Source organism: Pelodiscus sinensis, chromosome 1 (assembly GCF_052426305.1).
Source record: "Pelodiscus sinensis isolate ZL-2025 chromosome 1, ASM5242630v1, whole genome shotgun sequence".
Taxonomy (NCBI): Eukaryota; Metazoa; Chordata; order Testudines; family Trionychidae; genus Pelodiscus; species Pelodiscus sinensis.
The window spans coordinates 134,980,001-135,047,229 of NC_143052.1; the positions used below are offsets into that span (position 1 = coordinate 134,980,001).

General features: G+C 47.0%; 1 protein-coding gene across 3 annotated transcripts; it reads right to left on the minus strand.

Moving 5' to 3' along the window:
* Positions 1 to 10,832: 10,832 nt before the first annotated feature.
* Positions 10,833 to 58,351, minus strand: MFAP5 (microfibril associated protein 5). Of its 3 annotated transcripts, none has more exons than XM_025183029.3 (9): positions 58,264 to 58,303; positions 31,070 to 31,132; positions 27,194 to 27,235; positions 20,262 to 20,291; positions 20,041 to 20,070; positions 19,658 to 19,684; positions 18,803 to 18,890; positions 17,599 to 17,672; positions 10,833 to 14,669 (listed from the first exon to the last, which is right to left on the minus strand). In XM_025183029.3, exons 1-9 carry the CDS (start codon positions 58,286 to 58,288, stop codon positions 14,548 to 14,550), a joined length of 501 nt encoding a protein of 166 aa, XP_025038814.2. In that variant the 5' UTR covers positions 58,289 to 58,303; the 3' UTR covers positions 10,833 to 14,547. The 3 variants fall into 3 exon arrangements, with proteins under 3 accessions (XP_025038814.2, XP_006119997.1, XP_025038815.2); XM_006119935.5 differs by lacking the exon at positions 58,264 to 58,303 and adding an exon at positions 31,607 to 31,783; XM_025183030.3 differs by lacking the exon at positions 20,041 to 20,070 and having other exon boundaries at positions 58,264 to 58,351.
* Positions 58,352 to 67,229: the final 8,878 nt, after the last annotated feature.

Here is a 67,229-nt window from a genome sequence, read left to right on the forward strand (position 1 = left end):
CTTAGAACAAGCTACCACCTTGTTCCTTCACTGACCTGAGCCAGGGAGAAGGTAAGACCCTCATCCCAGGCTCCCCACTCTTCACAGAAGGCTGCTGCTGGAGATTGGGAACATCAGTGCTAGAGGAGTAACGGTAGTTAGGACTAGGAAGCTTAGTCCGAACTACCTAGTTCATGCCACGTGTAGCCGCGCGGCACGGGGTTCGAACGAGCAGGGATTTAAAAATGGCGGCGCCCAGTTTATGCAAATGAAGCCCGGGAAATTCAAATCCCGGGCTTCATTTGCAAGTGCGGTATGCCTACATTACCCTTCTAGTTCGAACTAGGAGGGTAGTGTAGACATACCCTATGGGAATAAAGGGAAACAAGAAGACTTTATAAATACATTAGAAGTAAGAGGAAGACCAAGGACAGGGTAGGCCCACTGGTCAGTGAGGAGGGAGAAACAGTAACAGGAAACTTGGAAATGGCAGAGATGCTTAATGACTTCTTTGTTTCAGTCTTCACCGAGAAGTCTGATGGAATGACTAACATAGTGAATGCTAGTGGGAAGGGGGTAGGTTTAGAAGATAAAATAAAAAAAGAACAAGTTAAAAATCACCTACAAAAGTTAGATGCATGCAAGTCACTAGGGCCTGATGAAATGCATCCTAGAATACTCAAGGAGCTGTTAGAGGAGGTATCTGAGCCGCTAGCTATCATCTTTGGAAAATCATGGGAGACAGGAGAGATTCCAGAAGACTGGAAAAGGGCAAATATAGTGCCCATTTATAAAAAGGGAAATAAAAACAACCCAGGAAACTACAGACCAGTTAGTTTATCTTCTATGCCAGGGAAAATAATGGAGCAAGTAATTGAGGAAATCATCTGTAAACACTTGGAAGGTGACAAGGCGATAGGGAACAGCCAGCATGGATTTGTAAAGAACAAACCATGTCAAACCAATCTGATAGCATTTTTTGATGGGATAACGAGTCTTGTGGATAAGGGAGAAGCGGTGGATGTGGTATATCTGGACTTTAGTAAGGCGTTTGATACGGTTTCGCATGATATTCTTATCAATAAACTAGGCAAATACAACTTAGATGGGGCTACTATAAGGTGGGTGCATAACTAGCTGGATAACCGTACTCAGAGAGTAGTTATTAATGGTTCACAATCCTGCTGGAAAGGAGTAACTAATCAGGTTCTGCAGAGGCCTGTTTTGGGACCAGCTATGTTTAATATCTTCATCAACGATTTAGATATCGGCATACTGAGTACGCATATTAAGTTTGCAGATGATACCAAGGTGGGAGGGGTTGCGACTGCTCTGGAGGATAGGGTCATAATTCAAAATGATCTGGACAAATTGGAGAAATGGTCTGAGGTAAACAGGATGAAGTTTAATAAGGACAAATGCAAAGTGCTCCACTTAGGAAGGAACAATCAGTTTCACACATACAGAATGGGAAGCTACCGTCTAGAAAGGAGTACGGCAGAAAGGGATCTAGGGGTTATAGTGGACCACAAGCTGAATATGAGTCAGCAGTGTGATGCTGTTGCAAATAAAGCAAACATGATTCTGGGATGCTGTTGCCCGTTCACCCAAAGCCACTCCGAGTTCGGGTGGGGAGTTGTCCCGTGTCTACGGTCCCACCCGAAGGGACTTTCCAATTTCTATATATATAATGATGTGTTTAGACCCGCTTACTTGCTAGGTGCCAGGAAGAGGGCTCGGGCCCTCCCTCTCTCTGAGCTCCGACCCAGGGCCCTAAGGTAGGGACACTTATCCCTAGACAGTGGAGGGGGCTGAGACCCCTAAACCCTCCACACATGGGGTCCATGGCCCTGCCCTGGGCCACTTCTTCCCGGTCAGAGTCCTGTTCCCCAGCGCGGGGATAAGCTTACCCCTGGTCGCCTCCTCAGGGGGGTGGGAAGCCACTCTCGCTCTCCGCTGATCATCCTCCTCGGGGGGGTGGAAGGACACTCTCGCTCCCAACCTCTCTCCCCCGTACACTCCTGCTCCTGGCCCATTTGAAAGGGCCGCGGCTTGGCGTCTCTGGCTGGCCCCGCCCCCGCCCCCGCGCATGCCGTCCCACCCTTTGGGAATCCCCGGACAACGTCACCAGTGACATCATCAGGGCGCGTCGGCCCGGTCCGCCGTGACAATATTCTTGGAATCTTTAAGGTATCCTTCACCAAAAGATGTGTAATACTCTGAGACACCCCCCCCCCCAAGATCAATTTCTGTAAGTTAATACAACATGTGCATACACACACAAATCCTGATCAAATGACAATACAAATTCATTCAGTGGCTAGGTCTAGGACATTGGATCAGGGTTCTATTCCCATCTCTGATACGCACCTGCCAAATCAAGCTCGATCAAGTCACATCACCTCTTTCTGCCTCGTTGTCCCAAATGGAGGTAATAACATTGACCTCCTTTGTAAAGCAGTTTGAGCTACGTGGATCCAAAGTGCTATATAAGAGCTGGGTATTAGTGATATCTATTAATATATATCATTAATGATATATATTAAGATATATAATTTACACTGACCACTTTTTATTCATCCCACCATAAATGGAAAATTCCCACCATAAATATTTTCCCACCCAATGTCCAATGGTTTGACCGAGGAATGAAACATTCCAATCAAAAATTTGTTCCTCCCTCTCAGCCATATGTGATGTGCGTGTTTGGGGGAGATAGTTGTCGGAATGTTCCATTTCTCTGTTGATATTTTAATAAAAAGTGGAAAACAAAATCCCAAGTTGAATTAATTTAAGTATTTCTAAATTTAATTTGACCAAGAAAAAGTTTGGTTGGAAATTTCTATTTCTTGTTTTCTCCTAGAAAACTGAGGACAGAAACATTTTAAGCAGACACTGTCTCTTTCCCACTGTCCTCCTGAGCCTGAGGAATGGAACTTTGCAACAAGCCAATCCTTCAGTCATTAGAGCTTCCTCCTGAGATCTCTGCACACACAAGCACACACAGGCACTCCCCTGTTGCTCTAAGCAGCATGGTCTGGCTTAGAAAGTTTATGGAAAACTTGAAGAACAATGTAGGAGAAATAGACTTACCTCAGAATAACCTCATGCTCTGGAGTCTTCTTTATAGAGAGTGTCTGCGGAGGATATCATGGGCATCCTCTATTCAGAAGACTCCAGCTTCTCTCTCTCTCTCTCTCTCTCCTCTTTTAATGGATACTGGTAAAAACCCACTGGTGGAACAGAGAAACAAATCCACTCTCTTCTCAGTCCTCCACCCTGTATTGTTTCACCTCCTAGCTCATCAACTGCTAGGGGCTAAGCTCTACCTGAAATGCATAGGAATCAAGCTGGAAGCCCAAAATGCGTCCTCTGGCTATGGCTTGAAGTTGGGGGAAGTATTTTTTGTTTGTAATGTAGATGGTTTATGCCTTTTGCTCCTCTTTCTCTGTCACCAAGGCTGTGTCCAGACTCAAGGGTTTTTTAGAAAAAAGTAGCCTTTTTTCAAAAAAACTTCTCCTGCGTCAAGACTACAGCTGAGTTATTTCAAAATTAAATCGAAAGAACGCGGCTTTTCTTTCGATGGCGGAAAACCTCATTTCACGAGGAAGAACGCCTTTTTTCGAAAGTGCTCTTTCGAAAAAAGGCGTTCTTGAATGCAAACAGGGCTTTTTCGAAAGAAAGAATCCAGACTGCCTGGGTGCTTTCTTTTGAAAAAGCGGCTTGCTTTTTCGAAAGTACTGCTTGCAGTCTAGATGCTCTTTTTCGAAAGAGGCTTGCAGTCTAGACGTAGCCCAATGGGAAGCTTACCTGATCACACAACCTGAGACAGGAATGAGCTTTAAACAATATTCCAGCTAGTGTTTTCTAACAGTCTGACCTTGTCCGTGCTGCTGTAGGTGAAAGAATGGAGCAGCAAATACTTTCATAGACAGGCTTGCACATAAGTACCTAAAACCTTAGGGTATGTCTACACTACAAAATTAATTTGAACTAACAGCCGTTAGTTCGAATTAACTTTCATAGGCGCTACACATGCAAACCACTAGTTTGAACTTAATTCAAACTAGCGGAGCGCTTAATTCGAACTAGGTAAACCTCATTCTATGAGGACTAACGCCTAGTTCGAATTAAGTAGTTTGAATTAAGGGCTGTGTAGCCACTTAATTTGAACTAGTGGGAGGCTAGCCCTCCCCAGCTTGCCCTGGTGGCCACTCTGGGCACAACCAGGGAAACTCTTCTGCCCCCTTCCCGGCCCCGGAGCCCTTAAAGGGACACAGTCTGACTACGGTGCCCGTGCCAGGTGCAAGCCTGCCAGCACCAGCCAGCAGACCCTGCACCTGGCATGTCATGAGCCAGCCACCCGCTGCCACCCAGCCCTCCACCTCTTCCCAGGAGCAGGCTGGCAGCTCTCAGGAGCCTGCCTGGGGCCGCAAGAGGTGGGCACCCGCCTGGTCTAGAGTGGAGATCGTGGACCTCATCTAGGTTTGGGGGGAGGCCTCCAACGTCCACAATCTCCACACTAGGCACAGGAAAGTGGCTGTCTAGGGCAGGATAGCTGCCAGCCTGGCCACCAAAGGCCACATGAGAATCCAGGAGCAGGTTTGCATGAAAATCAAGTTGGTCCAGTGAGACCCCCGACCCTGAGCCCTGAGCTTAGAACATAAGAACATAAGAATGGCCGTACTCGGTCAGACCAAAGGTCCATCTAGCCCAGTAGCCTGTCTGCCGACAGTGGCCAACACCAGTTACCCTGGAGGGGATGGATTGAAGACAATGACCAAGCCATTTGTCTCATGCCATCCATCTCCAGCCTTCCACAAACAGAGGCCAGGGACACCGTTCCTACCCCCTGGCTAACAGCACTCCATGGACCCAACCTCCATGACTTTATCTAGCTTCTCTTTAAACTCTGTTATAGTTCTAGCCTTCACAGCCTCCTGTGGCAAGGAGTTCCACAGGTTGACTCTGCTTTGTGAAGAACTTTCTTTTATTAGTTTGAAGCCTGCTATCCATTCATTTTATTTGGTGTCCTCTAGTCCTTATATTATGGGAACTAATGAAGAACTTTTCTTTATGCACTCTCTCCATACCACTCATGATTTTATAGACCTCTATCATATCCCCCCTCAGTCTCCTCTTTTCTAAGCTGAAAAGTCCCAGTCTCTTTAGCCTTTCTTCATATGGGACCTGTTCCAAACCCCTAATCATTTTAGTTGCCCTTTTCTGAACCCTTTCCAAGGCCAAAACATCTTTTTTGAGGTGAGGAGACCACATCTGTACACAGTACTGAAGATATGGCGTACCATAGTTTTAAACTTCCCCTCCTCCTTCTTCCCCTGGCTTCCCCCTTCCAGCTCCCTCCTCCTAGGTTTCCCCCTCCCCTCTTCCACCCTCTCTCTTCCCCTCTCCCACCTCCTTTTCCTAGTCTCCCCAGAGGTTAATCCCCTTCCATCCCCAGTTTTGTTAAATAAAGAGAGTTTCTATTTTTGACCATACATGTCCTTTATTTTTTACATCAGAAAGGGGGGCTAGGCAGGGGTAAGTGGAAGGAGGTGAAGGAGGAATGGTGCACGAGCCCCCGATGGGGAGGACTGGGGTGGCTCTGCGGGCTCCTCGGGGTGGAAGCTCTCTTGCAGGGCCTCCTGGATCCTGACAGCCCCCCGATTGACACCTCCCCCCCCCCGGATGGCAGCCTGTGGCAAGTGCAGCCGGGCTGATAGCCGAGTGCTGTGATGTGCCGAGTGCGGGCACTCAGGGCACTCCAAGACAGGACTGCTTTGCTGTCCCTCATCGAGGTAGACAAGCAAGCGGGGAACCCTGAGAACTGTCTGTCCGGGGTGGGGGTCAGGTCTCATTAAGCACAGCCCTCGACTAGCCTGAGGCAGCAGCTCCACACTCTAAGTCCTAACCTGATGCCCTGCCGGCACTGCTTCCGGCCATCCTTAACTTTGGTTCAGGTTCCACTCAATGTGGACTTGCTAGTTCGAATTAGCAAAATGCTAATTTGAATTAGTTTTTACGTTAGATGCACTAATTCGAATTAGCTTAGTTCGAATTTACTAATTCCAATTAAGTTAGTTTGAATTAGTGCTGTAATGTAGACATACCCTTAGGTACCTATGTGGAAGCCTGTCAATGAAAGTATTTGCTGCTCCATTCTTTCACCTACAGCAGCACAGACAAGGTCAGACTGTTAGAAAACACTATCTATTCTTGCACCCCTGCCATCTCAGACCTTTTTAGGGTGATCAGCTTCCCTCTTCATTAAGATGGGCCCTATATTTGGTGCCTGATGGCCCATGACATGCATCCAATAAGGAGCATATCTGTTTTCAGTCTGTTGTCATGGCTCTTTGCCTGCATACACATGGCATCCACTGAGGCAGAGCACAGAACATTCCTCTCATTGCAGCTACAGGAGTCGTTCTGTAGCTGTAATGACCCATCTCAAATCCTGAGTGGAGCAGCTATTAGTGCAGTGGCTCTAAAACATCATTGCACTCCGACTCCCTGCTGACAACCAAAATTACTACAAGAGCCCAGGCTGGGGGGACTGAAGTCTGAGCCCACCCAACCCCTGCCTTCCTGGGCTTGGAGGAGGGCCTGAACCCAAAGCCTAAGTCCTGCTGTCCTGGGTGAAAGAGTGGGGGTGGGCTGAAGCTATTGGACTTTGGACCTGGGCACTGGGGTGTGAGCTTACACTTCAGCCTGGGTCACTGCGAATCAAATGTCAGCTGTGCGTGAGTGGCAGAGCCAAGACTGGAACCCTGATTTCTTGCTTCTCCATCAACTGCACCAGCCAGTGCATGTTACTGTGTTAGGCAATAGCCAAGCAAATGATCAAACACTCTGATGTGCCGCCACAAACAGACACTGTAGGGACCTTACAAATCAAGAGTGACTTGGGGTTTCCATGCAGTTATTGATTATTCCTTGACATCGAGAAGCTCACTCTGGCTGTTTTACAGCTGTAGGTCACAGCTGCTGGCTTCACTTCGCAAGCCCAGCCTTGCCACGGCCGTGTACAATGGTTTTTTCCAGTGGCGCAGAAACCACAGGGTTTCAGGTACCCTGATTCAACTGTTCCAGCACATTCTGTCTCCTGGTTTGCATTTGGAAAGCCCCTGAAAGCACAGCCCACAGCAGCAGTGCTGCCTTTGGGGATTGGCTCTGGAAAGCCTGCTGGGGGCAGTCCCCTCCCTAACAATGCTGACATAGGAACATGCTGAGCTGATGCAGAAACCATCTCAGGCATTGTGAACGTCTTGGCCCTGACATGGGTATGTCATGTTGCCAGGCTATCAGCCAAGCTGTGTTAGAGCCAGAGGACAGCATGGTTCGTTAAGAGACAAAAGGCTCTGGGCCAGCCAGCCATGTTTAAATTAGTCTCACCTCACTCTATGGGGCGGGGGTTGGACTTAAAATGAGGAAAGCCCAGCAGTTTGGGCCTGACTGGAGGGAAGAATTGGCAGGCTTCTCCCTGGTTAGAGATAGCAACCGTGTAAGAAGACTGGGCCTCCCAGAGGTATAGAATTGCCAACATATTTAAAAAAATAAAGGACAAACCTCAGACATCCCGTCTTAACTTGAATCTCTGAGGGCAAGTCCCTTTCCTTCCTCTCCACCCCATGCCACACTTCCAAGGGTTTTTCTCTTTCTCCAGTTCTGGATGCTGCAGAGAACTACGGTCCTTGGGTGCCACTATATCTCCTGTTTATATTTCTGTACAGGTGCCAGACAAAGTGACCAGCTGTTCTGGTTTTATAGGGACAGTCCCAATGTGTGAGGCTTTGTCTCAGGCTAGAGGCCTGTTACCCCTCACTCCATTCCAATTTTTCACACTTGCAGTATAGTCACCCTAGAGTCAGGAACCAAGCTGGAAGCTGCAGTTGCTGGTCTTTGCCTGTTGCAGTGGTGTATGCACTGCTAGAGACATTGGCAGAGATTCTGTGAGAGGGGAGGTTATGCCCCCAGAGAATTGATCCCCTGGCCAGACTGAGTCCCTTCCTGATCCTGGCCCTTCAGTGCAGCTCCCTTCAGACACATAGCTCTGTCCTCTTACCCTGCCCAACAGAGCCTGCACAGGGAAAGCAAACAGCACCACTCCCCAGGGCTGAAGTCAGCAGGGGCCAGTACGCAACGGTGCATCTTCACACTCCCTGCCCAACCCTGGTCCTTGAGCATGGCCTCATCTGCTTTTCCTGCACAGCACTGAAGGGCCCAGGTTAGGAGGAGAGTAGAAAGATGCTCCTGTGAGTACTGGCCCCCCTGCTGTTGGATTATGGGATAAAAGGGATCCTGTGCTGATTTAGTACTGGACAAGCAATTTTCTATTTAAATAAGGGACATCCCTTGTAATACTGGACTGTTGGCAAGCCCAGCCTGGATAGCAGGTTAGGTTCATTTGCTCTGATGCTGGTTTTGGACTAATGGGTTCTGCGACCCTGCAAGGTGAGAGAACATAAATGTAACCTGGCCTGAGACCCAGACCTCAGGAGCACCAAGAAGAGAGTGCAATGCCAGGAGCGCTCTGGGACGGTGAGTTGTGTTACACAGTTTGTCTACAATTGAAAAAAAAATGGGTAGTGGGATTGGCTAAATGCTGCACCCTATCCAGCCCCCACGCCCCCGCCCTAGTTTTTTCCTCTCCTCGATGCCCTCTCTACTATTTCTGTGGAGAAGTGAGAGACAGAAAGGGGAGATGGGAGACTCAGAGTCCCTTCCTGTTAGGGAAAAGGAGAGTTCGCTTCCTTACTCCCCAGCAACTTGGCCTGCATACAGGTTTCAGCATTGGTTCCTTCTGCCTTCCTCCCAGTGAGTGGCTCTGTGGTGATTTTGGATCTCTTTTCTGTCAAAAGCGCTGCAGCTGCTGCACACTGGGACTACAACTTCATTGGCATGATCTTGCGCAAATACTCTTTAACGCAAGAGTTCTTGCGTTAAAGTATTTGCGCAAGAGAGTGTCTACACTGGCATGTGTGTTTGTGCAAAAGCATCCGTGTCAGTGTAGATGCTCTCTTGCGCAAGAAAGCTCTGATGGCCATTTTAACCATAGGGCTTTCTTGTGCAAGAAATTCATGTTGCCTGTCTACACTGGCCTCTTGAGCAAGAACAGTTGTTCACGAGAGCTTATTCCTGAGCGGGAGCATCATAGTTCTTGCGCAAGAAGCACTGGTTTCACACATTAGAACGTCAGTGTTCTTGCGCAAGAACTCCCTGCCAGTGTAGACAGGCAGCATTTTTTTGCACAAAAGCAGCTGCTTTTGTGCAAAATCATGCCAATGTAGATGTAGCCCTGGATTGTCTGCAGGAAGGGAAGGTTTGGTACTATGAGTTGCATTGTGAGTCTCTTCCACAATACTCTGAAGCATCCATTTCCAGCCACAGGATTGGAGACAGGATGCTGGACTAGTTGGGCCATTGGCATTTCCTGTGTTTCAAGAAGCTCTATCTAAGCAAACACATGAGTTTGAAATCTCACAGAAGTTAAGAATCCATTTCTATGGCTGGTGTAGTCAGTTCCAGATGAGTTTATCGGACAATCAGACATTTTAGAGAGAAGTGAGAATTTATCATAATGCTCATGTGGAATGCAGTGGAGGAACAGTTATTTCTTGTATAAAAATGTGATTCTTAGGTGGCACGATGGATCTGAGTTCCCTATATTTCTGAGTTTAGATGGTTCAATAGGTTCTGCATGGGTTATGAAAAGGTATATTCCATCACCATCCCTTGTCCAACTGGACAGTGGTGCATTTTCATCATCAAAGCAGGGTGTTTTTTTAATAAGAAATTATTTTCTCAGAGTGAAATCTTAGATGGCACATGAGTTATTCTCATCCTCAGGTTGCGTCTTCACAGCAGGGCTTACCATGAAATAAGCTATGCAAATTGAGCTACGTAGCTTATTTGAAAATAGCTTATTTTGAAATTGGGAGTGTTTACACAGCACTTCTTTCAAAATTAAGCTCTCTTCCTCTGACTTCCCTTACTTCTCATACAATGAGGGTTATAAGAGTCAGAGTAAGAAGTCCTCCAGCTTGACAGAACAGGCAGTCCCCGGGTTACATACAAGATAGGGACTGTAGGTTTGTTCTTAAGTTGAATTTGTATGTAAGTCGTAACTGGTACATATTGTAGGGGAAACTCTAGTCAAACATTTCTCCAGAGCTCAGTTTTATTCTCCCACACCTCACTTCCCTCAGTCCTTTATTCTCAAGCTGAGGTGTCTGCTGAGAAAAGCCGCTCCGCGTCTCCCTGGTCTGCTGGGGGGGGGGGGGGGGGAGCACTAGCTTCGCGTCTCTCTAGTCTGCTGGGGGGAAGCAGCTAGTGCAGGGTTGCCTCACCCCGTTTGTAAGTAGGGATCCAATGTAAGTCGGATCCATGTAACCCGGGGACTGCCTGTATTTCAACATTATTTTGAAATAATTGCCTGCTGTGCAGACGCAGACTAAGTTATTTCGAAATAAAGTTGCTGTGTAGACGTACCCTCAGTGTCCACAACTAAAACTCTGGATAAACTGGCTAAGCAGCTAGGAAAACAAATGCCCTGAAGAGATTATAGGAAGCTCTCAATAAAATACTGAAATGCTACAGGGTTGTGCTCATCAGGAATGAGGCACAATTGCAGAGCTGTGTAAGAAGCCCAGGACTGGGAGGGTGGCACATAAGATTTGCAGGACGTTAGAAGACATGTGCAGGAATCCCAGAAGTGGCACAGCAAGAGATGCTGCAGGGCAGGGAAATGCTGAGCTATGCAGGAAGAGTTGTGTGGGAGGCCTAGAACTGGCTGCGGGTTAGGATGAAGCAAAAGGAAAATCAGAGACAAATAAGCCAGAACATGCGAAGACTGATCAGACATCATTTTCTTTTAATGTTTTGGTGTGCGTTATATCGAGTATAATGTTTAGACAGTGTTTTCCCGGGGGAATTCCACTTACAATGTGAGATTTAAGCAACAGCAAAAGTTTCTAATGCATTCCCCCAGACTGTGTGAACGTGAGATGTAGATATACTGTACAGTAACTATGTAATATATTTATATATATATATATATGTTTACATTCAACTCTATATTCAGAGGAGACTTGGGATAATTCTATTTCCAAGAGCTCCTTCTAACATTTTTCTTTCCACCCACCCTCCTCCAATTGGCAGGACTCTCTTTAAGGCCCTGATCATGCACCATAGAAGTCAATAGGAAATTTACCACTGACTTCAATAGGAACATGATCCTAGGTTTAAGTCACCTCTCCCTGATGCAGCAAGCATCTGCTCTCTATATCAACTCCTCCTCTGCATAGGGCAGAACTCTGCCCCACTGTGTAGTGAGTCTCTATGTATATGGAGGAACTCTACTCTCTGTATAGGAGAACCATGCCCCTACAGTTCCCAGGGACAGGTCTACTCCCTGTTTACTTTGGAACTTGATTCCCTATAGTGGCCTGTAGAGAAAAATTCAGCCCCTGTAGAGCAGAGCCCTATCTCTACATAGGAAAAATCTGTCTCTACATTGGAGTATCTTCCATATTTTCTCCCATTGCATGCGCCATGCCCCTTATCTTTTATAGGTTCCTTAAGCCACCTTAGCAGTCTCTCTTGTGGCTCTCACCACTCCTTTCTTGGGCTATCCACACAGTTACAAAATAACCGTTTGTCTGCTATGAAGAGTCTGTTATGTAGGGCAACTTTTTCCTTATATAGCAGAATTCTTCCTGTATCTAGCCACATCTGCCCCTTCAGGGTGCATCTACACTGTCTCGAAATAAGCTACGCAATTTGCGCTACCGGAGGTATCCCAAAATAGTGCTGCAGTGTAGACCTAGCCTGAATGACCCCAGCTGACTCGGTTGCCATAGTTAAATTGCAGTGCTGTAGTGATTAAGACCCATCGATATTGTAACAGAGTGGCTTGCCTCAGGAGCTGGAGAGTCTGGGTCAAATACAATCCTATGATGAAATGAGCCTCACCTCAGGGGACTCGGGCATTTCAATACAGAAGGTGTCGGTAGGGCTCTGCTTGAGAGTTAGTGAGTGGGCTGTGCCACATGGGGCTGGGATGGGGAAGGGATTATGATTTTGACTTTATAGTGGGGCCTGATGGAGGCATGTTCGGGTTATTTTGTGATTAAGGACTCTGAGGTCTGTGTGAACTTTGTTTGACAGGAAGCTGGACAGAATGGTCTACACTATGACTGGAGATGGATCAAAGTTATATGCAATTTCAGCTATGTAAATAATGTATCTGAAGTCAACATTATTCAAATAATGTATCTGAAGTCTAGACTACATGCCTCTGTCGCGGATTCATTTAAATTTACATGGCTGCCGCGCTGAGCCGACAAACAGCTGATCAGCTGTTTGTCCGCTCAGCACGCTAGTCTGGACGCTCCCCTGTCGACATCAAAGCCCTTTGTCGGCAGCCCCGTTATTCCTTGTGGAATGAGGTTTACCGGGGCTGCCGACAAAGGGCTTTGATGTCGACAGGGGAGCGTCCAGACTAGCACGCTGAGCGGACAAACAGCTGATCAGCTGTTTGTCGGCTCAGCGTGGCAGCCATGTAAATTTAAATGAAGCCGCGATCATTTAAATCGCGGCTTCATTCGACTTTGCCAAAACAACAAATCTACATGCCTCTGACGACAGAGGCATGTAGTTTAGACGTACCCTTAGATTTCCTTACCACAGTGTCTTCCATGTGATATGTCGATTGGAGACACTCTTCCATGGATTCCCCTTGCGCTTCTTGTTGAGGTGGAGTGCTGGAGTCAACAGGAGAGCGATTGGCAGTCAATTTATCGCATCTGTACTAGACTCAATAAATCAACCCCTGCTGAATCAATCATTGCTCCATCAATCCTGCCCATAGTGTAGACAGAGCCTGAGAAAGGAGTGATTCTAGCCACAACAGAGACTGCTGAGGTGGCTTAAGAAACCTACAGAAGATAAGGGGCATGGTGCCTGCAAGGCAGCCGCTGGCCAGGATGGGGTGCTGAATAAGTGACCACACCACTGTAAGTATATTTCACAAACCTCCTCCTACTCTGCCCCAGATAACTCAATTCTGCCCCAGACCACAATAGAACAACCCAGTGCGAGGGGAACAAAATCCCTTCCAAACAGCTGGTTTATCTCTGCATGTGTGCCTACCTCTCTGACCATGGGGTTCTTAGCCTCTTGCACTGTGCGGGAAGGCATAGCCACAGAAGCAGCAGGAAATCCTGGGCATCCTGCCTATGACCAACAGATGGTCCCCTCTTTTTTTCCACATTCCAACCCAACACACACATTCACTGCCTGCTGCAAGAACTCCTGGAGCTGGGGTAGGAGAGGAATTCCCCAGAGATTTTTAAAGCAGTGTGACATTATAATTCATGGGTATAAACCTGGGGTGAACCAAGATTTCCCCACGTTATTCAGGACAAACCAGTTCTTTTCCTCAAAGACCCAAATGTTCCATGACCCCCACACCAGGAGGTACCTAGTTCCCAGACCATGTCCATGATGCACCAATTCTTCACCTTTGCCCTTTCCTGGCACAGGAGCTCAACTTGCCAAACAGACTCTGACTGTAATTGGCATTTGCTTGGACTTTCTGCAGTAATACTTTCTCTGTGAGTCTCCTGGGTGTGGGATAGAGCTGAGGGATGCAGGAAGGGTGGGATAGGAGGCAGACATTCTTGTCAAATATTACATCCATATGGTGAAAAATAGATTATTCTGCTAACCAAAGATTCTTCAGTAAATACTGTTTCTATGACAGAGGCAGATGGATTGTAACAAAGGGATTCAAAGCTTCCTGTGCTTATATATGAACTACTGCCAAAGGTAGTATTGGATAGTCTTGTCTTGGATTATAGGTGGGGTATGTCTAGGTTTAATTGTCAGCCCCAGACTTGTCATTTATCTGGCACTGCCAAACACTGATAGCAGTGTACAAATCGTCATGGAGTCTCCTAGGGACTAGTACTAGGCTGCCAGTTAGTAAACTGGTGTCTTGGTCCCCTGAGACTGGGGTGTGATGGTCTAAGGATTTTTACTCTGAGGCCACACAAGAAACAGAGATTTGACTCCTACTACTGAAATGCTACTGCGGGCACTAGACCACCAGGGGCTGAGAGAGTTGTAGTGGGTGGGGCCAGCAAACTAGGACTTATTGAGTTGTGCAACCTTGCAGAACTGTCAGGTTCACTGCATCCAAGAAGTGCCGTGGTGATCAGGCCTTGGGCTCTTTAAGGGTTTGCGCACTGTCGGAGACCTCCATTCTGTCCCCACCTTAATCTCTCCCTGGGGGTGGGAGCAGGGAAGGGGCAGTGCAATTATAAAAACTGCTGGGAAATGGGCTGCTCAAGGCCTATTAGATCAAGTCTGGGATAAGAACATGAGCATCCTTTAGATGATCCAGCAGCCACTAGCAGAGATAGGATCCCATGCACTGCAGCACCCGAGGAAGGAGAGGGGAGCTGGTTTGCAGGAGGGCCAGTAGGACTTGTCGTAGATTGTAGGTGGTGGGTTGATAATGATTCTCCTCCTCCCTTTCCCCATCTCTTTCCTACTCTTTGTAGCTCATGGAGCAGCAGGATTATTCAGCTCCTTGTTCTTGGCCCATTGGCAAGGAGGACCACGGGGCTGACCGGAGCGGCGCATGCGTCGAGGGGGGAGGCCAGCCAGCTGGCGGCAGATCTCATCTGGAGACAAAGAAAAGAATTGCAGAGAGACAAGAGATGAAGGATTAGGGCTTCGTTCAAACTCAGTTCATCACATAAAAACTATCAATAGAACTCTCACATTGCTCATATAAACTTATGATGGACACTGATTTAAATGGGACAAAGAAACAAATTCTGATGACTTTACTCAGAGTTTATACTGGCAGTATGAAGGCAGAATTTCCACTGAAGTCACTGGACATTTTGCCTGGATAAAGACGAAGGGTGTTTTTTTGAGAGGGCAGTGGAGGGTGGGACTGCAGCCAGGGGTACCAGGACTCCGTTTGTTCTTCTCCTCATTCCCCTGATTATCAGGGAGTGAGGCTCTCCCATAGCTTTATGGGTTCTCTGGGACTAACAACAATAAAAATATGACTCCTAGGGCTGGTGCACAAACACATTTTTACTGCTTTGACTATACCCATTTTAATGGACACAGGCATAGTGTATAAAGGTATAAAGGTGCTTACATTAGTATAGCTTATAGTATGTAACTAATTCCTGCAAATTGGCCAAAATAAACTATATTTGTATGTAAGTACTTGCATATCTATATTACTTCATCCACACTTCGGGTTAGGGTTAGATGAGTGGGAAGGCCTTTATAACTGATATGGATAAATTAGTACAAACACTGTGCCTTTAAACAGGTCTTAGTCAAATTGGCAGAACCCTTGCGCAAGATGTTTTTGCGCAAGAACCCGCCAGTGTAGACATAGCCATTGTGTGAAGGCTGATTCACCAAAACAGAGGGGGAAACTGAAGCAGCAACAGGTAGGGTGGCCAACTTCTAATTACACAAATTAGAAGTTGTCCTGCCCCACCCATTCTGAGGCCCCAGCCTCCACTCACTCCCCCCCCCCCCTTCTCACCTTCACTCTCTTTCACTGAGCTGGGGACAGGGATTGGGATGTGGGAAGGAATGAAGGCTCAAAGGTGGGGCCAGCAATGAGGGGTTCAGGGTACAGGACCTGTTACAGATTGGCTTGGCTATCCCTTTGAAACATATCTATTCAATGTCTTCTTCCCCCTCCTCCCTCCCGCCATTTTTTCCTTCCCTCCCCTTCCCTTATTAATTCTTGGTTCTGGACTTCCAACTCTCTGGTCATCTGAAGAAGTGGGCTGTGCACACGAAAGCTCATGATCCCATCTACATGTTTTGTTAGTCTTTAAAGTGCTACCAGAGTATTTGTTGTTTTTTAAGTTTTTCTTGTTACAGACTAACTCCAATACCCCTCTGAAACTCTAGTAGATTAGTAAGGCATAATTTACCTTTACAGAAACCAAGTTGACTTTTCCCCAACAAATTATGTTTTCTGTGTGTCTGACAATTCTATTATTAACTACAGTTTCAACTAATTTGCCTGGTACTGACATTAGACTTACCAGTCCGTAATTGTCAGGATCACACCTAGAGACCTTTTAAATATTGGTGTCACATTAGCTATCTTCCAGTCATTAGGTACGGAAGCTGATTTAAAGGATAGGTTACAAACCACAGTTAATAGTTCCGCAATTTCACATTTGAGTTCTTTCAGAACTCTTGGGTGAATGCCATCTGGTCCCAGTAACTTGTTACTCTTAAATTTATCGATGTAGTTCCAAAACCTTCTCTAGTGATACCTCTGTTTGGGACAATTCCTCAGATTTGTCACCTAAAAAGAATGGCTCAGGTTTGGGAATCTCCCTAATATCCTCAGCCATGAAGACCGAAGCAAAGAATGAATTTCATTTCTCTGCAATGACTTTATCATCTTTGAGTACTTAAAAAACATTTTGCTATTACTTTTTGAGGTTTTAGCTAGCTGTTCCTCAAACTCCTTTTTGGCTTTTCTTATTATACTAGCCAATTAGCCCGTCATAAGATGGGATTTTCAGGTCTCTCCTCCACGTCGGTCTTCTGAGCCTCCGGTCTCTTGCGCCGTCTCTCTCTCTCTCCTCCTCCTACTGCCTCCCCCTCTCTCTCAGCTCTCCTCCGCCTTCTGCCTCTCTCTCCATCTCTCTTTCTCTTCTCCCCCTCCTGCCTCTCACTCTCTCTCCACTCTCCTCCGTCTCTGTCGGGGATGCATGCTCGCCCAGGCCCTACCCCCTGGCTGTGTACAGCAGCACCCCGCCCCCCTTTGCCTCCCGCTGTGGTGCTCAGCTGACTTCTGCGCCGCTCAGCCAGGTCGTCGCAGGGGAGCAAGCGGCTGTTTGGGATCCCCCGCAGCGGCCCGGCTCAGCAGTGCAGAATTCAGCCGAGTGCCACAGTGGGAGGCGAAGGGGGCTGCGAGGGGGGTGGGGCGGTGATGTACACAGCCAGGCCTCACCCCCTGGCCATGTACGTCACCACCCCGCCCCCTTCCCCTCCCACCGTGGCACTCAGCTGACTTCTGCGCCACACAGTTGGGCCGCCACAGGGGAGCTAATGGCGCAAGCGACCATTTGGGCTTCTTGCTCCCTCACAGCGGCCTGGCTGAGTGGCGCAGAAGTCAGCGGAGCACCACAGTGGGAGGCGAAGGACGTGACTCAGGCAACAGCGCCGCCCAGAGGGAACAGCCAGCATTTCAGAGTCACAGACATTGGGCTACTATATATATGATTTTTACACTTAATTTGACAGAGTTTATGCTCCTTTCTATTTTCCTCACTAGAATTTAACTTCCACTTTCTAAATGATGCCTTTTTACCTGTCACTGCTTCTTTTACTTGGTTGCTGAACCAAGGTAGCACTTTTTTTATTCTTTTACTGTATTTTTTAATTTGGGGTATATATTTAAGCTATTATGGTTTCCATGCAGCTTTCAACAATTACTCATACAATTACTCATATGAAGGAAAGCACACCTGAACAACTGCTGCCCTTCTCCATGGAGCTCTGCCCTGCAGTTCCTCTGTCCCACAGCACCTCTGCCCAGCCATCACTCACCTTGCATGAATTCATCCTCTTTGCAGATCATACGAGAGCACACCTCCTTGTTTATTATGTACATGCGACGCACACTGAGGGGGTGAGTGGCACCAGAACCATGTCAAGGATGGGAGAAAGATAGAATGAGAAAGAGATGCATGAGAACAAAAAGTGATATAGACAAAAATGATTCAAATAAGGAAGTAAATCCTGAGTTCTACTCAGTTTTATTAAGGCAAAACACCTATCGATGTCAACAAGGCATTTTGCCTGTGTGGATACTTCAAGATTTGGCCTAATATGTAAATTAAATAATAATTAATAGCTCACAGAACATTTTACAATTTCAAAGAGTCACAACTATCTTAAGGTATTACTCTGAATTAATTAGGAGGCTGGAGCACATGACTTATGAGGAGAAGCTAAGGGATTTGGGCTTATTTAGTCTACAGAAGAGAAGAGTGAGGGGGGATTTGATAGCAGCCTTCAACTTCCTGAAGGGAGGTTCCAATGAGGATGGAGAGAGGCTGTTCTCAGTAGTGACAGATGGCAGAACAAGGAGCAATGGTCTCAAGTTACAGTAGGGGAGATCTAGGTTGGATATTAGGGAAAACTGTTTCACTAGGATAGTGATGAAGCACTGTAATGGCTTATCTAGGCTAGATCTACACTGCAAAGAAAAGTCGGAAAAAGATTCATGAATTGTGAACCACAATTTGTGTATCTTTTTCCGCTTTTCTTTCGAAAGAGGCTTTTCCAAAATTTGGCCTGTCTACATGGTGCCAAATTTCAGAAAACTCTCCTCTTTCGGCACATCCATTCTTCCTTGTAGAAAGAATGCATCCACTTTTTTGGAAATTGTTCTGAAAAAGCAGATGCGTTCCTTGTATGCGGCAAAGCTCTGCAGTCTAGACATAGACCTAGGGAGGTGGTAGAATCTTCTTCCCTAGAGATTTTTAAATCCTATCTTGACAGAGCCCAGGCTGGAATGATTTAGTTGGGATTGGTCCTGCTTTGGGCAGGGGGTTGGGCTTGATGACCTCCTGAGGTCTCTTCCAACCCTATGAATCTCAATTTACTCTCTTGGGATTCATTTCACCCACTTCTCTTCCCTTGTAGGGATAGAACCCTTGGGCCTCTGTAGGGAACATACTTTCTGATCAGGACGTACTCTTTGTGATAGTGACTTGGTTTTTCCTTCTGGGGGTTGTAGGCTTCTTACCTGGTAACACACAGGTATTTGATACACTGCTTCACAGGTTTGTGAACAGAGTATAGGCGTGTGCAAGGGAACTGCTCTTCACGGCATTCTGGAAACACACACAGGTGCAAATGATTACCAATGGCGATTGGAATGTAGATGTAATTTCACTAAGCACTGGACTGCAAGCCTCCCTTCATTTTACAAAAGCCTCCAAACTGGGGCTGGATTGTATCTAGTGCTCAAGAGATGAAAGGCTCCATATCCCATTTCCTGATATCTTTGAGGTACGAGGACTGTTTAGAAAAGAGAGACCTTGATAAAGGTGTTGTACTAAATGACAAATGGTTGATAGGATGAGGATAAGGCATTTCTGTCCCCACACTTAGCTCATATTACAAAAACAAGACAACATACATTACAGTATACAAGGAACCTGTGGGAGTCGCTAACACAGAATATTACTCAGAGTTTAGAATAATTCTGAATAGACGTTTATATAAATAATATAATCTGCAGTTCTACTATTTAAAATGTAAATGTATTAAAAATATAAAATCTCATGCTTAAAGTTATAACTCATGCACTTTTCTTGTGGGGTCAGGAAGAAACTGGTATGGGGTTTCTTGAACATAAGAATGGCCATTCTGGGTCAGACTAATGGTTCATCTAACCCAGTATCCTGTCTGCCGACAGTGACTAGTACACACACCTCCTTCTGAAGCATTTAGTAATGCCTAAATTGATCTGGTCAGGTCATGTTTAATCCAACCTGGTAATTTGTGTGTTCCCACTGATCTGTGCCTAGATAGGAAATGGTATCCTAAAAGTGACAGGTTCCATGTCCCATACTTTGAATCTCCAAACTAAGCATACCTGGTATTGTTGTACTGCCAGCCGGAACTATAAAACAAAGAATCGTACATTTTGGATTATTTGCTATGCTTCCAAATAGACAGTAAGAAACAGGGGCCTTTGAGTTTAAAGGAAGGCATCTAGGGAATGTCTTACCCAAGGGACAGTAACTCTTGTAACAGCAGTATTCTTTGACCACTCATGCCCTGTGATATGGGTACTGGAACTCCCAGAGATGGGGACACACTCCTACTAATAGTGCAACTCTTCTTTACCCTTGATCAAAACCTTCTTTAGGGTGTCAGCCTTAGGTACCCACCCAGCCACAAGCCTGAAAGGAGATGATGTTAATGTCTCCTTCAGAAGACATTTATCATTTATATTAACACTGCAGTTGTATGCACCTTGTTCATCTGCTACTGTGTCAGCCACACCTGTTGACAAAAAACAAGTGTGTAAAGAAAGAGAAATTTCTGGAGAATTAGAACTGGAGCTAGGAGTAAGGAAGAAAGTGGGACTCTGAGTATGAGGTGAAGGGGTTTGCTAGTGGTGATACAGTTGGGAGTAGGGATCAGGAAAACGAAGGCCCAGAGTGGTCCCTCTTTTGCCAAAAGAATGAACTTACCAGAGACATCAGTGGTTATTTCAGGTAAAACTGGAAAAAGAGAAAATGTTCTAAAAAATCCTTCCTTGAGTTTTTGGTCCTCCTCCCAATTCTGCCAGTGCCCCTCAGCCCTGCTTTGCAGGCCCCTGCTATTCCAGCCCTGGGCTCCCCACACAGCCCTGCCAGTGCCCCTCAGTCCTGCCCTGCAGCCCCCTGCTATTCCAGCCCTGGGCTCCCCACACAGCCCTGCCAGTGCCCCTCAGTCCTGCCCTGCAGCCCCCTGCTATTCTATCAATGAAGTCTCTCTATATGCTGGATTTTGTATGCTGCATACTAAAAAAGGTCTAAGTTTAGACCCAATAAAAGTCCTTCCGGTTGTGTCCTTCTGTTCCCTTTGAGCCTAACTCACCATGGTGAAAAGCTGAAGCCTAAATTCCCCTTCTAAACAGCTTCACCACTCATTTACATCAAGCAAACACTATCTATCTGCTCTTCTCCCTGAGGCTACGTCTACACTGTGAGCTGAGGTATGATTCCTGGCTGCCATGCACTTACCCAAGCTAGCTCGATGAGAGTTAGAGCATGTACAAATCCAAGTTCAGCCATGGTTTCACAGGAAGCAGCAGTGGTGGTGTGGCTTAGCCACGCTGAGTATGTGTCCATGGGTTTCAGGTGGGTTTGTACCCAGCGCTGCCTCTCCCCATGCTACCGTGGCTACACTACTATTTACGCTAGCACTAACTCTCATCAAACTCATATGAGCACGTGTACAAAACATGGTGATCACACCCCTGGCCTAGAGTGCAGCGTGCCTGATTTTCAGTCTTTCTCTAGCATTTTTAAAGTATTCTTTGCCATCCTAGCTAGGTGGACTGAGCAGTGATTATTTTGTAAAGAAAGAGAGATTGGGGCTCACAAAAGTTTTTCTCCTTTCATAACTGACATGGCTGTTGCCAAGGCTATGAATTGCCTGCCACCCCTAGAGGTACTGGAACTCAGCCCTGGCTCAAATTAAACACTGAACGTGTGTGGATAATCAGAAACAGAGAGATCCTTCTAGAAGAGACCATTTCCAGACTACTCTTCATTTTATCTTCTATATATTTTATAAATGTAGGTCTGTCTGTCTTTCCATCCATCAGTGAGTCTGCTTCCTCCAGAGCTCCTCTTAAACAGTAAGAATTAGAACCACCAAATTCAGTAGGCAGCTTCCGCTCATCCTAACTTAAAGCAAGGTCAGGGTTTGGTTGTGCCAGGTCAGTGGGACATGCCTGGAATTTAATCCTGTCTCATAAAATGGAAAGGAGTCTGGCAGGAAAGACATGGCAGAATGACCAGAGGGGGCCAGAGATTGGGATGGGGACAGCTATAATCCCATTAGGTCAGCAAGGGGCAGGGATGGAGAAAGGGACAGCTATCTACTATATATTTCAGAGTGTTTGTCTGTTTGTGTATCTGTTTGTCTGTGTGTCTGTCTACCCCCCAGCTGGGGGACATGCACCTCTCCCCCAGCTGTGCCCATGGTAGCTTTACAGCCATGGACAGGCACTTCTCACCTGGCCCCAGGCTAGTGTAGTGAGAGAAGGCTGGGGTTGTCCTCTTTCCCAAAGGCAGTCTGCACACTGAATATCTCATCCCCAGCCCCACCCCAGAACAATGACTGAAATGAAGAAAAACAAAATTTATTTGAGTTAAGGACCCGAGCAACACTGGGTAAAACGTCTAGTTAGTACATAATTGTTTGTTCTAGCTGTGGGCTTTTCACTATGAATGTGCTGTAGGTTTGCTTCTATCCCAGGACCTTGGGAAATGCTGCAGGGAGAGAGGTTGACCCCAAGAAGATCAGGGAAGGACTCTAGAGGCCAGGGGGCTTTGTGGCCATGGTTCTCAGCAAACAGGAGCTGGGGAGCCAGCAATGAGGGCAGGGGCAGCACACAGATCTTCGTTGATCGCCCCTCCACCTAGGGACTGCAGAGTCATACTGTATGTTTCCGGGGGTTGCGGAGATCCAGGGCAGGTATGGAGCCTGCCTTAAGCCTGCTGCACTGCCATCCAGACTTTTAATGGCCCCGTCAGCTGTGCTGACCAGCGCTGCCAGGGTCCCTTTTCAACTGGGTAATGCAGCGGAAAAACGGATATCTGGCAACCCTAAGTGGACTAGATGATGCTACCGTATTTTCCGGCGTATAGGGCGACTGGGCGTATAAGACGACCCCCATCTTTTTAATTAAAAGATAGGGTTTCATCTTATACCCCAGCGCCCCTCCGCCTCCTTTGCTCCGGTGTCCCTGGTCTGCTGGAGATGGTCCCCAGCAGACCAGAGGCACCGGGAGCAAAGCCGCAGAAGCTTTGAAAGCCTCGGGGGAAGCCGGCGGGGGGGCATCCCAGGCGCGCCTGTGATGTATACCCGGCGTACAAGACGACCCCCGATTTTTGGGGGATGTTTTTCAACATCAGAGGTCATCTTGTACGCCGGAATATACGGTATTTGCCATGATGAACCCCTAAGATAACATGAACATACACTCGCTCACTGACCAGCCTTGGCTCTCACAGCAGCATAGTGCTTTGCACGCAAAAACTGAATTATTACTCATCTTGCTCTGAGCCAGGCCTGCCAATGGGGGTGGGAGGGGAAGTGGGAGAGGACGGGGAAAGGGGGCAGTTGCCCCAGGGCCTGTTGATTCAAAGGGGCCCAGGGCTTCCAACTGCCACCACTACTACTGCAGCAGTGGTGGCAGCCAGAGCCCTGGGCCTGTGAAATCAGTGCTGGGGCACCATGCCGTGCACTCTGGGTGGCTCTGAGGGCTGGGGAGGTGCGGCAAGCTCTGGGCAACATGGAAGACTGGCTGCCCCGGCTCAGTCTCTTCCACCCGAGGCCCCACCCCTTCCAAGAGCACAGAGCTGGCCCCCCACCTTGCATAGGGGCCCACGGAAGCTGTCGGTGCCCCTGCTCTGATCACCCGTTGTGGGGGACAGGCCTCCACATATCCCTCAACCTGGACACCAATTTTGTTGCCTCTATTGGCTTGGGATTGGTTAGAGATCGCATCAGGGGATACTCCTAAATAAGGGTATGTCTATACTAGCTCGTTAGTTCAAGCTAAGTAGGGTAATTAGGACAAGCGGAGTTGCAAATGAAGCCCGGGATTTAAATATCCCGGGCTTCATTTTCATGTCCCCGGACGCCGCCATTTTTAAATCCCCCTTTGTCCGAACTCCATGCCTGTGGCTACACGCGGCACGGAGTAGGTAGTCCACGAGGAGTAACGGTAGTTCAAATTAGGATTTTTAATTTGAACTACCTACTCCGTGCCGCATGTAGCTGCAGGCACAGAGTTTGGACTAAGGGGGATTTAAAAATGGCGGCATCCGGTAACATGCAAATGAAGCCCAGGATATTTAAATTCCAGGCTTCATTTGCAACTCCACTTGCCCTAATTACCCTATCTAGCTCGAACTAACAAGCTAGTGTAGACGTACCCTAAATTATTATTTCCATCTCTGTGTCCTTCTCCCTTCCCACCTCCACCCTACAGCTCTCCCCATTTTCCACATATCTGTCACTTGGAGTACCCTAAAATGGCCACTAGCTGTCAGCAAGCATACATGTAATTTTGAGTCACAGTGCTGTTCAGATATGTCAGTGAATCTCTCCGAATACTCTCCTATTTCATGGAAAATTTTGTCCTCCCTGCAACCACCACAGGAAGTTAATTTCAGACCCTGAGCTTCATATTTCACTGCTTCTCATAATGTTCCCATCTCTGAAGTATCAAGATGCCCCATGTACATAAGTTAATGCAAGAATAAAACAACCATTTCCTATCGACCAGGATGGAGCCACCCAAGCTAACCTCCCTGTGAGGAGTGCAGAGAGAAGCCCAACATAGAATCATAGAACACTAGAACTGGAAGGGACTTTGAGACATCATCAAGTCCAATCCCTGCCCTCACAGCAGGACCCAGCACCATTTCATTTCTGATGGATGTCTGTCTAAACTGTTCTTAAAATATCTCCAGAGGTGGAGATTCCACAACCTCCCCAGGCAATGTATTCCAGTGTTTAGCCACCCTGACAGTTTTTCCTAATGTCCAATCTAAACCTCCCTTGCCATAATTTAAACCCATAGCTTCTTACACCCTATCATCAGACATCAACGAGAACAATTTTTGTCCCTCTTCTTTGTAACACCCTTTTAGATACTTGAAAACTGATGTCATGCCCCCTCTCAGACTTCTCTTCTCTAAACTAAACAAGACCTTTTCTTTTAGTCTTCTCTCATAGCTCATGTTCTCTAGACCTTTAATCATTGTTGTTGCTCTTCTCTGGACTTTTTCCAATTTCTCCACATCTTTCTTGAAATGTGATGCCCAGAACTGAGGCCTAATCAGTGCACAGTAAAGTGGAAGAATGACTTTTCGTGTCTTGCTCACAAAACTCCTGTTAATGCATCCCAGAATGCAACAGTATCATATTGCTGACTCATATTTAGCTTGTGGTCCACTATGACTCCAAGATCCCTTTCTGCAGTATCCTTCCTAGATAGTCGCTTCCCATTCTGTATGTCTGAAACGGAGTGTTCCTTCCTAAGTGGAGCACTTTGCATTTGTCCTTATTAAACTTCATCCTATTTACCTCAGACCATTTCTCCAGTTTGTCCAGATTGTTTTGAATTATGACCCTTTCCTCCAAAGCACTTGCAACCCCTCCCAGCTTGGTATCATCTGCAAATTTAAAAATGGGGCAGGAAGTTCAGGCTTAGTGTATGTCTATTCTGCCACCCTAGTTCAAACTAGGGTGGCTAATGTAGGCATTCGAACTTGCAAATGAAGTCCGGGATTTAAATATCCCGAGCTTCATTTGCATGTTCCCGGGCGGGCGCCATTTTTAAATGCCCGTAGTTTGAACTACCTGCCCGCGGCTACATGCGGCACGGACTAGGTAGTTTGAATTAAAGCTCCTAATTCGAACTACCGTTATTCCTCCTGCAAGTGTGCTTGCAAATTGGTAAATACAGAACGTATTTATTCATCACTGAAACACAGTCACATCTCTAATTCTTCCCTGTCTCATATTCCACACAACCATGTTATGTCCATATATTGGTATTCCTTCCTCCATAACATCTTAAGATCTCGTATTTTCCATTTGTCCACTCAGCTAGGGTTCTCATCCAGGGCCGCATCTTCTCCCATCTTGATTTCTGCAATCTCTGGATCCCTGCTATCTATACCACCTCTCTCCAGTCCATTCAAAACCCAACTGCAAAGAGCTTTGCCTATCAATACCACAATCCCTTCTTCAGACCCCTCTAGAGACTCCTCCTCTTTCATCATACCAGGTTCATGTTCTCACCTTTAAAGGTCCTTCAAAATTCTACCTCCTGCTATTTCTGTGGTTTTGTCTCTAAGTGTACGTCTAAACTACATGGCTCCGTCGACGAAGCCATGCAGATTTGTTTGTCTGGCAAAGGGAAATGAAGCCGCGATTTAAATAATCGCGGCTTCATTTAAATTTACATGGCTGCCACGCTGAGCTGACAAACAGCTGATCAGCTGTTTGTCGGCTCAGCGCGCTAGTCTGGACGCTCCCCTGTCGACATGAAAGCCTTTTATCGACCTCCCCAGTAAACCTCATCCTACGAGGCATAACGGGGAGGTCGATAAAGGGCTTTCAGGTCGGCGCAGGAGCGTCCAGACTAGCGCGCTGAGCCGACAAACAGCTGATCAGCTGTTTGTCGGCTCAGCGCGGCAGCCATGTAAATTTAAATGAAGCCGCGATTATTTAAATCGCGGCTTCATTTCCCTTTGCCGATCAGCCTAATCTACATGGCTCCATCGAATTCAAAATAATTCAAAATAAGCTACCCAAATTTAGCTATGTCTATTGTGTAGTTTATTTCAAAATAGCTTATTTTGAAATTGGGAATGTCTGCACAGCACTTATTTCAAAATAGAGCATTCTTCCTCTAACTTCCCTTACTCCTCGTACAATGAGGGTTACAGGAGTCATAGTAAGAATCCTCCAGCTTGACAGTATTTCAACATTATTTTGAAATAACACTAATTATTCCCTGGGCAGGGCAGGGTGACACAGGCCATGCTGATGGTCAGCAGCTGCTCCCTGGGGCTGGGGTGCCTGCCTGCCCCCTGTGGTCATTCCTGAGTATAACTGTCCCTGATATCATACCTCTTCCTTTCCGTTTGATGCAAAACAATCAAATTCCATCCACATCCCATTGTCCTGGCGTAACCAAACCCTGCTTTGAGTTATAAGAGGAAGCTACATATCAAATTTGGTGGTCCTAGCTCTTATCGTTCAGGTTTACAGGTAGACTAATGACACACAGACAGACAGACTCACAAAGTCTCATGTATATATATGAGCTAATTGTGTACCTAGCTAGTCTTTGTAACTGCTATCACTGTTATCCTCATCCTCCCTCCCCCAGTACCTTGTCTTGTCTTAAATTATATTGAAAGTTCTTTGGGACAGTGACTATCTCTTATCGTGTGTGTGAATACACTTAGTGCAATAGGATATTGATCCCAAATGAGGTCTTTTGAATGCTGCCATAATACAATTGATTAATAACCACCATATCTGGGGTAAAACATGACAACTATTTAACATAACACAATTCTACTATACAACATCTAAGGCTAGGAAATTAATTAAATAACAGAGAGATAGAATGTGATTATCTAGGACATTAGGACCAACACACCTATCACTGCATGAAGTACTAACAGATTTTTAACAACCTTGAGTGATTGGTGATCCTATTTTAGGCATCATGCAAAGGAGAACACCTCCAAATTCCCCCAGAACCATACTGGGGCACTGGGATTAGCACTTCCTGCTGAGGGACCAGCACTTCAGTTTTCTTTTAGCCTGGACACACGTGCACATGCACGTACACACACATGCTGTAAACAGCAAGACTTACCTGTTGAGGCTTCTTGACAATTGACCATAGGAAGAAACCAGTCTGCAAGATAAGGTGGGAAAGGAAACAATGGGGAAAGGACAGAAGAAGAGATTTCCATAAAATAGAATCTGTAGAATTATAATTAAGAATAATATTGTCATGAACTAGCTAATGCATGTACAGGAGATCATTGCCCTCCACTGGATGGAATGAGAACTGCTCAGCTCAAGTGTTAGGATCTATTGTTCTAAAAGCTAAAGGAGGTGGCTCCGTATTTTAAAGAGTTTCACAGCAAGAGAATTGGAGTTCTAAGCCTAATGCAGTCATACAGTTCATGGACACAATAGTAACAGCTGTGGAGTTGTAAGGAGCCACAGATTTATTCCCAGATTTTGCTTTTCTGCAGCACCATTTGCATTTTACAAACATTAGTGAATTAAGCTTCACAAGCCCCCTGTGAGGTAAGTTAAGTATCACCCTACCTACTGTCTAGTAGAGGAAACTGAGGCACTGAGAGAAGAAGTGACTTGCTTGAGGTCACAGAGCTAATCATGGGTATAGTAAGGAGAAGAAGGCAGGTTTCCTTGTGCCCAGTCAACTACTGTAACCACCAAACTATCATCCCCCTCTGTTATGAAGAGCTACAGGCTCCCTGAGAATAGGCTGGAAGATCATTTATGTCCAGGTCCAAGCATATTATAAAGTGAGAAAAAAGGGACAGATGGAAAGCAATTGAGGCCACCTTATTGCTAAACAAGGAAGGAAGAAAACATCTACATAACTGTGGGGGGAAGCTTTGGTAGGAACAGGCTAGTTATATAGCGTAGTGCCAAGCAAATTAGAACTGGGACAGATGTATAAATGACCCACTGTGTAGTATACCATATTGGCCCTGTCAAATTAAGCCTAACACACTATGCCCTAGAGCTTTCTACCCGCATTCTGCCCGAGTTTATCACTGAAGCCACTGGGAGTTTTGCATGAGTAAGGACTACAGGATCAGGGATTGAAAGCCTTATTTACTTCTTATTTCAATAACAGTTACTTGTATACTACAGGGAAGAATTGGATCCATGGGCATAATTCAAATCTGCCACAAATCAACAGTTCTCTCAGGACCTTCTATGTCCAGTCCAAGCTGACTCCCCAACAATGACTGTGCAGCTGGCCATCTGCACTGGCCACTGATCAAGAAAGTGCCAGGTATTACACACATCACCCACATACAGGAACCCAGTGCTTCTCAAAGTTGTTCCTATTCTGGCCCGCCTCTTAATGGAGGCAGAAGAAATCTCTGAAACACTGAACTTTTAAAAAAAATCTGCTTATTTTCTGCATTAGAAATTCATGTCTTGTCTAGCCTTCCCCCGCAGCCCCAGGAAGATTAAGGACAACTAGAAAATTGGTTGGATTATAAAATCCAAGCAACTAAGAGTGAGGATTTTTTATCATTATTTGTTTGCATTAACACCTAGGGTACGTTTACATAGTGGGGCTATTTCAGAATTCTGGAAGTATCCCAAAGTAGCTACCCCATATCTTTTGAACGTGCCCGCTATTTTGAGATAGATCTCGAAATAGCGGATGCACTGTTTCAGCATCCTTGTATCCCTCGTACCACATTAAGGGTTAAGGGATGTCTTGAAATAGCATGTGATTTCGAAATTTGGCACTCTGTAGACATGCCAAACTTCAAAATACGCTATTTTGAAATTCAGTCGAAATAAGATATGCAATTTGTGTAGTGCAAATTGAGTATCTTATTTTGAGTTTAGGGTGCTGTGTAGACACATCCCTATTTAATTCAAATTCCTAACAAACTCTTAGCAGGAAAGTACTTGTTAAAGTTGCATCCCTCTCACTAGCTAGGGGGGAGAAAAAGTACCACTCTGTTTATTTAGATCTCCAATTAGCTATTCAACAAAATGAAGAGAGACCAACCTGATATTTCTCAGGGCTCACCTACACTTGAAATGCTTCAGTGGAACGTGCTGCAGTGGTGCTGCTGTAACACTTCAGTGTAAACATTACCTAACACAGATGTGAGTGATTATCCTACTGGCATAGATAATCCACATCACTGAGAGGCAATAACTAGGTCAGTGGAAGAATTCTTCTGTAGACCTAGCACTGTCTACAATACAGCTTAAGTCATCTTAACTACGCCCCTCAGTGTGTGGCTTTTCATATGTGGCTGGGTGGATTTAACTTTTTAGAGTAGACCTGGCCTGATGTAAAAAAGCAAGAAGGAAAAAGCCCTTTTCAAGCCTCATTTTTTGCATCAGAAAAACACCAGAAAGGACACAACCTCTTTTTCTTTTTCTTTTGCAGGTCACTTTTAAGATCATGATTTTGCTGTGGCTACATCTCCTCCCTGCTCTGTGAGGGTACATCTATGGTGTGGAGCTATTTTGGGATATTGGAAATACCCCGAAATAGTTATTCTGCATCTATTGAAGCAGCCCATTATTTCAAAATAGATTTTGAAATAACAGGCGGCTTATTCAGACGTCCTGGTAGCCCTTGTTCCACGAGGGTTAAGGGGCATTTCGGAATTGTGAGTTATTTTGAAATTTGGCACTGTGTAGACAGCACCAAATTATGAAATAAACTATTTTGAAATAGCATTGAAATAAACTATGCAATTTTCATAGTGCAAATTGCATAACTTATTTCGAGCTAAGGGTGCGGTGTAGACACATCCTGAGTCACCAACTCAGATCTGCTCTCTGATAGCTACAGTACTTGTTTATGGGGAAAAGTACTATTAGGAAAAGAAACATGCCAGATCCAAACTAAATAATGGGGATGTCCCTGTCTAGATCCAAACATTTCAATACAGGCTGATTTTTAATGACGGAAAAATAGAACAAACTTGTTTTAATGAGAAGAGAGCAGTTATCTGGTTATATCCCTTATTCAATATGTATCCCCTAGTTCTCTGTCTCCTTTGGTTCAGCACTCTCTAGCCATTAAGATGGAAACATCCCTCATTCTCTTCTCCCTCTTTCCATCATACTCTTCAGTTTGGTGCTGCCTTTTCTGATTTTGGTGTCATCTGGAAATTTAATCCCATCTGAATTTATGCTAAAGAAACTTAGAGCACAGACAGACATGAAGCAGCAGGCAGAAAGAAACTTGGAATCCCGATCTTAACTGGATAGAAAAGCCTCTGGAAAGCTCCCAAGAGGCCTAGAATGGGAAAGAAGCAGCAAGAGGCATCAGTGCTTGAAGACTGACAAATGTTTTCCATCACTGTAGTAGAACAAGTTTCATGCACCAACTGAAAGTGCTCTGCATGCCAGGTCTCAGACACTGCTCCAAGCAGTGTCTGTGAGATAGGGGGCCCAACTACCTGCTGCTCCCTGTCCCATCCAGCTGAGAACACACTCCCATACTACAACTACACCTTTTTTTAAGCATTGTTCCGAATCCATCTCTTATGTATGTCTATGTCATGCCTAGTAATTCATTTCATTGCAAGGAACCACTCTTGATTTACACTGGTCTGAGAGGAGGCTCATAATATTTAGAGGAGCTGTTCACTGACTCCTCTCTCTCCCCAGCCTATTTCCATGCATCCCATCAACCATGCAGAACTAGGGGAACCGTTTGCATACATGTATTTCCCCTCCACTCATTCCCTGAACCTCTCCCTGCTCCCATCCATGCTGCTGAGGAGAAGGGGAATATATGGGCACCGATCATGGCTTCTCAAACTTCCCTCCAGCATTCTCTCCATTTTCTCCTGCACTCGCCCCTTTTTCTTTCCATGCAACTCTCCATCTCTGTGTGTGTCTTTCTCCTCTTGTCGGTACACGGTGGTCTGGAGCTTCCAAGGGGTAAAGAAGGGGGAGAGAGCCCTGATATGGCCTCCAGGGGATGGTGACTTACCAGCTGGAAAGACAAAGAGGGCTATGATGCACATCAGTGTGCGAGCTCTAAAAGCCATCATCCCTGTAAAGTGAGAGCGAGAGAAGTCAGATGGAAGCCTGGCACAAACTTCATCAAGGGCAGGGAGACCATCCCCCTGCAGGCCACACTCTTTCACTCACTGATAGCAAATCCCTCTCCCAGACACACTCTTTCTTATCTCTCTCCCTCCATTAATCTCCCTCCTTCTCTGCAATTACCATTCTTCAGCTCCTTCCCCATGCATATTGGATTGGACTTAGCATCCTGTCTGCCTTTTTTCTTTCTCCTTCCATTTCCCTTCTCAATTCATTTTCTCTCTCCCTCCCTCTGTCCTCTCTCCCCATTCATCTGCCCTAAACATTCATCCCTTCCCCCTCTTTTTTCCTCACCCATTTGCTCATGGTATTGCCTGGAACATTTAGGAAAAGTTCCCCGTCCTTGTCCCCTTCAACCCCCTTATCTCTGGAATGTATTTTGTGGGGTGTTGGGGAAAGGGATAGAGTTTCCTTCACTCACTGTTGTCCATGATCTCCACTCTCTTCAGCTGCAGACGCTGTCTCTTCCCCCTTTGGCTAGTCCCCTACTTTGGCTGAGTGTAAGAGACACACAGCCACTCCCAGAAAACGTTCCACTTTTGGTCGTTTTCAAAATACAATTTGAGGGGGAAAAACAGAAAAGTAGCAGAATTTGGTGTTATAATGCAGATGGAATGAGAGCAGGGGGAGAGGAGGAGCGAGGAGAAGCAGTCCACACCCTTGTTCCAGTTCCCTCTGGATGGGCCAGTGCCAGGGACAGATTCTGTTTCTATGTCATATACAACAGACTAACACAGCTACCCCTGTGAATCTTTCACTCTGCTGTCCAGTGCAAACACCCTCTCTCCCTGTCATGCCCTGTCTTCTCTCCCCACCTCCCCCTTCTCTCTCACCCCTCTTCTGTGTCACTACATTTTCGTCACTCAGCCATTTGCTGTTACCTCATTTAGGGTATGGCTACACTAGCAAGTTCACAGCAGTGGAGCTGCAGTGATGCAGCTATACCACTGTAAGCTCTAACCATTCTGAGCCAACAGGAAAGAGCTCCCCCTCAGCTTAATGACTCAAGCCCCACAAGCAGTGCAAGCGATGTCTCTCCCACTAACATAGAACTGTCTTACACCAGTCCTAGGTCATGTAAATTGCGTCACTCAGCGGGGTGGCTTTTTCACACTCTTGAACAACACAAGTATATAGTAGTAAATACAGACATAGCCTTAGTCTCTGTCTCCCTCTCCCTATCTTCCTGCTATTCTCTCATGCACTGAAGCACTGCCAGGACTCACCTTGGCTTCCTTAACAAATGTTTAACTGTTATTTAAAAACTCAGAGCCTGGAGAATATAAGAAGTGAGGCTGACAGTGGGTACGCTTTGCTATTCTCTCTGTAAAAATGAGGCACTCTGTGGTACTGTAAAGACTAACACATTTATTAGAGCATAAACTGCAGCCCTAGTAGCTTGTGCTCTAATAAATGTGTTAGTCTTTAAGGTGCTTCAGGGTACCTCATTGTTTTTGATGAAAGGCCTGTTCTACGCTAGGGCTTTACACGGAATTTAGCCCCCCACAGTCACTTCTCTAAGTGATTTGTCCACACTGCCTAGCCCGTTGCTCTGCCCTCAGGGGGCACAGAAATCGAATCCTGTAGTCTTGCTTTTCACAAGGAGTAATACTATTCCTGTCCATGCATGACTGAAATTACGCTAAAGTAAATGCTGCAGTGAAAGAAATCTGACCCCCATTGGCCTCCAGGAGGCCTCCTATAGCTGTCTGCTCTGACCCTTCTGGACAACTGCTCTCCTCTTGCTGAGTCCTGGGAGAAAGGCCTGTCCCACATGGCCAGCTCCAAGCAAGCAGCACACTGTGGTAGATAATGACATGAGTGCCCCCAACGTTCCCTCAGACACTCCAGCGGCTGTGAGTACTTCTGCTCCCACAGCCTCCACTGCCCAGGGCTGCAGAAGAGCTCCAGCCAGGAGTGCATGGGAGATCCTGGACCTCACTGAGGTGTGGGGGGAGGAGTCCATCCTCCATGATCCTCAGACCAAGAAAAGGAACAGATGGCAGAATTGCTGTCAGCTATTTCAGGACCCTTGAGCAGTGCAGGCTGGAAATCAAGGAGCTGCAGTGGTCCCACCAGAAGGCCCAGAAGAATCACAGATGATCTGGGGCAGCACCACATATCTACTGCTTTTATGACCAGTTGGATGCCATTTGGGGGAGAGGGGCAGCTAGTTCCCCTACCCTGGTTGTTGAGTCCACTGAAAATCAGCCTACAGGAGGGCAGGGTAGTGAAGGGTCCTGCGGAGGAGGAGGAGACCACCCAGACGATGGTGCCCAAGATCCAGGAGCTGCTCCTCATCTAGCAGCTTGTCCCCGCCTTCCATGCCAGGCCACTGACAAACCCAGGGAGGGCACTTCTGGTGAGTTCTCTAACTTTCTCTAACTACAAGCATGGCCAGGTTATGAGCTGTGAGGGGTGGTATGCTCTTTCTCCTCCTATTCTGAATGGAGGGCACGGAACAGCTTGTTCTAGATGGAGCACCAGTCTGGAGTACTCAGCTCCATGAAGCTCTCACATAGGAACCGCTCAATCCTTCTCACAAGGTTCCTGGGGAGGGCAGTCTTATTCCATCCTTTGCAGTAGGACACCTTCCCATGCCAAGCCACCAGTAAGTAATTTGGTGTCATGGAACCACACAACAGCGTAGCATAAGGCCCAGTTTCATGGCCACAATCAGTCAGCAGTCACTCCTGATCAAACATAGTGATGCAGAGAAGATTGATATCTCACATGGAAACCTACTGAGAGGAGAGGGAGGGGAACCTATTAGCACTCTCTCAGGCAAGTAGCATACACTGCTCACACACACATTCTCCCCACCCCCTGCAGACAGGGAAAGCAGCGCTCTCTCTGTGGGAAGCTATGGGTGCTGCATCCAGCATGGGCTGATACAGCAGGAAGCTGGCCTGCTGCTTTCCCCTCCTTCATCATGCCTGCAGGCTCCTGGCCTGGCTGGAAAAATTGCACTGTTCTGAGAAGCCGCATGTGCCAGACACAGACCCGCTGTTGCCAGCTCCCTCCCAACCACAGGCTCATGGCCTAGCTGGCCCCTTACCATGCCTGCTTGCCTCCAGAGCAAGGGTGTCCTGATGCTCCCCTGAGACATCTGTACACCTGCTTTTAAAGCCAAAATGTGACCTTGCACAAAACACATCGCTGTTGTCTGAACTGAGATCTTCAATGTACGCTGAGATTAGGGGAAGGCTTCACACAGTGTATCTCCTGTGATGTCTGGCCGTGTAACTTTTCTTGACAGCTGGGTCAGCTGCCAGCTTGGTGCATTCCGCACCTGCTCAGCTGGCTGGGATCTACAAGTGAAAATACACTAGGGACGAACTCTTGAGGGAGCAAATGGATTGACTGAACTGCCTTGTGCAGGAGATCATGGCAGAGTGGCAAGGCCAGGTCACCGAGCAGAAGAAGAGGAGATCCAAATAAGAGGCCAAGAAGGCCAAGTGAGAGAAGAGCAGGACCGAGTAGCATGAGAGGAAGTTGGAGCAAGAGGAGGGAAAGGCTGTCCGGGAGCAGCTCACACGCCAGCAGGAGATGATGTTCTTCACCCTCACCTCTGTGATGGAGCATGTGACAACCTGACTGGAATGGGCCATCTGCCAGAACTCCACTCACCCCAGGGCTTCCACCATCATGGACCCCAGGGGCCACCAGGGCTCCAGGACACAAGGGGCACCCCCCTTCTGGTATCCAATTTATTCCCTTTCCAGCTTTTTTCCACAAATAAACACTCCTGATAGTTGAATAACTGTCTTTTTATTGCTTGAACTGTCGGGGTAGGATGAGAAGACGGGTCAGGTGGGTATGGGAGGGGAATGAAAAGCAAATAGGGAATGCAGGGGTCCCTTGTGGAGAGCCACAGGTGACAGTCTCACAACTGGCCTTGCATAAAACTGTCCTTTAAGGTGTCTCTGATTAGCACTGTCCCTTGCTGTGCTATCCTATGGTGCTAGTATCTGGTTGCTCAAATTTCCTGGTCAGCACTCTGCCTCAGCCCCCTACCCTTATTTTCACACATGTTGTGGAGCACACACGTTGCCATCACAAAGGGGCTGTTGTGCTCGCTGAGGTCCAAGCAAGTGAGGAGACACCTGAACCTCCCTTTTAAACATCCGAATGCACATTCCATACCATTCTGCACGTGCTCAGCCTGTTACTGAACTTCTCTTTCCTGGGGTCCAGGCTGCCCATGTAGGGCTCCATGAGCCAGGGGAACTAGGGCTAGACTGGGTTGCCCAGGATCACAATGGACACATCCACCTCTCTGACTCCGATTGTGCAATGGAGGGAAAAAGTGCCGGCGTGCATCTTTCAGAAGAAAAGGAGTTCCTAATATGTGCACATCATCTGCTTTTCTTGACCATCCCACATTCCCACGTTGATGTTGGTGCAGCATCCTTTGTGATCCACGAGCGCCTGCAGCACCATAGAGAAGTACCCCTTGCAGTTTATGTATTCTGAGGCACACTGGTTGGGGGCCAGGATGGGATGTGTGTTCCGTTTATGGCACCCCCGCAGTTAGGGGAGCCCATGGTGGCAAAGCCCTCCACTATGGTGTCCACATTCCCCAGAGTCACAATGGCACATGACTGATGGCTTTCTCTACTTGTAGAAGCAGAACCCTGACTGTGGATTTCCCCACCCCAAACTGGTTCCCGACTGAGTGGTAGCTGACTGGCATGGAGAGCTTCCAGAAGGCAATGGCCATGCACTTCTGCACATTGAGAGTGGGTGTCGTGCAGGCACCATGTCGCCTCTGCAAGCCATTTTCAGAGTTCCAGGAAGGTAGCCTTGTACATGTGGAAGTTCTGTAGACACTGCTCATTGTCCCATCCCTGCATGATAATGCAATCCCACTAGTCTGAGCAGTGTTCCACTGTGTCCAGAGGATTTAGTGGTGGGCAAAGTATCATGAACACCATGTACTGTAGAAATGGATCTGGAGATCATAGTGGACCAGAAGCTAAATATGAGTCAACAGTTTCACACTGTTACAAAAAACCCAAGATCATTCTGGAATGTATTAACAGGCATGTTGTAAGCAAAACAAAAGTAATTCTTCCACTATTCACTGTCCTGATTAGACCTCAACTGGAAGTGTCCAGCTGAGGGTGCTACTGTTCAGAAAAGATGTGGAGAAAGTCCAGAGACAAGCAACAAAAATGATTATAGATCTAGAAGACATGATTCATGAGGGAAGATGGAAAAAATTGGGTTTGTATAATCTGGAAAAGAGAAGACTGAGAGGGAACTGATCAAGGCGCCTTCTAATCTTCTATCCATGTGTGGGTTTTTTTGTCCATGTGTGGAATAAATTTTGTATGTACACCAATGCATCTAAAAATGTGTACCACCAGTAAAAACAAAATATCTAGCTGTGGGTGCTCTGCTAATCAGCTGGGTGGCATCTGAATCTCTTCTGAGCAGCTGCACAAGCATACAGTTTATGGGGAATGCTGGACATAACAGTTTTCCAGTATATAACAAGGAGGAGGGAGAAAAATTGTTCTCATTAGCCATAGATAATAAGACAAGAAGCAATGGACTTAAATTGCAGCTAAGGTAGTTTAGATAGGACATTAGGGAAAACTTTCTAACCGTTATGGCAGTAACCACAGAGATAAATTGCCTAGGGAGGTTGTGGAATCTCCATCGCTGGAGCAGGTTAGAAAAATACCATATAGGGATGGTCTAGATAATACTTAGACCTGCCTTGAATGTGGGGGACTGGACTTGAAGGCCTTTTGAGATTCCTTCCAGTTCTGCAATTCTATGTTTCTATGTTACATAATGTTTCCAAAGTTTTAAAGTTTTCCCTGAATTATAAGATCAGGTAGTGTGACTACATTTGACTTTGTTGCCAGTGTTGGCCTGTTTTTATTGGGAGACTCTGTGATGGGTAATAAGCATCTCTGGGCCCAGAAGGTCATGCCCAGCCACACCTGCTGGACGTGCTCTCAAGGGAGGCAAAGCGCAATGGGGGCTGGCCCAGCTCAGACAGAGTAGGGGAGCAGTGCTATGCTAGTAGTTCCTGCAGAGAAACCATGGGAGCTCCATGCCATATGGATAGGATCCCCCTGCAGAGCCACTGAAAGCCCCTGTGGAGACCAGGACTGGGAGGCCAGGATTGAAGAGCCTCCAGGTCATGCTCAATGAGGATAACCCTTCGCCCTTAGAGTTCATAAGTCAGCCCTTGCCGTGACTTTGGAGGGGCTGAAGATGCGGTAGGAAGTGATCCCAGGCACCAGCCTTGGGGGTTTCTGCATCCCAGGCCGCGTGGCCAATTGGCCAGTCATGGGGCCCTTGGTTCCACCTGATGGAGCAGGAAGTCCCAGGTTCTCCCACTGTCAGCTGTAGGCTACCATTGCAAGGCCATACTGCCATAGACTCCTGTCACTAGACAATACTGCTGTAGCTCAAACACCAAAGCCCCTGACAACAGGTAGTGAACACGTGCTCTGATCCAGTCCCAATAGGATGGCACACCTACCAAAAGAACTAGCTCAACTGAGACCATGGATGCAGAAAAGCTGCTTAAATATATAACAGAGCCAACAACAGCAGGCAGTTCCAAAACAACAACAACAGGTGCAGCTGCTACAACAGATAGCTGCCAGCTGCAACAGCAAATGGCTCAGCAGCAGCAGCTATCCAAGACCTGGAAGCACAGCAACTGGAGCAACAGCAATACATATTCAACAGGTAGCGACACTACTGAAGTCATAAGTGCCAACTCCATGGCCTGTTTTTATTGGAGCAACCACAGAAAAAAATTGAGGGTGCTCAGCACCCACCAGCAGGGAGTAGAAGGAATGAAGCCTGGAGCAGAAGGTGTGGCACTATCCCTTTCTGGCTGTCAGAATGCTTCCCAGGGCTGGTCTTCTGGCTGGGGAGGTGGCTTCCACTCTCTGCCTGAACTTGGGTGCTGAGGACCAGGGGTGAATGAACTGGAACACCCCCTTTGAAGTGGATTGCCCATCTCCCTCTTGCCATCCTAGAGGGAGGCATCTGTGGAAATATGAGAGGATGGTTGGGCCCAATGGAATAGAGCTCCCATTAAAAGGTTGAGTGGCTCAATCCACCACTCAAGAGAAATTATCACGTTGGGTGGAAGAGAGGCTTGTTTGCGTATATGGTGCTTTGAAGGGGTGCACACAGACACCAGCCAATGTTGGAGGCATTAGAAATGTAGTCGTGCATGGTGCACCACATATGTTGTGGCTGCCATATGTCCCATGAGTTGGAGGCAAGTAAGCACTGGTACTGTGAAGCTCATAGTAACAGTCGTGATAAGATCTTGTATTGCCTGAAACCTTTGGATAGGTAGGTATGCCATTGCTGGAATGGAGTCCAACTGGGCACCTGTAAAGTCCAGGGCTTGTGTTGGCTGCAGAGTGGATTTTTGGTTACTGATTATAAGTCTGAGTGATTTGAATGTTTGTCTCACTGTGAATATCATGTGGCATGTTTCCACAGAGGATAGACCCTTCATTAGGCAGTCATTGAGATAAGGAAAAATTATAATCCCTTGTTGACGTAGGTATGCCGCTACTACTGTGAGTGTCTTTGAAAACACCCTGGGCGCAGATGAGAGGCCAACAGGACGTGATATGGGAAATGTTCTGATCCAATACTGAACTGAAAAAACTGCATGTGAGCGGGATAGATGATGACATGGAAATAAACATTTTATAGGTTGAGGGCTGTGGACCAGTCCCCTTTGTCTCATGCTGGGATTATCAATGCTGTTTGCAAAGGTATCAGCTGAGCTTGCAAAGGTTGAGAATGGGTCTCCACCCACCCATCTTGCAGATGTTAGTGCCACTATGAAGGCCACTTTCATGGATAAGTATTGCGGTAATGCACTGGCTAGTGGTTCAAAGGGTGAGCATGTCGAGAACAAGGTTTAAGTCCCAAGGCGGCACCGGAGGAGGTGGGTGCAAGTTTGGGTGCATTTTCTGCAAGCCTGTGAGGAATCTCTCTGTCATTGGATGTGCAAAGAAAGAGAAGTCATCAACTGGTTCGTGGAAAGTTGTGAATGCCACGACATGCACCAGAACAGACCTGATGGAGAGGCCTGCATTGCTGAAGTCCATCAAGTAGTCTAGTACAGTAGATGGATGGGCGATGGAAGGGTATCCCGGCTAGCAGATTGGTTGGAGAAGTCCGCCAGTCGAGAGACTGTAGAACTGGAGAGGAAGTATGAGACACTTTGCAAGGCTATGCTGGTTTGGGATATAGATGGTTGCGAGCCATTACTGTAAACAGCGCATATGTAGTCTCGCAAGTAGGACAACAAAGATTGTAGCTGCCATGTGTCCCAGTATTTGGAGACATGTGTGAGCTGTGATGGAGAGAGTATGGTTGACTCCCCAAATAAGGTCACATAGTATTTTGAATCTTTACAGTGGCAGGTAGGCATTTGTTGTGACTGCTTCTAGAAGTGCCCTGATAAAGTCTATCTTGTGGGTGGGCTGCAGGACTTGTGGATATTTATAAGGAGGCCAAGTCGAGAGAAGCATTCTCTGGTAGCATTCATCATGGCTATAGTTTGTTTATGTGTGGGTCCTTAGATTAGACAGACATTGAGATAAGGAAAAATAATGACATTTTGTCTTCTGAGAAAGGCTCTGTCCATGGCTAGTGTTTTGGAAAAAACTCGAGGTGCTGTGGAGAGACTAAAAGGGAAGACTCGGTATTGGTAATGATCTTGACCTACCACTTATCTGAAAAATCTCCTGTGGGCAGGATGAATGGTTATATGAAAGTATGCATCCTGAAGGTCGAGAGCTGAGAATCAGTCCCCTTTGTCCAGTGCGGGTATAATAGCAGCAAGAGTCACCATTATGAATTTCGTGTTGTGGAGAAACTTGTTGAGTTTCCTGAGATCCAGAATTGGCCTCCAGCCACCCATTTTCTTGGCTGTTAGGAAATAGTGGAATAGAACCCTCTTCCCCAATGTTTTGTGGGAACCAGTTCTATTGCCCCTAGGTTGAGTAGCTTTTGTACTTCTGCTTGTAACAGGGGCTTGTGAGAGCAGTTCCGGAAGAGGGACAGGGTAGGGAGTTGGGTAGGGGGTAAAGGGGATTGTGTAGCCTGATTTGATGATCATGAGGATCCACTTGTCCATATTAATGAGGGTCCATTGTTGGTAGACGGGTCTCAGGCAGTGATGGAAGGTGACATTTGGAGGCACTGGATCTATGGCTCAGACCCCCAACCAAAACTTCAAATTTGCTGTTTGTGTGAATCCAATTGAGTGTTAGAGGACTTGTTATGCTGAGTCCTCCTTCTGTTGGAGCATTGCTTGGGCCTGTTATCATATGGCCTCTGCTATTGTCTATAGTAGTTATAGTTCCTTGGCCTTTGGTAGGGGATGTATTTGCATCTCTTGTTAGGTGGACTGTACATCCCCAGAGTGTGGAGTGTAGCACCTCATTTGTCTTTGTGGCAAACAATTGGTTTCTATCAAAGGGGAAGTCCTCCACCTTAGATTGTACTTCTTTCGGAACTCCTAATGATTGTAGCCACGACGCTCTGGGCATTACTATTGCTGTAGCTGTGGCCCTAGATGCTGTATCCACCACATCCATTGCTGCCTGGAGGGCAACTTTTGCTTTGGATTGGTCCTCCTGGAGGTGTGGTCTGGAGAGACCTGGAAAACTGCCTCATCTAATTTAGTCAACCCAGGAGCATGTGAGTCATCATTTACTGAATCAGCTTCTATTATTAATGAGGGCAGGTGAGACAGTGAAGAATGCACCGAAGTAGCTGGGGAGGATGTAGACTTGTGTTGTGGCATAGCAAGTGGTGTATTTCTTGAGCGGTTGGTATGGGAGATGCATGGTCGATACCCGTGCCACGGTTCCCAAGGATGCCACTGGGGCTGAAAGTATTGTGGAGGATACAGCCATGGCTGGTTAAGCCATGGAAGTTGTGGCGGTTGATCTCAAATTGAATGCCAGGAAACCACTGATCCCAATGGGGATGAATGGCAAGATGATAATCTACTCTGCTGCCTGCTACCCTGGTCAGTTTGTGGTGACAGTGGTGTAGAAGAGTGGGAAGCTCTTCCTGCCATTTGTCTGTACAGGCTGGCATGAGGCAAAACCGGGGGATGTGGTAAACAGGCTCCTTGTATCAGCAGTTTACCCGGCTGTGGGGATTTTTGTAAATGGCACATCTTCCTAGATGCTTTCTTGTACTCTGGTGCCAGAGAGCATTTGGATTCCATTTGCCTGGGGGCGGCTTGTTCAGGCAGTGCTGGGGTGCCTGTGGGAGCCAGTGGTGGTGGCATGTGCAGCTTTGTGAAAATCACTGAATTAGCAGCACCGGCGGGTGCCAAGCGCTTAGGCTATGACTCAATGTGACAGACCGGGCCGTGTCTGGGCACCGCTGAGGGCGTCCGCTCAGGGCGAATCGCTCAAATCCGGGGCTCCTTACAGCCCCCAGACTGGTGACCTCTCCAAACAGGCCACAAACCAGTCCCACAGAGCGCTTCAGTAGCCTGCCTGAAGCCTCATGAGCAAAACCCCTCCGACACCCCAGCAATATCTGTGCCCCGGATGGCCCCGGACCTCATACACAGGTGGGGGGTCCTAGCACCCAATCCCACCTACCCCGAACAAGTTCTGTCCGGTTCCAGGAAACCAGCCACAGATCCCTGGTCAATTTACCCATTGGACCTTACCCACATATCACGCTGGGCCAATCCTTTAGCATCTAACAACTAAAGGTTTATTATCACAAGAAAGAAAAGCATGAGAGTAAGGTTGTTAAAGAATAGTACGTTACATGCACCGAATCTCCCAGTTCTCGATGCAGGCTCTAGCAGAGATGTTACAGCTACTGGTTTAAAAGTTCTTGTTGTGCATCCTAAGATCAGGATGGGTCCACAGGTCTTTCGGGCTCTTCAATCCCTGCAATGCTGCCTCTGGGATGAAGTGCTGAGCTGAAGACAAAATGGCATCTCCCACATGGCCTCTTTATACCTCCTTCCTGGCCTCTTCTTGTATGCAGCCAGTCACCTGGCCCTCAGCCTCTCTCTGCTTTCAGCTCTTAGGTCTCCGCCCTCATGCTTTAGGTGTGTCCTTGGCCCATCGAGTGCCATTGTCCCACAGGGCCTCGCTAATCAGCCTGTCCATAGCAATGCTCAACCACACTCAGAGAAATATTCAGCTTCCACACAGATTACAGATTCCTACCTACACACACAGACATTATACACTCACATAAATAGCGTACACAGGATCAGCAAACAATAAGCTCCCATTCAATACCCCACATGACCCCCTTTTATACCATTGTTGGGGCCAGCACCCCCACCTATGGGTGCAGCCATGATCTGGCTGCTTCCCTCAAATTCCAGTAACGTGACACTCAGCTCTTCTGATTGTTGTAGACTTGCATTTCTCAGTGGTGCTGGAGACTGATGGCACCAGGGAACGGGAGGCTGGGGGCAGTGCAGGCAGTGATCGTGCCAGGGAAGATCACAACACTTGTGAGCCCTTATGGGGTGATGAGCCAGCCTGTCATCAGGCTTCTGTTGCCCCCATGCCTCCTGGGACTTATCCCCGAATGGCTGGAGGTACTTCTCCTATAGGAGTTTTTTCAGCTGCATTTCATGGTCTTTTCTCGCTCTGGCTGTCATATTTAGACAATGCAGGCTCTTGTGTGCTGGATGACTTTCTCCCAGACATTTCATGCAGACATTTCATGCTGGATCTTGAGGATGTCCGTCTGAAACTGGCATTGAATCCCGGCATGAATCCCATTTCTGAAAGCCGGGAGAGAGAAAGCTTGTTGAGAAAGGAAAAAAAGCTGTGGCGGTGGGTTTTTTTTTTAAACTTAAGGAATCATTGAAAACTGTTATGAACTGACTAAACTTATCAACTATTTCTAAACTAACTATACTATTTGTTTGTTTCCTGTCAGAAAGGAGAGCACTGATATGACTCCGTCTTCAGCCGAGGACAGTAGAAAAGGAACTGAGGAAGGTTCGTGCTGCGCGTGCACCCAACAGACAACAACAGCGCAAGACACAGAGTGCGCAGGTGTGGCACAAGGGGCACTGCGAGGCAAAAATCTCCAATCTGCGGCACAATGATGCACTAAGATGTGAGGCAGGTCTGCTTAAGGTACACCACCTATCTACACAAAATGCATAGCTGGATTCAGCATACCTTAAGCCAAGCCACCTCAGTGTCTACATTGCTTCAGGCCAACGGGAACACGCTCCTGTTGGCTTCCCTTACTCCTCACAGAATGAGGAGTACCAGATACCAGCAAGGACTGCCCTTAGTGTTCAGTTTGGGGGGGTCTACACCAGACCTATTAAATCAAACACTAGAAGATTGACCTCCAGATGGTCGATCTTCTCTGTAGTGTAGACATGCCTTAGGAGTCTTGTCTCTTCCCTTGTTTGCAGCAAGTGTAATAAAACTGGTTCAATTAATGTTGATATGTTGGCTGTCAAACCTGGTTCTCATTCTGTTGCTGAGTTCTTGCTTTTTATCAGAGGTAGAATCTGCCCTTCTTAGAGGTAATATTGTCAGTCTGAACCGTTGCTTTCTTGAGGGAAAAATTCATGATTATACCAATGCTCCTATTTTCCTGCTTGTTGATCCTGCTGTGGATTGGGATGTTGACAATCCTAGCAGCTTGCTTGTCTTCCATGGGTCTTCTGAATTTATTTATGATACCATAGGCCCTAAGTCACTGTTTATACTTGTGATAAAGAAACATGATTTTTGAATGCTTGTTAATGATACTGATACAGTATGGAGAAAACAGTTTCTGATATACTCCATCCATCCATCCTGGTGAACTGTGAACAAGTATTTAATTGCAAAGAGGATGGAGAAGTCTTCACAGGGTTATTGCCACAAATGTTTTTGTACATCTTTTGACTCCATAGCTGTCCATTTCATGTCCTTTTTGTGATGCAGAGAAAACTATTTTTCATACTTTTCTTACTTGATCCAGGTTATAACCATTATTTCTTTTGCTTCGGGGTATTTTTCTGGTTATTGTCCCTTGATTTTTTTCTCCTACTGTATTTATTTTGACTGTTAAGCTTAGGTTCACAATTAGATCTGTGATATGCCTTGCAAAGTTTATTTTGGTTCAACCAAAGATGGCCAATTTAAAAAGTAGATGTAAATTATTTGGTGCTGGAATTGCCAATGTTCTTCAGGTTTTTTAAAGATTTTGATCATTTTATGCCTGGAATTTAGATATTATCCACTTATAAGCTATTTGGATCGATTTGTTAAGTGCTGCACTAATGGAATTGCACTTTGTACTATTTGTACAGTTTTTGAATTTTTATTTGGCTGTGGTTCTGCACTGATATTACTAAAAGTATTTTAAAAGTCTCTCTCCCCATTAATACTCTGTTGTATCTTTTTCTGATTGTGTTTCTCCTTCCCTCTGTAATTCTTTGTAGGTACTTAAAAAAAAATCTCCCTTCTTTTTCTTTCTTCCATCTCACCCCTCACTATACCCAAATGCAACACTTGTTTCCATTTCCAGAAATATTTGGGGACTTGAGTGTACCATTCTATTTTGCAATTTTCTACAGTTTTAGAAGGAATTATATTCAAACTTTATTTTCCAATAATATCCAACAGGACTTTAGAATTTCATATATGTATTCTGATTCTGAGTCCTGGCTCCATGGCTGTGCTGTAGCAAGCCATGAATCTATGAGGAATTCAGGATCATTCAAAGAACATAATTTATCACAAGAGCAATGGGTGGGGACATCACATAAATAACAATAAATTGGCTAGATGTACATGTATGGGATTCTGTTTAGAGGGTTTAATTTCATTTTCAGAGTTTATTTTGCAGCTTTTTTTTATACAGATGTCCAAAAATCAGGGGTATTTTTAGCTTTCTCTTTGTATATACATATACTACTGTTTGAAATAGCACTACATTAAAGCATATTAGGAACTTTTAGCCTGCATCAAGAAGAGTCTATGTAGTCTAACAAATGTGCAACATGTTACTGTGCTTTTGAATTCAGATTCCTAAATAGTCTGCATTACGTAGACAAGCCTTTAGATACAAACCAGGGAGAAGGGAGATCATCTATATACACACATTACATTGGGAAAAGGGTAAAGTCAACATGAACAGAGTAACTGTTCCCAATGTTTATTAGGTAAATACCTCTTTATACTTTTGGGGAGGATTATCAATGTTTATCAGTTAAAACCTAAAACCAGACGTCCTCTACATATTCCATTGACCTCTACTGAAAACAGGATTCTCCTGTACTTTGTGTCATACATTTTATATTAGTAGCAGCTAATGGATAGTCTCTTTTAGCTTAAGTTGTCAGTTTCTGGGCTTTTGGAGCACAAAGAATGCAGTTCCATCTCTGCTGCCTGCTCTGATGTTCCAAGTGACCAAAAAGTGGAATAAGGTCACAACCGTGAAGTTCTAGATGGCCATATATATGTTACCAGAAGAGAGCATAAGATCCCAGAAACAGAAAACACAGAATCAGAAAAGCAAAGGACAGGAGAGAAAAAGCTCAGAATTAAGATGCATGATTTTCATGGAAAGCTGACAGATGGAGTGCCTGGCAGCCAGGGAATCAGCTGGCAGAGTAAGTGATGACATCACCCTGCATCCATGAGCCAGGAGCTAGAAAGCTAAGCATCCTCCCTTAACTAGTGGATTTGGCAAAATGGGCTATGGGAGGGGGCGCACTCAAGGGAACTGAACTGTGTATGGTAGGAAGAGACAGCAGCAATCAGAATGTATAGGAGGAATGAGGAGAAATTTCTGCACTGAATTTGCCATTTTGGCCACTATTAGGGGTATGGAGAAGGTACAGAAAGAAAGAGTAGGGGTATGTCTACACTACAGCGCTAATTCAAACTAACAATTCAAATTAGTTAATTCGAAATAAACTAATTCGAATTAGTGCATCTAGACCTAAAAACTAATTCGAATTAGCGATTTGCTAATTCGAAATAGCACATCCACATTGAGTGGACCCTGAATCGAAGGTAAGGCTGGCCAGAAACAGTGCCAGAAGGGCAGTTCTCAGGTTTCTCTGCTTTCTGGTCTACCTCCCTGAGGGACAGAAAAGCATTTGTGTCTTGGAGTGCTCTGCTTGCCCTCACTCGGGGCACCACGGCACTCTGCAACATGGAACCAGACCTACCCTCGGGGACTCTGCTGAGTCTCGTGGACATGTTGCCAGCAGCCTGGCTGCACTGTCTGCAGGCTGCCATCCAGGAGGACCATCGAGGGGCTGTCAGGATCCAGGGGGCCCTGAGGGAGAGCATCTACCCTGACGAGCGCTAACAGTCTCCCCAGTCTGCCCCACTGGGGGCTTGTGCCCCATTCCACCCTCTCGTCCTTTCACTTACCCTTCCCTAGCCCCCCTTCCTAATGTCAAATAAAAGACAAGAATTTTCAAAAATAACAACTCTCTTTATGCAACACAACTGTGGGAAGACGGGTGAAAGGAGGCGGGAGAGGGCAGGAGAGAGGGTGGGAGAGGGGAGGGGGAAAACTGGGAGGAGGGAGCTGGAACGGGGAAGCAAGGGGAAGAAGGGGGAGGGAAAACTCAGGGAACAGGGGTGGGGGTCTCGCTGGGCCAACCGCCTCCCAGCACGGCGAGGGAGGGGGCCTCGGCGTCCCTGGGGGGATGGGGTGGAGGGTGCGGAGGTTGAGGTGGGGGGTGTGGACATTGAGGAGGAGGGTGTGGAGGTTGAGGAGGAAGCAATGGGATGGGGGGGCAGGAGCAGGAGGAGGGACAGTAGTTGGGGGGGCAGCAGGCGCAGGACCGGCACGGGACACCATGCTCTGCAGCAGGGCCTGCAGGCTAGCATTTCTGGCTCGGTCCTCAGCCAGCTGCTCCCGGCGGAGCTGCAGGTCTTCCCGCATCCAGGCCTGGACAGTGCTGTGCAGGGCTCGCAGGGCCCCCAAGTGCTGGCCCCAGTACTCCTGCCGCATGGTGGTGGTCTGGAGCAGGCCACAGGTGCGGAAGCATGTCCCGGGCGGGGTGGTGCACCCTGCACGAGCAGCTGGTGCAGCTGTAGAGAAAAAGAGAAGTGGTCAGTTCTCCCTGGGGACACAGTGGATGATGCCCAGCCACCCACCCACGACGTGAGGGCAACTGTGCCCTGCACCGTCAGAGCCGCTGTGCTTGTACAGAGGCCATGGTCAGGATGTCTGGCTCTACCCGGGACTGGGAGCTGCCCCAAGATCGCACCCATGCCCCTGTGCCGTGTATAGTCTGGCCAGGGCGGGGGGGGGGGGGAGATGTCCCCTGCCTCTGTGTAGAGGGGGTGTGTGAAGGAAGAGCGTCCTGCTGGGACCTGCACCGGGGTCAGGAGCATGTCAGGTCTCTTCACACACACATGTGCCTATTGGGCCATGGCCCCTGGATGTCATGCATCTGGAGCCACCAGCCCAAGGGTGGCATGGAACGTGCTCGCACGTGCACAGGTGGCTGTGTGATCCGTGGGAGGCATGGCTCATACGCGTGGTCCCTGGTCTCCCTCCCTGCCTCTCTCCCGGGCAGGGGACAGTGCTGGCACATACCTGGTATGGCCTCCCTGGAAGACCCTGCCAACTCTGGTGCTGGAACAGCTGGCGGTGGCCCCTCCGGTGCGCCTGGGTCACGGCCCTCTGGTTCCGGCTCGCTGCCTCCTGGGCTGGTGCAGACCACCCCGCCCCCCAGGAGTTGGTCGAGGGCAGGGAAGTAGGGGCAGGTGGCAATCCCTGCTGCGGCGCCACCCCTGGTGGCCCTGGTGTATGCCTGCCGCAGCTCCTTCACTTTCAGGCGCACCTGCTCCTGGGTGCGCCTGTGTCCCTTTCAGGCAATGGTGGCCGCTATACGGCCGTAGACGGCCACGTTCCTCCTCCTAGTGTGGACATCATGGACGTTGGGGGCCTGCCCCCAAACCTCAATGAGGTCCATGACCTCCGCACTAGTCCAGGAGGGCGCGCACCGTCTACGGCCCCTGCTGGGGGACTGGGCGGGGGACGGCTGGCTGTCACTGGCTGCCTGGCTCATCCTGGGGCCACTGAGTCAGGGGCACAGACTGCTGGCAGGGCTGGCTCTGGCAAGTGCCATCTGGCCAGAGTCTACCCCTTTAAGGGCCCCAGGGCTGGGGGAGAGGAGAGGAGTTTTCCTGGTTTGGCCCAGAGTGGCCACCAGGGCAAGCTGGGAAGGGCTAGCCTCCAGCTAGTTCGAATTAAGTGGCTACACAGCCCTTAATTCGAACTAGTTAATTCAAACTAGGCATTACTCCTCATAGAATGAGGTTTACCTAGTTCAAATTAAGCGCTCTGCTATTTCGAATTAAATTCGAAATAGCGGTTTGCATGTGTAGCCCCTATTAAAGTTAATTCGAACTGATGGCTGTTAGTTCGAATTAACTTTGTAGTGTAGACAAAGGACAAATCAAAGATAGGAAAAAAAAGGGTAAGAATGGTCACACAATGTTCTCTTTCGTATTATAACCTGAACCCACTTAAATGCTTTGCCTTAAAGTTTTCAATATTTTGTAAACCAGAGGGCGCAAACCCATCCCTCCCCTTTCCACTCTGGCCACTGGACTATTGCTCTTCACTCTTTGCTGGACAGCTTTCCTACTTTTTCCCCTAATACGGCCTGAGGCCTCCCTATTTGTTGTTTTTCAGTTGGAAGTGATGCTGAGTGACTTATTCCCTTAGAGCAGTGGTCCCCAACCTTTTGGGGCTGCTGGGCACCCACGGGCAAGGCTGCTCACACACCGGGCACCTGGGGGCAGGGTCGCGTATGCGCCCTAGGGCGTGGCCGTGCACGTGCCTGGGGGCGAGGCCACCCATATACTGCATGCCTGGAGCTAGCGCCACTCATGCGCCGCACTCCTAGGGCTGGTGCCGCAAGTGTGCTGCACGTCCAGAGGTGGGGTCGCCCATATGCCATGCGCCCGGGGCTGGAACAACCCATGTCCTGCGCACCCGGGGACGGGGCCACCACCGCCCATTCGCTGTGTGCCCGGAGCCGGCGCCTGTGCCATGCGCCCAGGAGCCAGCAGCGCCCATGCGCCACACGCCCAGGGCTGGGGCCGGCACAGACCTCGCGCTGTGCACCCGGAGGTGGGGCCGCCTAACCGTCGTGTGCCCAGGGCCGGCACTGACCATGTGCTGCGCGCCCGGGGCTGGTGCCACCAAATGCGCCCAGGGGCTGGCTCTGCCCATGTGCCACACACCTGGGGGTGGGGCTGGCCCCGATCACTTGGTGGGCGCACAGAAATGGCCTGGCAGGTGCCATGGCGCCCGCGGGCACTGCATTGGGGACCACTGCTGTAGAGGAAGGCAGCACCCCCAGGCACAAAGTAGTAATAAGGTAACCTCAGAGGCTATCAAGAAAGTGCTAACCTAGTATTTCAGGGAACACAGGTGCTAGGAAAATCCTCAATGTGTCCTTTTTACCTCATCGGGCCTTGTGGAGTACTACTTGCCCCAACGGATGCAGAGCTGCTGTAGCGGGTAAGCCAGCACGTCCGACCCTTAAGAGAGCCTTGGGAGAAGCCCCCATTGAAGATGGAAAATGAAATCAGTAGTTCACTGGTCCTTCACACTTTCAGTTCTTCCAAAGAGATGGGAAAGGGACCACGTATCCAAGGAAGGCGTGGAAGTGGGCTGGGGAGTGAGAGGCAGAAGGAATTACAGTAGTCCTTCAGTCATTAGGAGAGCTAATGAGGCATTCTGGATTACACTGCTATCAATCTGTTCCATCGGAGCAAGCCAATGCAATTTTCTGTATATGGCAAAGAATAAGGTTTATAGAATTATAGAATCATAGAACTGGAAGAGACCTCAGGAGGTCATCAAGTCCAGCCCCCTGCTCTAGGCAGGACCAATCCCAACTAAATCATCCCAGCCAGGGCTTTGTCAAGCCAAGACGTAAAAACGTATAGGGACGGAGATTTCACCACCTCTCTAGGTAACCCATTCCAATGCTTCACCACCCTCCTAGGGAAATAGTTTTTCCTAATATCCAACCTAGACCTCCCCCACTGTAACTTGAGACCATTGCTCCTTGTTCTGCCATCCGTCATTACTGTGAACAGCCTCTCTCCATCCTCTTTGAAACCTCCCTTCAGGAAGTTGAAGGCTGCTATCAAATCCCCCCTCACTCTTCTCTTCTGCAGACTAAACAAACCCAAAGCCCTTAGTCTGTCTTCATAGGTCATGTGCTTCAGCCCCATAATCATTTTGGTTGCCCTCTTCTGGACTCTCTCCAATCCGTCCACATCCTTTCTATAGTGGGGGCCCCAGAACTGGACACAATACTCCAGATGTGGCCTCAGCAGAGCTGAATAAAGGGGAATAATCACTTCTCTAGATCTGCTGGTATTGCTCCTCCTAATGCACCCTAATATGCCATGTTGACTCATATCCAGCTTCTGATCCACTGGAATCCCCAGGTCCTTTTCTGCAGAGCTACTACTTAGCCATTCAGTCCCCAGCCTATAACAAAGTTTGGGATTCTTCCATCCCAAGTGCAGGATTCTGCACTTGTCCTTGCTGAACCTCATCAGATTTCTTTTGGCCCAATCCTCTGATCTGTCTAGGTCACTCTGGACCCTATCCCTGCCCTTCAGTGTATTTACCTCTCCCCCTAGCTTAGTGTCATCTGCAAGCTTGCTGAAGGTGCAATCCATCCCCTCATCCAGGTCATTCATAAAGATGTTGAACAAAACTGGTCCTAGTGATAGAAATGTAGCCGTGTTAGTCTAGTGTAGCTGAAACAAAAAACAGGACTATGTAGCACTTTAAAGACTAACAAGATGGTTTATTAGGTGATAAGCTTTCATGGGCCAGACCCATTTCCTCAGATCAAATAGTGGAAGAAAATTGGCACAACCATATATACCAAAGGATACAATCAAAAAAATGAACACATATGAAAAGGACAAATCAAATTTCAGAACAGAAGGAGGATGCGGGGGAGGAGGGGAGGGAGGTAAATGTCTGTGAGCTAATGACATTAGAGGTGATAATTGGGGAAGCTATCTTTGTAATGGGTAAGATAATTAATGTCTTTGTTTAGACCGAGGTGTAAAGTGTCGAATTTAAGCATGAATGACAGTTCAGAGGATTCTCTTTCAAGTCTGGTGTGAAAAGGTCTTTGAAGCAGGATGGAGGTAATCAAGTCGATGAGACAATGCCCTTTCTGGCTGAAATGGCAAGAAACTGTTTTTTTCTTTGTGATCCTGTCTAATATCTGTTTTGTGGGCATTGATTCTTTGGCGAAGTGTCTGAGACTTTTGTCCAATGTACACAGCAGACGGACACTTTTGGCACATGATAGCATAAATTATATTTCTGGATGAGCAGGAATATGTGTTCTTGATCTTATAACTCAATTGGTTAGGTCCAATAATGGTATCAGCAGAGTGAATAAGTGGACAAAGCTGGCAACGGGGTTTGTTGCAAGGAAAGGTTCCAGGGTTGCTATTAGTGTGGTATGTCCTGTGGTTGTTGGTAAGAATCATCTTGAGGTTAGGTGGTTGTCTAGGTGGGTATGTCTACACTACCCCGCTAGTTCGAACTAGCGGGGTAATGTATGCATACCGCACTTGCTAATGAAGCCCGGGATTTGAATTTCCCGGGCTTCATTAGCATAAGCGGGGAGCCGCCATTTTTAAATCCCCGCTGCTTCGAACCCCGTGCAGCGTGGCTACACGGGGCTCGAACTAGGTAGTTCGGACTAGGGTGCCTATTCCGAACTACTGGTACACCTCATTTCACGAGGAGTAACGGTAGTTCGGAATAGGAACCTAGTCCGAACTACCTAGTTCGAGCCCCGTGTAGCTGCGCTGCATGGGGTTCGAAGCAGCGGGGATTTAAAAATGGCGGCTCCCCGCTTATGCTAATGAAGCCCGGGAAATTCAAATCCCGGGCTTCATTAGCAAGTGCGGTATGCATACATTACCCCGCTAGTTCGAACTAGTGGGGTAGTGTAGACATACCCTAGGAGACTATGGGTCTGTCTCCCAGGGTATGTCTACACTACAAAGTTAGTTCGAACTAACAGACGTTAGTTCAAACTAACTTTCATAGGCGCTACACTAGCGCTCCGTTAGTTCGAACTTAATTCGAACTAACGGAGCGCTTAGTTCGAACTAGGTAAACCTCATTTTACGAGGATTAAGCCTAGTTCGAACTTACTAGTTCGAACTAAGGGCTGTGTAGCCCTTTAGTTCGAACTAGTGGGAGGCTAGCCCTTCCCAGGTTCCTCCTGGTGGCCTCTCTGGGCACAACCAGGAAAACTCTTCTCCTCTCCCCCAGCCCCGGGCCCTTAAAGGGGTAGACTCTGGCCAGACAGCACTAGAGTCAGCCAGCCCTGCCAGCAGTCTCTGCCCCTGAGCCAGTGGCTGCATGATGAGCCAGGCAGCCAGTGGCAGCGAGCCGTCCCCTGCCCAGTCCCCAAGCACCCAGGGGCTAGCCAGGGGCCGTAGACGGCACGCGGCCTCCTGGTCTAGTGCGGAGGTCATGGACCTCATTGAGGTTTGGGGGCAGGCCCCCAATGTCCATGATCTCCGCTCTAGGAGGAGGAATGCGGCCGTCTATGGCTGCATAGCAGCCGCCATGGCCAGCAGGGGACACAGGCGCACCCAGGAGCAGGTGCGCATTAAGGTGAAACAGCTGCGGCAGGCGTACTGGGACCAGCACCTGGGGTCCTTGAGAGCCGTGCACCGCACACTGCAGGCCTGGATGAGGGAAGACCTGCAGGTCCGCCACGAGCTGCTGGCTGAGCTCCGAGGGCTGAGCACCAACCTGCAGCTCCTGCTGCAGAGCATGGTGCCTCGTGCTGGTCCTGCACCTGCTGCCCCCCCAACTGCTGTCCCTCCTCCCACTCCTGCTCCCCCTCCCACCTCTCCCTCCTCAACCCCCACAACCTCTTCCTCAATGTCCACACCCCCCACCTCAACCTCCACACCCTCCACCCCATCCCCCCGGGGACGCCGAGGCCCCCTCCCTCACCATGCTGGGAGGCGGTTGGCCCAGCAAGACCCCCACCCCTGATCCTTCAGTTTCCCCACCCCCTCCTTTCCCTTGCTTCCCCCTTTCAGCTCCCTCCTCCCAGTTTTCCCCCTCCCCTCTCCCACCCTCTCTCTTCCCCTCTCCCACCTCCTTTTCCCAGTTTCCCTGAGTTTTGTTAAATAAACAGAGTTTCTATTTTTGAACACACGTGTCCTTTATTTTGTACATCAAGAAGAGGGGCTAGGGAAGGGTAAGTGGAAGGAGGTGAGGGAGGACTGGGGCACGAGCCCCCAATGGGGAGGACTGGGCTGGCTCTGCGGGCTTCTGGGGGTGGAAGCTCTCCTGCAGCCCCCCAATTGCCCCCTCTCCCCAGATGGCAGCCTGCGGCAAGTGCATCCGGGCTGATGGCCGAGTGGTGTGATGTGCCCAGTGTGGGTAGTCTGGGCACTCCAAGCCAGGACTGCTTTGCAAGCGGGGCACCCCTGAGAACTGTCTGTCCGGGGTAGGGGTCGGGTCCCTTTAAGCGCAGCCCTGGGCTAGTCTGAGGCAGCATCTCCACGCTCTAAGTCCTCCTCTGATGCCCTGCCGGCACTGCTTCCGGCCATCCTTAAGCCCAGTTCAGGGTCCACTATGTGTGGACATGCTAGTTCGAATTAGCAAAATGCTAATTCGAACTAGTTTTTTAGTCTAGATCCGTTAGTTCGAATTAGCTTAGTTCGAATTAACTAATTCGAACTAAGTTAGTTCGAATTAACGTTGTAGTGTAGACGTACCCCCAGAGCCTCTCGGAGTTTACTACTGGAGGACCTAACCAATTGGTTATTGGACCTAATCAATTGAGTTATAAGATCAAGAGAGAGTGTTCTCCCTTCAACTTCCTGCAGTGTGGACAGAGCCAAATGTCAAGTTAACATACTTCAGCTTCAGCTATGCAATTAATGTAGCTGAAGTTGTGTATCTTAATTCAACCTTATCCCATAGTGTAGACATGCCCTTTGTGGTTTGAGTCTCTTTTAACTCAAAAATTACCTAACTTCTCATTGGGTTTGCCACAGCAGAAATCAGACATGGCACTTGGACTAACAATCCTCAATTTTAAACCTCGGGGAGCTGTGAGCAGGTTATTCTTGGTGAGGGATCATCAACTTGAATTCAGTTTCCTTTTCTCCACCCCACTCCCCAACTTGATCCATCGGGGCCTGAAATGTTGAATTTCAGGGCATGTTGCAAAGCACATTTGCTTACCCAGAGGAGTTAGAGGCTTGGGGGTTGATGGAAAATGACTTTGAGATATTAGTTAGTATAGGTTCAGCAGTCAGTGCCAATGAATGTATTGCTATTTGTTGTGAATATGCTGTTGGCTATTAAATATTTTATAAACAGGACAAATGTAAATGAAACCAGTATAGAGGATGGTGCCCTTCCACTTAGTGGACACTGGAGGGAGCTACAGCACTCAGCATATCATAGTTCACTGATTATATTTCATATACCTTCAGAGCTAGGGTTCTCTGCACCTTAGTATGTAGAAGTCCCTAGTCAATTTAATTTTTATGTCTCTTCCTTTAAATCTCCCTCTGCTTCTGAGTGATCTAGTTCTGTACCTCTTTAGCTGGAAGGTTTTTGGAGAAAAATCTCCACAGTCCTTACCCATTAAACTTGAGATCACCTTCAGTAGACTCAGAAATCACCCTCAATTTCTTCCTATATTTTACTTGGCTGCAGCCCTACTATCCCAGCAAAGTAGATCTGGATGGTGTCCAAGTTAATCTTGTGGATGAATGCAGTGATATGTGTGACTCCAAGGAGAAAAGTGTTAACCCCGGTTATCCAACATAATTTTAGGGGGTGTTAAGCCACAAAGAAACTCTCCTTTCTAAGTAATGGGGATGTTCATGTCCCTAAAGCATCAGTGTGGTTTGATGGGGTTCCACATGTCAAGGAGTAATATGACTAACTCAGTAAGGAGTGCTGTTCCCTTGAAGTCATTACTGACCCTAATGTCACATGTTGCTAAGGAAGCTATGTTACAGACAGTTTAGTAATTTGGTTACAAAACAAAATTACCAACTACCCCAAGGCAATTCAAACTCTCATGACGTTTTCCACCTCAAAGATCGCTGCTTTTCAGTGAGTGATACCTGAGTGTAAATTCTGTAATGCATTTGGGAAGACATCTTAACGTCAGCTAATTTCTTTCTCTCTCTGCATCTCATAGGCCTTCACATATACTTGTAACTTAATGCCTGGTTACTATGTCTCAGCAATGAGAAATTAATGAGTTGCTGTAACATGTTTGAATGTATCGTTTCAATAATGTAACACTGTGTTCATTTGAGTCAGGACAGGATGGGAATATTCCTATGAGCCAGAGAGCTTCTTATAGGATGATTATTTGAGCTCTGACACACTCTTTTGAGTCATTCCCCTATTGTGCCCTCTACCGGTAATAGAAACAAGCCTAAGTCAGAGTTCAATGCCAGATCCAATCATCTCCTAAATTTGGGGTGTTTAGATCAGGATTTGTGTTCACTCCAAGTTAAAGATAGTGGGCAGCTATGAAATTCAGACCCCCAATGTTCAGAGTAGTTTAGATCTTATCTTTTTTTGGTTTGCAGTTGATTGTGCCTTCACTGTGATGGCCATCAGGATGTAGAACTCTTTGCCTGCATCTCTGTTTCATTGAGACCAGTTCTGACAGGCTGGAGAACCCTTCTGGGGTTCAGCCAAAATGCATTCAGATACTCACTCCTGCAGCTCAACATATCATATTAGGAGCATGAACACAGCCCCAAGCATCCTTCTTTGTCACATAAATGGCTATGTCTACACTGCAGGCTTTTGCCGGCAGAGAGTATGCTAATGAAGCGCTCATTAGCATTTGTCATGCTGTCATTTGCATATCTCTGCCGATGCTTTTTGTGCAAGAGGTTTTTGTGCAAAAACAAGCAGTGTAGACAGGTCCGTTTTGTGCAAAAAACTCCTTTTGTGCAAGATCCCATATACCTCCTTTTTTTAACCATAAGGGATCTTGCACAAAAAATCTTGCACAAGACTTTTTGTGCAAAAACAAGCAGTGTAGATGTGTCCATTTTGCACAAAAAATCCCTTTTGTGCAAGATCCCTTCTCCTTTATCTCTATATGGTCCTTCAGTTCCCTCTGTCCTTGTGTCCTTACTCTCCCTTTCATTCTTGTTTCTTCCTATGTTTTTTCTGTTTTCTTTTTGTACCTTTTTTCTCTCTCCACTTCTGTTTTTCTTCCTCTGTTCCTCTTCCCTTTTCTATATTTGTCTTTCTCCCTCTCTCTCCTTTCTATGCTCTTTTTAATGTTTTCTCTTTCTGTATGTATCTTTTTGTATCTTTCTTGCTTTCTGTCTGTCTCCTTGGTTTCCTTTCTGTCACCTTCACTGGAATGTTGGCAGAAACCTTATTTTCAAAGAAACAGAGGAACTGACTGACTAAATAAAGTATCTAGGAACGGGGCAGGAAGCTTCTTTTCCACAAGGGTCTGTATTCCAAGAACTCTTTCTCCCTATTAGCAAAAGAACCAGTTACATTCCACGTCCACCCCAGCTCCAACCCCATTCAGAGTCAAGATCTCCCCCTCCACTCAGCACACAGTCCTTCGGAGGGAGTGATGGATTGCACTGCAGTAAGGGCTGGGATCAGTGCAGGGAAGGGAGGAGGAGACATACTGCCAGCATCAGGACAGGAGAGTGGGGACTGAGCACAAGAAGAGAGGGGGTGGAGATGTGGGAGGGTGTATGTGTCTGCAGACTATTGCGCCATTCTGACTTTTGCTGAGCAGCTTGGAGAGGAGAGGTTTGAAAGATAGAGCCAAAAGAGGCACAAGGCAGAATGGGCTCAGGCAGGGGATGAAGGCTGCCACAGAGGCAACAAAAGGGTGGCAGAGAGATAACAAGAAAGAGAAATGAGTGCATTCTTACGTGGTACAATCAATTATGTATAACAATACACAGTAATACAGTAACAGAGCTCTCCCCATTTCTCTTTCTCAAACTATTGCAAGCAGGGCTATGGCACAGATGTAGAAACATACAAAGGCCAAATGATGCAAAGTATATTGAAACATATTTTCACTATACTTGAAAAAAGATTATAATATGATCTCTGTCCAGGGTCTAGATAGATCCACAGAGCTATTCACAGGTCTCAGCATATGAGTAGCGTGACAATTAATATAGTATTAACTTTTTTTTTTTTTTTGCCTAGCACATCTCCCTTCATCCCTTTTTCCTTCCTTTATTTTCCTTCTGCCTTTGTTCTTTTCTCTGTTTTCTCCATCTGTTTCTTTCTCACACTATCCAGGTTTCTTTCCATTTATATCTTTGCTGCTGCCTTCTTTTTTGTTCTTTTAATATCCTATGCTCCATATCTTTCATTATCCTCTCTTCATCAGCCTTTCTCTGTAATTTCTTTCACCCATCCCTTTCTATCCTTTTATCTTACTCTCATTCCTTCCATCAATTCCTTTCTCCCCCCTCAGGTCTGATTCTCCATTGCCCACCATGTGACATCTTACACACACAAACATGCACATGCACATACACACACCCTTTTTGCACTCATTTTTCTGAGATAAAAATTCCAACCCACAGTGCAAGGAAAGGGAGAAACAATCCCAGAATATCTTCTACTTTCTTTTTCTGAAACATGTATCTCACACAGGCACACTGTGGGAGATGCAGATGGTCGAGGGGGGAAACGGGGACTGCAAGGAGATTGGGGTGTGTCTGGTATTCATGCAATCAGCCTGCAGGAGGCTTCCTGGCCCCTGTAATTCCTCCCAGCAACTGACACAATTCTATTTCCTCTGCTTCAGATGCTTCTGCAGATTCCCTGCTCTGACCATTCCCCCCTCCCACCATCCTTTGCCGACATCACACTGCACCAACTATAGCTGCCAGCTGCAGTGACCTACTTCTGCCCATTCTGCACAGCATCTCCATTCTCTTTCATTCTTGCACTGGCTGCAACTGAAGAAAAGGGAGCAGAATCACTCCATATCCCACTCAGTCCCCTACTTACCGCTTGTGTCATAATGCCCCCACATGGAATAGAAGATCCCCCTTGGTCCTCACAATCTGCTCCATCTATTTAGTGCAGGAAAGGGGCACTGAAAATATAACCATACTTCTTAGTGCCAGGAGCCAGTTTTAAGGGAATCTGATGGAGTGATCACTCCCTGCAACGAGTTTAGTCTCAAAAGCCCCTCCCCTTATCCAACTTATTGTCTAGTACAATTGTCATACTAGCTATAAAATATGAGAAATGGGATATACCACAGGGACTTTTTAACATGCTCTATAAAGTTATCTGGCTCACAGGGCAAATGTTTATCATCCCTTTCCCCTCCTGCCCCAAAGACATAGCACTCTGCACCTGCATCAAACTATGCCCACCAACCCTTGAAATGCCATTAACATTCAATGACTGGCAATGAGGGAAAGAGATAGAGAGCCAGAATAAGATAGTCAAAGAGCAGGGTCAGCCCAAGTCATTCGTGCACCCTGGGCCCCAGGAGCACAGCGCTCCCCCGGGAGTGCGATGCATGTGTGGCTCCACCCTCGGGTGCACGGTGCCCCCCACCCCTGGGCTCCCAGCACATGTGTGGCCCTGCCCTCAGTGCGCGGCACATGTGTGGTGCCACCCCGGGCACACAGAGCATGAGCGGTGCCACCCCCACCCGGTCTGGCAGCTCCATGCAACGCCCCGTACAATGGGGCGCCCTGGGTGGTAGCCCGGCTGGCCCATTCTTTGGGCCAGCTCTGCAAAGAGAGAAAAGGAATAGCAAGAACATGAGGGGAGGTATCCCGTAAAAACTCCACCGGGTCCAGGGAATGCATCTGCTCTTTAGAGTTTTTTTGGGTTTTTTTAGGAAGAGCAGATATGCTCTTTCGGAAGCCCTGTCTTCCTCCTTCCATAAGGAAGAAGGGCTCTTCTGAAAGAAGAGGCTTTTCTGAAATTTGGCTCAGTGTAGACAGGCCAAATTTTGGAAAAGCCTCTTCTGAAAAAACTATCAGAAAAGGGTATGCAAATTGTGGAGCGCAATTTGCTACCTTTTCCCGATAGATCAGTGTAGTCTAAACATAATGGGAGAGACAGAAAAGACTTTTCTAAGGCAGAAATAGAGAAAGAAAAAACTAGAAAGAAGCAGAAAGTATCAGAAGGAATTAGAGAGATGCCCAGAAAGATGCAAGGGGAAAGAGATCTGAAAGAAAAAAATCACAGAGAAAGGGGACAGGGAGAAGAGAGAAAGAGAGAGAGAGAGAAGAAAGGCATGGAGAGAAAAAGAGAGAAAAAGATGGGAATTCAGAAAAGTGAAAGAAAAGGACCAGGTGGAGGAGAGAGGATATATAAAGATCCATCCCACCCTCCATCTTCTACACCATGGGGCATCATGGAAAAAGTGCTCTGAAAATACTGCTGAACACTTCAAGCTGCAGCTGTCAATCTCAGCCCAATTCAGTGTCCCCTAAATTATACTTTCTCTCAAAGACCACTAAATTCCTCCCTTCTTTCTAGCACCCCAGTAGTATTTTCTTTCCCTGCAATGCCATTTTAGCAGTAGCTATACTGTTCTTCCTCATGGGGCCAACTACTGGCTGGCTGATTAAGCAGGGCACTTGAGAACTATGTCAGTGGTTATCAAACTTTTGTGATTGGGTGCCCCCTTTATTTATATGAAGATATAGCTATCTCATAGAGCTGGAAGGGACCTTGAGAGGTCATTAAGTCCAGTCCCCTGCCCTCATGGCAGGACCAAGTACCATCCCTGTCAAATTTGCTCAAAATGGCCCCCTCAAGTATTGAACTCACATCCCTAGGTTTAGCTGGCTCAAACCACTGAGCTATCCCTCCCCCTTCTTTATGTCTGCAATGATTTACACTCCTCCCACAGTACATATACTACCACCCAACTCAGAAGGCAGTCTGGAGAGCAGCAGTTTCTGGTTTAACTCCCACCTCTGAAGGCAGTGCTGAATGAGCAGCACACACACACACACACACACACACACGAAAAGTGTGGCAATGTGAAGAGTATTATTCATCAATATTACCTTTTATAAAAGACTTTGCACCCCACTGCCACCTTTACTTCTCCATTGCTACTGTTGCCCTGGGGTTGACTCCTGGGGGCTACAATCAGACAGGGTCGTGTTATGGCTAATCGAGCCCATTTCTCTAGAGATCAGTGCAGGACTAGTTACTCTCCAGGGCTTTGTCCACTACTCCTAGTTTTAAATTACATCAGAAATGGAACTCACCCTACTTTTTCTTGGGAAACTGTCCCACAATCCAACAGAAATGTCCTTTGGGTTCAGTTTCACCACTTTATTTCTCGTTTATACTAAATAATTCTTATCCTGCCTAGGAGTCTGCACCCTTCACATGCTTAACAGATGGGTTATGGTGCCCTCCCCTCTCACGCCCATTAGTTAAGCTACATGGAGCTCTACAGATTGAATGTCTGCAGCTCTGGAATTCAGGAAGGGAAAGAAACAGGCACCAAAAAAACCCCAAGCCCCACAACAGAAAAATGTAAATAGATATAAATTAGCAGCACCTTTTCCAGCTCCTCTCTCTCCTCCGCCTCCCTCCTTCTCCCCCCTGCTTCAGCCGATCTCGTGTCCCCCCAGATGCTCCCCTCCCCGCCCTGCCTGCGTCTTTGAGTAGCGAGTAGGCATTTTGTGTGCTAACTCAGTGATTCTGCTCAGCATGAGCTCAGAGGAGAACTGGAGGAGAGCAGCGGGAGGGGGAAGGCAAAACGGGCGTTTAGCCATACTGACTCTGACTGCAGAGACCTTGCTGCTGGGGCCGGTTCTAGCCGGCTGGCACTGGGTGATGGGAAGGCTGCAGACAGAAATGCTGCAGCAATTGCTGCTACAGCTATTGCTGCAGGGGAAAATATGGAGGATTTAGATGCTCATACTCAACACAATGCACATAAACAATCAGCTTACACACTGCCACCCCCATGCAATGTCACAAATATAGTCACATATTCACTAACCAAGCCTAATGCACGCGTACTCGCACTATTATGTACTCGTACTCACTCCTGTGTGAACACTCCTACTATACAATCACATACTGGCATACATACTAATGCACACTCACCCACATACTAACACACCAAGCCATATCATTACATGCTCACTAACATCCCCTGCACTGCTCAACATAATGTACCCTTGCACACTAGCACAGCTCAGACACAGTCACAGACAAATGCTTACTCATCCTGCAGGGCTTGAAGGTTAAAACCAGGTTTCTGTTTAAAGCTTGTCTATGATAAGTACTCAAAAATCTACTCAATTTTCTGATTGCCTTGATGTTCTAACAGGGAAACATAGCCACACTCACACTAGCCACCCAAGCAATACACACACTCACATGACATGCCTACCCATAAGCACATGTACATGAGAGCACCAAATAAATTCATCTTTAACAGTGAGGTGCAGACCATACAACTGAATTGCCTGTCTCAGCCTTTCTTCCCATTCTCCTTCCTGTCTCTAGACTTCAGAACAATTTCCCTCTGCCATTCTCTCCTACCACTGATTTCTTTTGCTCCTTTTGGACCCAGGATCAAGCAGTTTCTTCAGTGATTTATTATATATTATATATATCAGTGTGCAGTTGGCACATTCCTAGTCCTAGCTTTCCATAGGTAAAAGTGCAACATAGGTTTGTCATAAACATGTGGTTGCTGGGTTGGGGGAGCATCTGCCACACTGTGAAGTACAGGATTGGGAGTGAGAATGTTATATGCATAAGGAATGTAGGGCAATGGGTTGGGTTTCTCCCAGGTGAGGTGGGAGTTAGTGTTTCAAATAGGACACAGAATAACGGGCTGAGTGTGTCACATATATTGGCAAGGAGGTTACTTAGTTGAGTGTCATCATAGCTTTGAATGAGGATGCCTGGGGACTAATTGGGTGTATTATATCTGGGAGGCATGGGCAACTGGTTGGGGTTGTCATACACAGGATGGAATTGAGCTGTGACAGTTTTGGAGCTGATTCAACCAGACCTGGAATTCTCTGCACATTCCTTTGTTTGATGTCCTCTGCATAAGCAGTCATCTCCCTATTTTCTGTTACTTTATAACACTTTATTCTGAACTGAAATTACAACAGTCCGTATTAGCCAAAAACTGTGGCTGCATGAAAGTCAAGGTAGTTTTGCACCATTTTACACAAGCCACATTTTGCTTTAAGTGAAACATTGATGAAATGGCTAACATCTGAACACAGTCATTCACATGTGAACAGGAGCTTTTGCCTTGCCTTATATTTCTTATTTACTATTCAGTCATCCAGGTAGGCAGAAATAGTGCTATATTACTTAGGTGACCAAATGATTAGTTAAGGTAAATGTTTCACAAGTAATATATAGGTTGAAATGTATTGACATCAACCTATGGGCAAATATTTGTGAAAAAACAAATGCATTTGCCATAATCCAAATAGGCTTGAAAAAGCATTACAGTATTTAGTTACCAGAAAGAGAAACATTAATGTATTTCTGTTCCATCATTTCCATTGGTACTTAGCAGAATATACAGACAGGCATTTTCCACCATATTTCTTATCAAAATCATACACATCCAATCATACACACACAAAAGAGTGTATATATGAAGCCATCTGACATGCTAATCACACCTCTAAATTTGGGATTAAGTTGTGTTTCAAAACCAAAGTGCTATCTTGCATTTTTAGTGAGCCTACTGTCAAGAGATGTTTCATGAAAGCAACTATGAAATCTTATTTCAGCTACACAGAGGTTCTGGAACAGTATTTGCAGTATACATTTCAAGCATTATATCACATCTTGCTCTCAACATAACTGAGCAAGAGAAAAGGCAGAAAGGAAAGTGACAATGATGCTTAGTGCACTGATGTCCAGTATTCATTAATTAGCTTTTGCCCAAATTAAAATGAATAATATTATATGGATTGCCTGAATGGTAAAACTGACATTGTCCTCTGCTGCATTTGCACAGAGGGCAAAGGTTACTATAAAACTTTCTGTTTCAATCATCACCATTTCTTTGACTTGGGATCAGGGCTGTAGTTGCTGAGAGAGCTCTCATCTTTATCAGACTAAAAAGCTTTGTTTTCCTCAAGAGGGAATGTACAACAACCCCACCCAGCTCACAGGACCAACAATACAGGAGTAAGGACTGAACTTCTCAGGGTCTCTCCATCTACTGCCATGTGCCAGGGAACAAGATTGACAGGCAGAGTCCTCTGACAAACAGAGGAAAGACCCTTAGATTATTCCCAGACAGGGGCTTGGCTTCCAAATAGCGAAAACTTGAGGACAGGCAACCTTTTATATTTCCTCAGTACATTCCAGCAACAGAAGAAGGTGATCAGTCCAGCAATCAAGGAATGTGTGTGAGAGAGTTCAATGTACCTCAAGTTAAGCATCAAAACAACAGATCTCCATCTTCAGGCTACATCTCCTTTCCAGAGAGACAAGCAGGTAGGCAGTGGAAGCATGGGCAAATGTCCCAGCTGCTTCCAGTGAGGCCTGGGAAACTAGAGAGATAGCCATTGAAGTTAAGTCAACTGAGTTCCCCTCTTCTATGACACACTTTTGGAAGGAGGTTCTGAGACAGACTGCTTGGATATGGATTCAGGCTGCTTTGGAGAGCTCAAAAACATCTTCAGAAAAGCCTGTTGAAAATAATCACTGTTGAAAATAATCATCAAAGTTTACATCAGTGAGTATTTTTAACTATGAGCCATGGATTTGACGAGGGGAGGCAGGGCGCAAGGGGAGGACTAAGAAAAAACAGTATTACATATTACAGGTTGAACCTTTCTGGTCCAGCACACTTTGGTCTGTCAACATCTGTAGTCCGGCATGATTTTAGTTAACTAGATGTCCACTTATCATGGGTGTGGCCAAGTTTCCTGTGGTCCCATAAAGTTTATTTACAGCCACAATTCTTGACTCTCAATATTCTGTGCTCTTATTTAGCTCTAATTATCCCTAAATGTCTTCTGAGAGCCCAGTAAGCAATGGAAGTGTTGGTAATGCTGCTAGACAATATTGACTTCTTGTGGTTTGATAAAATATTTGGTTTAGCACTGGTCAGATCCTGAGGGTGTCAAACTAGAGAGGTAAATTAGCATTGCAGCACAATGTAGGTGTTTCTTCCGAATAATTTGGGGGTTGCTGCATTAGGTGACTGGTAAAGAGGGATACAAAGGGGTCACTGGCCACATGACATCTTTACACCCACCTGACTCCCTGTGCCAGACTTTGCCAGGCCCTGGGCAATGTGTGTGTGTGTGGGGGGGGGGGACTTGGTTCAATGCCCCCGGAAAGAGCAGGGCCTCGGGCAAATGGAATAGGGCTTGAAACCTGAGTCCTGCTTAACTATACCTTAATACTACAATTGGACAATGACTTCTCACACATACACATCCCTTTCCTGCATATACAACAGCTGACTTTTGTTCAGTGAATATGTCAAACATACATCTTTGGGTTCCTTTGTCTTTTACACAGAATTGTCTTTTACAATTTCTTGTAAATTTTGATCCTCACACAGATATCCCAAATTGTCAAGGGGCACACATCGAAACATGTCAATAGTTTTCCAGTGTTGGTTTTCCTTATACACCCAGGAATGATGATCAGTGGAATACATAATCAAATTTTTTGTGAGCTGTATTCCCATAGGCACCACTGGATAGATATCAATAGTTAGGCTATGGTCTACAGTTGATGCTCAGGTCCTTGAATTAAAACATGAGCATCAATTTTTAGCCTCTGCACTTAGGCTGGAGCAGCCAGCCCTCGGTGCTGCCCAGACCATGCTACGCCTCCCCTAGCCAGCCCTCATTGCTGCCTGGACCAACTGTTGCTCCTCTCATGGTAGTGGAGGCAGCAGCCCAGAGTCCTGGGGTTTTTTTAAATTGCTAGGCTGCAGGGAAACTGCTCCCTTTGCCTCCCCCCCTCAGTGGCATCCCTGGTGCCACCCCTATTTGGGACCCACACACTCTCCCCATTCTGTCCCTTCCCCATCCCGTTACCTGGGCCAGAGAGTTGTCTATCTGTCCAGCTGCTCTGCACCAGGCATCACGTAGTGCCCCAGGCAGTGTGGCTGGAGGTGCCTGGGACTCAGGAGAGTGCTACTGCACTATCCTATTCCCTCCTCCTGACAAGGGAGGGAGGTTCTTTCCCTGCAATAGGCCAGGCAGTGCCAGAGATTTCTTGGGAGAGCACAGCATCCAGGCAACATGGTCAGAAGTGCAGAGACTCTATCCCCACCAACTGCTGTCCCTTTATCCCTCCCTCTATGGCATTGCAGGGGGACATGATCCTTCCTGCCCCTCCCCCTACACATCTCTCCTGGTTGCTGCTGTAGAATATAGGCCCATCAGGCCCAATAATACTTGGGTCTTGTTTATGGAGCATGTATGACACACCCATAACCAGGTGATTGTTGCAGCTGAAGGATTCTCAGCTGGAATGGGTCTACGTGTGTCATATGAGCTGATGGTAGGTAGGCTGGGTTTTTCAAGCATCAGTCATTCATTTAGAAGGGTAGGGCATTTGATTGGGATGGGTCTGTCACATATTTGGGAGGTGGAGAGAAGCAGGCTGGGTGTGTAACAGCCATGTGTTACATCCATGGCTGGTGTATCACACATTTGGGGGCAAGGCTCTGAGATAGGTATGACTAATTTTTGAGTCCTAGAGATGGCAGGTTAAGTGTGTCACGTTTTCGGTGGTGCAAGTCAGTGATTTGGTATACCTAGGAAGACACAGGTTGAGAATACACTTGAATCTCTTTAATCTGGCAACCCTGGAAAACAGAATCTGATGGATTAAAGAATTTATGAGGCCAGGGAGGGCACTGAAGGATCTGGGATAGAGGGGGATGGCAGTGGAATGCTTACTTGGTGCCCCACTCCTGGGGGCACATGTGGCTCCACATTTAGTGGGTAAAAGCCTCAAGGGAAGTGTGTCACTGTGCTGCAGTTCCCCAGCTGGGCACACAGAACTGCTTACTCCTCCACTTGGCAGGGTCTGTACCATGGGTGTTTCTGAATTATGGAGGTTCATATGTATTATATATGCAGGCTGAGAGGTTGCGAATGTGACATGGGAGCAAAGAGCAGTACATTTGGCATATCAGGTGTGTGGTGATGAAGGGTAGCTATGTCACATGCCATCTAGCTATGTCACATGCAAAGGTGTCCAGAAGTAGATTCATAGGAATGTTATTTGGATTTGATAGTGTGTTAGATGTTAGACATGAGTGGCCGGCTAAGTGTATGTAGTGCAGTGCATTTGATGTTTCACATGTGAGACAGCATGGGACAGATAATGTTTTGGACATGTCACACCTGTGAGGGAATGAAGGGCAGTATGTATTGGATGTATTACACGTGATAAAAGGATACGGATGTTACATTTGTATGAATGGGCCTGAGACAACATGTTGGGAGTATAGGTTGGCCCTAGTGGGAATGTAGCATGCATACGGACAAAAGGCAGTTGATGCCTTAGGTGTGCCATGTGATGGGAAAGGATGTCTAGTGTGTTCATTTTTGGGGATATGGGTCAGGACAGTTATTATGTTAGATGTGTTATATGTGTAGTAGCTATAGGGTAGACAGTCTATTAGGCGAATCATAAATGTGGATGTGAGGAGCATGACAGGTGTGTTACACATACTGGTGGAAAAGGGGTTGACTGCTCTGCTTGGTGTGTCAGAAGCATTAATTGCCAACAGTATTACTTTGTCAGACATTGGGGGTTGGGTGTCTCTGTGTGTCATGCCCATGTCAGCCCTGAGGGTTTTCTGGGTTTTCTGTCTTTCTGGTTTTCTGGCTGGTGAGTCTTGCCCACATGCTCAGGGTTTAGCTGATCACCATATTTGGGGTCAGGAAGGAATTTTCCTCCAGGGTAGACTGGCAGAGGCCCTGGAGGTTTTTCGCCTTCCTCTGTAGCATGGG

Excerpts from the sequence above, each read along its gene's own strand:
- MFAP5 (XM_025183029.3), bottom strand. The coding sequence starts at position 58,288 with ATGTGGGGGCATTATGACACAAGCG. Across the intron at positions 20,292-27,193 it reads TTGTCAAGAAGCCTCAACAG|TTTTACCTGAAATAACCACT; the intron begins GTAAGTCTTGCT and ends CTCTTTTTCCAG. Across the intron at positions 18,891-19,657 it reads TGGCAGTACAACAATACCAG|AATGCCGTGAAGAGCAGTTC; the intron begins GTATGCTTAGTT and ends GTGTGTTTCCAG.